The following is a 72,089-nucleotide window of genomic DNA, read 5'->3' on the forward strand; positions in this document are numbered from 1 at the left end:
ATTTTGTCATATTTTTGGCATATTTTCATTTTGAATTAAACATTTGGTAATATTTCTACAGCTAACAAAACTAAGTAGTTAGGATATCAGGATATCATATACAGATCGCATTTATGGCTCGATCCTTACGAAATTTTGCATGGGGATAAGATGAGGGTCAGAATAGAAGCCTACTGTTTTTGGAGATGATCGCCATATATTTAGGGGTTGAAATGGACCAAAAAAACTGCAAAATTGTCAGCAGGTCGTAATTATCGCCCGATGTCCATTCGAGTGACTTTTTGGAGAATTCAGAAATACAGGAAAGACGCACTTCTGTCTATTTCGTTAACGCTGATTTCGTTGAAGAATATAGTCAAATGTCTGTATCTCATATAGATGCGTTTCAGTCAAAAACCAATAATAAATGTTAATCTTTTGCCACTTCTGAGAGATTATAGGTCTTTGGGAAATATTGGTTCCAGATCTAGGAAGACCATTTACGTGAAATATTTACCAATAAATTGGAAATGAGCAAATTAGTTTAAGTTGCTATCATTCGAAAATTAGAGAACGAAACCTGATGGTTTTCTTTTATTATTTCTCACAAAATCTTGTGGAATTCTTTCGAGTATCTCGGCTATATAAACTGTATCACTTATTATAGTGTTGTAGGGTATTCAACGGTCAGCCCCGCTCGACTGTAGCCTTTGCTTACTTGTTTTTAAAGCTTATTTTTAAAGGCTATGCATTTTGTGTAATCAGATCCCATTCTCCGACATGCTCTCAATTTTACACTTCTTTAAACGTTTACAAACGTTGACCCGATTCCCCTATTTCTAAGGATTGTTTTAAAGGAGAATGGTTAAAAATTTTAAATTATTTAAAAAAAATACTCCTTAAATAGTTTATGGTCGAAAATTTTGTTGTTTATAAACAATTTTCAAGGGCTTTCTGTCCCAAAATAGTAGGTATTTTAAGTTTTTCTTTTAACGAATACTTTAACATTACATTTAACTCATTTCATGGATATGTGTGCCAAAAATGCTACATTTTTAAGATTATTTTTTGGAAGGACATTCTGATGAGGGCTCGTAGATTTTCTTCAAGATGTTAAATTTTCTGACCCAAACTCATGGATTTTTTCGAGGATTTTCTTGGGAAGGAAATATCATTGTGTAACAATTCGAGATTTGCAACAATTTCAAAGACTTCATGACTTCTGTAAGAAGACTTTAAAGGACTAAGATTCAGGGATGTGCTAAAAAATATTATTTTCATTAAAGTCGTGGATTTTTATGAATTGTAGATTTTTTAATACATTTTGTAATTTTTTTTTCAAAACTAGGAATCTTTCTTTGTTTACATATTTTTCATGGACTTTCTAACTAAAAATTGTGGATTGTTTTAAGAATAGTTCTAAAAAACCTCTTAGCCAATAATAGGGAAATTTGTTCAACTACATTAATCAAGCGATTCCTAGCCAAGAATCATGAAATATTTTTCAAAAACTTCTTGTTCAAGAATCGTGCTTTTTTAATACATTTTCCTTTCAAGGTCTAAGATTCATGATTTTTTTTTTTTTTTTTTTTTTTTTTGAAAAACAATTTATAGGGTTTCCTGGCTAAGAATCCAATATTTTTAACATCTTTTAAGAACATCCTTTTTTGCACAATAAGTCGTTTTTATACCCTCCGCCATACATAGCATGTAGGGTATATTAAGTTCGTCATTCCGTTTGTAACTCATCGAAATAATCATTTTAGAACCAACAAAGTATATATATCCTTGATCAGCGTAAAATTCTAAGACGATTTAGCCATATCCATGTCTGTCCGTCTGTTGTAATCACGCTACAGTCTAAACGAATTAAGATAGGAAGCTTACATTTTGCACAGATCCCTCTTTTGTCTGCAGGCAGGTTAAGTTCGAAGATGGGCTATATCGGTCCACGATATCGTATAGCCCCCATATAATGGTACCCCCCGATATTCGGTATTTTGATGATTTTAACCACATTTTCTAATGGAATGGTCTGAAAAATCCACACAAGAAGTTCCTTGTGAGTACTTTATCCCTTGAAAGAGAATTACTTACAAAGGTCCGCGATATTGTGTAGCCCCCATATAACGGTACCCCCGATATTCGGTATTTTGATGATTTTACCCACATTTTTCAACGGAATTGTCTGAAAATCCACACAAGGAGTACCTTGTGGGTATTTTATACCTAGGAAGAGAATTTTCTATATAGGTTAGCCGCCCATATAACGGTACCCCCGATATTCGGTATTTTGATTATTTTTAGTTAAATTTTTCAACGGATTTGTCTAAAATTGTACAAAGAGGTTCTTTGTGAGCACTTTGTCCCCTGACAGAGAATTCTCTATATAGGTTAACGATATCGTATATTCCCCATATAGCGGTAACACCGATATTCGGTATTTGGATGATTTCAGACATATTTTCCTATGGTTTTGTCTGAAAATCCATAAAAGGGGTTCTTTGTGAACACTTTAATCCTTGAAAGGTAATTGTCTATATGGGTCTACAATATCGTATATCCCCCATACATCGGCGTCCGATATTAGATATTTTAAAGATTTTAAAAAAAATTTAATGGATTTTATTTTTTGAAAATTTTTTAATTTGTTCCAAATGGTGTAGGGTATTCAAAGTTCGGCTCAGCCGAACTTACTGCTTTTTTACTTGTTTTAGCCAAAAAAAATTAAATCATTTTTACCTAAATATTTTCAAGGACACTCTGACCAATAGGCAATAGTATCCATTATGAACTTCAAATTCTAAATTTCAAATAATCCCGCTGAAAAATGTTGCTAAAATCATTAAAATACCGAATATCGAGAGGTAACGTTAAATGGGGGCTGTACGAAGATCTGTACCTGAATAGACAATTTTCTATATCTATTACGAACTATAATAACAAAATTTGAAACTATGTCGCCGAAAACATCAAAATACTGAATACAGGGAGATAGAGTTGTGTTGTTATGTACTTTGTGAGCAATAGTTTGAATTTTATTGAAAAAAATCTACGTAACTTCTAACCAACCGTCGTGGAGTCTTATGTCAAATTAGTTTTAGGACCCACTGACCAAGACAAATTTATGATAATTTTTTCAAGCACCTTCTGAACAAGGGTTGCCAATGGTTTCATAAACATTTCCAAGAACATTTGACCAAAAATCGAGGAATTTTTGAAGAACTGTATTGGAATATTGAAGGTATATTTAACTTTTTCGATTTAAAATATTTTCCATGGAATTTCTGATAAAAAATTATGTAACTCTCTTTTGTACTTTGTAAATAATTTGTAATTTATGGACTCAAAACCCGCTAAACAGACATGTCATATCATTGCCTAAAAGTAACATAGGCTATATAAATTTTCCACTTGGAACTGGAGACATAGCATCAGAATCGGAGGTAGCTTCAATAAATTTATATTTCGTATGCACATATCTATTGATCGGTGTATATTTGGAATGTGTAACGGAATATGGTACAACAAGTAAAAAAGTATCGGTCCGTTTTGCCGACAGATGTATACCCTCAGCCAATGTTCGATTATTTTAAAATATTTTGACTTTTGTTATGAATTTTCAAACTCTTGACCCTCTATGGAGGAAATATTGAGATGTGCCATGTCTGGAATGGAATAGGATGTTGATTTCGCTTTTTATGAACTTCATGGATATTGAAATTTTTTAGCGTTTGTGGGGGAGGTACCAGAAGGAGTGAACCGATATATTCCGTCTTACTGCCAGATCTTGGGCTCATAAAAATAGTAGGATGTGCGAAATTTAAAAACAATCGGACTTTTACATTATATTTTTTAAGTGTTATTATAAATGTTGACCCTTAGTGGGAGAGCCACTTGATGGAGTGGACCAATATTATCCATTTTGCACCGAGACCTAAAACTGACGCAAACATTAGGATTTGCAAATATTAGAGCAAAATTAGATTATTCCCTCAGAAAATTTTTTTTTTTTTTTTGCATATTTCGACCATTTGTGGGGGAGGTACCAGAAGGAGTGGATCGATTTTGCTCATCTTAACACCAGACCTTGGGTTAATATAAAAATTGGGATGTGTGAAATTTTAAGACAATCGAACTCTAACATCACATTTTAAGAGAGTTGTAATTATTCAAAATTTTGACCATTTGTGGGGGAAGTACTTGATGGAGTGGACAGATATTGTCCATTTTCACACCTGTCCTAGCACTAACGCAAATATTGGGATTTGCTAAGTTGGAGCAAAATCGGATTATCCTTTCTCTTTCTGTGCAAAAAATATATTTTTTTGAAAATTTCGACCTTTTGTGGGGGAGGTACCAGAAGGAATGGACCGATATTTGACAAAAATATTTTGATGTACCCAGTTTGGACCAAATCGGATACTCCCTTCGAGACTTATCGTTTCACCAGCCAGGCAGCCAGACAGACGAACGGACTCTAGATCGGCTCCAAATGTCCCGAAATGAATTTGGTCCAAAAAGACCACGGGTCTTAAACCTTTATTTCAATGACCCACGTTTTGGCCATATTAAATGATATATACCCTCTCTAACCATATGGCTGAGGGTATAACAATGATTGTTTATATACATTTGTATGTTACTAAGTTAAACTCGTTTGATTGAATTTATTTATTTGTTTTCATTACCGTTCAACCGTATCCCGTTCCTACAAGTTTTCCTTCAAAATAAAACGCTCTAAGGTCGTCAATGTTTATCGCAGTGTTAATTGAAATGTTTCGACAAAGTCAGTTTGGAGCGTTTGCAAAAAAAAAAACTAAATGAATTTTGCCCGCAAACAACTGAGGCGGAACAGAAATACAATTAACTAACTAACAGACTTTAGGTTTATTTTTCATATATATTTGTGGCAAAGAAAACCGACAAAATTGCGTCAGGTAATTAATGAAAAAGAAGTAAGATTTTTCAATTAAAATTTACAGCTGTTGAGATTTGTAAACTTTAAATCTTTTTCATTTTGCATTCAAAACTTTACATAAATTTTATCGAAATTCTACTTCAAATTCTTTTAGAGATTTTCAAAATATTCTGAGAGATTTTCACATTTTTATAATTTTCTAAAAAATTTCCCAACTTTTATAGAAATAAATTGGTTTTTAGAATTGACATAAATTTTCCAAATAATGTCAATGTTGTTTTCAGTTCCTGCCGACCATTTACTGATTAGACGGAACTTGAATAAACTACATGTTTTAATTCTGTTTCATGTTTCACTTCATGTATGTCGGTTATTGCTCCGCAGTGTTTTGACCTTTATTTGTGTCTCCTGATTTGCATAATAATCACGTAAAAAATTCAATACGAAAACAGTGGCATTACATTTGAGTTTTATATTGATACGCATTACACAGTGACTTGTATTGAGTTTTAATATATATGAATTTGTCAGCCCAATTGAACAGTGGAACAATGAAGTGGTAAAGGCGCTATAGACAAATGCCAAATAAAAATATTGGTACGGCCAAAATTTCAAAAAAAAAAGAAGTCATAAATTGCATATTCACCTCAGATTCCTGGTTGAGAGAAATATTTAAATACAACATATTTGTTCCGCAACTTATGGCAGATAAAAGTATTGAAAATTGTTACAATTTGTGGGAGAGGTACTATCTTCATCTTTACAACAAATCTTGTGTTATCAAAAAGGAAAATTTGAAGAGCCATAATGATCACAGAAGACCTGTAGCTCTTCTATGGCCAATAGAAGACCTGTAGCTCTTCTATGGCCAATAGAAGCCCTGTAGCTCTTCTATGGCCAATAGAAGACCTGTAGCTCTTCTATGGCCAATAGAAGACCTGTAGCTCTTCTATGGCCAATAGAAGACCTGTAGCTCTTCTATGGCCAATAGAAGACCTGTAGCTCTTCTATGGCCAATAGAAGACCTGTAGCTCTTCTATGGCCAATAGAAGACCTGTAGCTCTTCTATGGCCAATAGAAGACCTATAGCTCTTCTATGGCCAAAAGAAGACCTGTAGCTCTTCTATGGCCAATAGAAGACCTGTGGCTCTTCTATGGCCAATAGTGGACCTGTAGCTCCTCTATGGCCAATAGAAGACCTATAGCTCTTCTATGGCCAATAGAAGACCTGTAGCTCTTCTATGGCCAATAGAAGACCTGTAGCTCTTCTATGGCCAATAGAAGACCTGTGGCTCTTCTATGGCCAATAGAAGACATGTGGCTCTTCTATGGCCAATAGAAGACCTGTAGTTCTTATTTGGCCAGTAGAAGACCTGTAGCTCCAATAGAAGACCTGTAGCTCTTCTATGGCCAATAGTGGACCTGTAGCTCCTCTATGGCCAATAGAAGACCTATAGCTCTTCTATGGCCAATAGAAGACCTGTAGCTCTTCTATGGCCAATAGAAGACCTGTAGCTCTTCTATGGCCAATAGAAGACCTGTGGCTCTTCTATGACCAATAGAAGACCTGTAGCTCTTCTATGGCCAATAGAAGACCTGTAGCTCTTCAATAGAAGACCTCCAATAGAAGACCTGTAGCTCTTCTATGGCCAATAGACCTGTAGCTCTTCTATGGCCAATAGAAGACCTGTTTCTCTTCTATGGCCAAAAGAAGGCCTGTAGCTCTTCTATGGCCAATGGAAGTTCTATAGACCTGTAGCTCTTTAATGGCCAATAAAAATCGTGTAGCTCTTCTACGGACAATAAAAGTTGTGTAACTCTCCTATGGCCAATAAAAGTCGTGTAGCTCTCCTATAGCCAATAAAAGTCGTGTAGCTCTTCTATGGCCAATAGAAGACCTGTAGCTCCTCTATGGCCAATATAAGACCTGTAACTCCTCTATGGCCAATAGAAGACCTGTAGCTCTTCTTTGGCCAACAGAAGACCTATAGCTCTCTACAGCCAATAGAAGACATATAGCTCTTTTACAGCCGATATATAGCTCTTCTAGGGCCAATAGAAGACCTGTAGCTCTTCTATGTCCAACAGAAGACCTATAGCTCTTCTACAGCCAATAGGAGACCTATAGCTCTCTTACAGACATTAGAAGACCTATAGCTCTTTTACAGACATTAGAAGCCCTATAGCTCTTTTACAGACATTAGAAGCCCTATAGCTCTTCTACAGCCAATAGAAGACCTTTAGCTCTTCTACAGCCAATAGAAGGCCTATAGCTCTTCTATGGCGAATAGAAGATCTGTTGCTCTTCTATAGTGAATTAAAAAAAAAACATTTCCAATTTTTTTTTTATTTTACAAATAACTCAAAAATGTTTATTCTATGGAATATTTCCAGAAAGCTTTCTACTAACAGTAGTTCTCCCACAACACCTCCAGGGGATTTTTATTTTGGGGATAAAAATTAGGAGGATAAAAATCCCCCTAACATCTTAAGGAACTGTTTTTTTAGCACTTAAAGTAAACATTTATTTTTATACTTCCCCCAATTGCCAAGGTTAATTAATTGAGAATCGAAACAAAGAGTACAAATATTGAGTCATCAGAACCGAAACCGAAATAAAATCAAACAAAAAACAAAATATTTGGGTATGTGACAAAAACCGCATATGGGGAATATAAAATTACTTTATATATTGGAAACTGTTGTCGGTGTTTTTCCCCTCGCGTCATCAGGCAACAACAAAAGCAAAAATAACAACATCATCGCCAGGGGGCGACAGCAACAATTCCCAATTAGTTTGGTATGCATCTCAAATTTTGGTCACAAATGTTGCACAGGTTAGCTAAAAATGGCCCAACGTCTCAAAACTTGTTTTTTTGTTGTTTTCTTATGACGTTGTTGTTACTTTTGTTGTGTGTTACCAAAAATATATATAGCAGCCAGACAAATCGCACGTTTTCACACGTAACTGATGAGATCTTTGTTGATTCTGTTGCTAAATGATGTGATTGAATAGCGATTAGAGTTCCTCAACAGATGTTTGCTTCCTTGAGGGAAATATCTTCCAAATTTGTTTCAACTGTTGAAATACACAAATACAATCAAAATGATATTCAGTATCCGTGTATTGATTTTTTATTCGTATACGTTTATATTTGGAAATTTCAGCTTGTCAACAATGCGAAATGCCTATTAGATTAGGTATTATTTACGGAAAAATATTCTTTTAATTTTTTTCTTTGATATTTGAGTTGCGGACCAGATTTTAGACGTTTTAGACTTCAAGTTTATCATGATGAAAATAGCACTGTGCAACACCAAAAAATTATTATAAGAAAAAGTCATTAGATTATGAAAGTAGAGCAAAAGAAGTAAAAAAGCAGTAAGTTCGACCGGTCGATACTCCACCAAATGGAACGAATTTCGAAATTTTCAAAAAGCAAAAAAAATATATATATAAATAAATAAAATCCGTTAAAAATTCTGTAGAAATCTTAACAATACCGAATGTAGCCTTTACATTAGGGTCATAGGCTGTAGCATCCGTTTCGAACTTCAAATACCAAATTTGAAACAATTCCGGTCAATAAATTCGCTAAAATCATCCAAATACCGAATATAGGGAGGTATCGTTATATGGGGGCCAAACGAAGACGTGGACCTGCACAGACAATTTTCTGTCTTAGGCTGTGGTATCCATTGCGAACTTGAAATACCAAATTTGAAACATTCCCGGTGAATAATATCGCTTAAATCATCAGAATGCCGAATATAGGTAGGTACCGATATATTTGGGCTATACGAAGGCATGGACCAGCACAGACAATATTCTGTCATAGGCTGTAGTATCCATTACGAACTTCAAATACCAAATTTGAAACAAATTCCAGTGAATAATGTCGATAAAATCATCAAAATACCGAATATCGGGAGGTGCCGTCACATGGGGGCTATACGAAGACGTGGACCTGCACAGACAATTTTCTGTCATTGGCTGCGATAACCATTGCGAACTTTAAGTGCCAAATTTGAAACAATTCCGGTGAATGATGTAGCTTAAATCGCCAAAATACCGAAAATAGGGAGGTACCATTATATTCGGGCTATACCAAAACGTCGACCTACATGGCCATTTTCAATACCGAAATTCTTGCAGACAAAATATATATTTGAGTAAAACTTAATCAACCTGCTTCATTCGTTCGGAAGCTAGAGTGATTTCCATAGACAGACAGACGAATAAATGGGCAGACGGATGGACATCGCTAAATCGACGTAGAATTTTATGCTGATCAAGAATATATATATACTTTGAGGTGTCTACAATGTATATTTCGAGGTGTTACAAACGGAATGACAAACTTACTATGGTGGAGAGTATAAAAATGAAGACGTGTGTTTGCGTTTTGAACGTTTACAACGCAAAGTATCCTGAATGGGTGGATTTGGGGGAAAACAGCCATTACTACATTTTTGGACATTTTGAGACTAAGACCCTCATATCCTCGCATCCTTAACAATATTACTGATTACTTCTATGTGTATAAAATAGTAGTGGAATAACTGACTGGTAAGACAGGGTTTTTTTTTGGAAACTCGTTCTAAAAGGGTACGAAAAGTATTTGAATGCAAAAGTATTTAAAATGAAATACGGAATGAGTTCGAATTCTGAAATTTAGAATGAGAGTCATTGATATAGTGCAGAATAGATGTACCAAAGGGTTTTTGGAAATTCATACTTTAAGGTAACAAAAAGTGCTAAACTGGTACTAAACTTCTAAAATTGTACCATTTGGTATTATGTGAACAAATAGAGCTAAAATCTTGAAATTTGGTATGAGAATCAAAGTTAGGAAGTAAGTTTGAAATATGAAGGTTGTTTTGGAAATGTGTACGAAGGGTGAGAACTGTACTAAATGGTGCCAAATTTGGAACAGTCTGGTTTTAACAGATGAAGCTGAAAAATGAGGTGGCTTTGGAAATGGGTGCTACAAACGCACGAAAAGTACTAAATTGTGCCATATTTGGTACATTTGGGTATTTGGTGAGCAGAGAGAGCTTGCAATTTGGTATTGTGTATTGGGATCGCTGTCCAAGTATAGCCTAAACATATGGTGGTGGTTTCGGAAATGTGTACTATAATTGTACGAAAAGTACTGAATGATACTAAATTGGGTATTGAGTGAAGGGATAGGGCTGGAACCCTCAAATTTGATATTGAAGTCCCTGTTGGTATCAAGAATTAAGATATGGAGGTGTTCTTGGAGATATTTACTAAGTGTGCGAACTGCACCAAAAGGTACTAAATTTGGCACAATTCCCTTTTGAGTTAGTGAATGAAGCTGGAATTTTGAAGTTGTCTTTGAGGTCCTCGTTGGTGGAATGTTTGTGACAAAGATGTGGTTCTAGAAATAATTACTACAAATGCTCGAAAAGTACTAAATAGTACTATATTTGGTACAATTTCGTAATACATAAACATAAAGTGCTTGAAATCTGTAATTTGGCTGGCTGTTCATGTATAGCCTGGAAATGTGTACTATAATTGTACGAAAAGTACCGAATGGTATTGAATTAGGTATTGGGTTGAAGATAGAGTTGGAATCCCGAAATTTGATATTGAAGTCTCTCTTGGTATCTGGAATTGAGATATGGACGTTGTTTTGGAAATTTATATTTGAATTACTGATCGTATCTGTGTTTCAGAAATACGTAGATTGGAAATGTGTTCTATATTTGTACGAAATGTACTAAATGGTACTAAAGTTGGTATTGGGTGAAGGTATAGGGCTAGACTCCTCAAATATGATATTGAGGTAATAGGAATTGAGATATGGATGTGGTTTTTGAAATCTGTAATATAATTGTTCGAAAAGTACTAAATAGTACAAAATGTCGTATTTAGTGCAAAAATAGAGCTGAAATCTCGAAATTTTATATAAATGTCACTGTTGTTGTCTATGGTAAGATATGGAGGTGGTGTTGAAAATGTGTGCTATAATGATTCGAAAACAGATAAATGGTACCAAATTTGGGATTGAGTGAATGATAAGAACTGGAATCCCGAAATTTAATTTGGGTGATAATCCTTGTATTATGATAAGTAATATTGCCGAATACATTATATACCTAAAATTCAAAATCTCAAAGATTCTTAGTCGGAAAATTGCAAAAAAAAATGTGGAAGAGGGTGGAACTTTAAAATCGCCGATACACTTGTCTTTTTTGTTTAGATCTATTTTCTTAATCTTCTGGGGTTTTCCTGTAATTATGGTGAAAAATTGGATTCGGTCGCCCAGTAAAAGCGTCGGCGTCTCCTTTTTCGAAAACAAGTGTCACATATTGCCCGCAAAAAATCGACTTTCACTTGAGCCACATTGCACCCTTCTTTTGCTAAGTAGCAAATAAATAGTATCGCATAAAAATAAGTCTTGATACATTTTAAAAAACATATTTTTTATCAGCCAATCGTAGCAATAATTCGATAATTTTGCAATAACAGATTAGCTAGCTCCGCCTCTAGATTGAAAAATGGTAGACGTTTATCGATAGCATAGGTTGTGGAAACCAAACAAGTTAGAAACGCACATAACGTATGTCATTGTTTCAATATTCGAATGGAATTATTTCCATACGATCATCTTTTATTTTTAAAATTTTGTAACTCAATTGATACAATGACAATAATCAATAATACGGATCATGGTCTTCAATCTCATTTAACCGGGACAGAAATAAACATTGTTTCCTGTTGAGTTAAAAGTGGTTGTTTTTCTCTTGGAGTAATGATAATTTGGTAATTTTCCTCCTTCATTTTTTGGTTAAAAATACCATCATGTTTCATTTAACCACAAAGATTAATTATTATTCAGGTCGATCATGTGGTTATTTATGAAGGATCGAAGTAGGGTTGTTTACCCACAGTGTACAGAATCGATTGGCCATACTAAAAGACGTATTGGATGATTAACAGATTATGTCATAGCCGTTTTATGAAAAATACGGGTTTTACCAAATATATCAGATTGATAATATCCGCTAGGAACTGGAGATATAGCAAGAAAATCGGAGGATCTGTAAAAATTTATATCATTTGATCGGTTGTGGATATCGTCTTCAATTCGAAATGAGTGACGGAATTTCGATAAAAATAAATTTGCCAAATTACATTGAAATCGGTTCAGATTCAGATATAGATCTCACATATATTTTCGGCTGATTTTATAACTTGATGCACCAAACACGCTACATATTTCAAATTTGGAATGTGAGATGGAATTTCATTCCATTAAACAAAATAAATTTGTTTAATTATATTGAAATCGGTACATATTTGTATTTAATGCGTCAAACACAATGATTTTATTTCAATGAAGTTTGGAATATTTGACGGAATTTGGTCTAAAAATTATTTTTTTTCAAATTATATCGAAACCAGGTCAGATTCAGATATTATTTTATTAAGAAACATACACCCAACAGGCCTTTGCTATGCTACAAAGCTAACATTAAACCAAAAGTCAGGCGGGGCCGACTGTATGAAACCCCACACCACAAATCATGTTTAGTAGAGCTCCCATAACAAAAGAATTTATTTGAAGTAGATTATAACGCCTTTCAAAATTTGGCTTTACAGCCATTATAGCATGGTTTCAGAGGGAACTAATATAGGAAGCATATCCAATTTTGAATTTTTTAAATTTGATGGAGACATTTTAATGTTTTATATCAAACTAGCTGGCCGCGGCCGCGTTGCCGGCCCGTAATTTTAGTCTTTAATGCTTATTATATCCCCCACCTTGGAAAGGAGGGTATATTAACTTTTTCATTCCGTTTGTAACATCCCTATATGTTCGTCATAGACTCCGTCTGTATGTCTGTTTATTTAAATTACGATACAGCCCACATTATTTGACGTAGAGCTTCAAAATTTAGCAGAACAATTTGTACTGTGTATTGGATGGTTGGTATTGAAAATGGTCCACGTTTTGGTATAGTCCCCATATAACGGTACCTCTCGAAATTCGTTATTTTGACGATTTTTGTCACATTTCTCATCGGATTTGTCCGCGTTGCCGGCCCGTAGTTTTAGTCTTTAATGCAAATTTAGCATAGCATAATATTTCACAAATCTAGCTCATAAAGGTGAACAAATTTTAATATAAATATTGATTCGACTAAATAGAAATAAATAACTATGGAAGGAGGGCAAAATAATTTCTGAATAGTCAAAGTGCGCATTAGAGTCCCCAAAAAGTCTATGTTCTTGTTCATAGTAAAATTCAATGACGATTAAACAATACCCGCGTTGTTGTCCGCCAATCGGTAAACATCACTATAGATCGGTGGGCCTGGGGACTATATGGGGACTGTACGAAAATATTTACGTATGTTGACATTTTTCTGTAAGACGGTTCTCTACTCACAAAGTAGCCTAAATACAGCAAATAATGGCCAAATCAGTTGAAAAACGTGGCCAAGACCACGGTCACAGCTGAAATCAGGGATACATTTATATAAGGGTTATACCAAAACGTGGCCCAACCAATATTCTCTAGGGGGTTACAAATTCAATAGAAAACAAAATTTTCTTTTCTGACCACCAATTAGATGTGAAAGTGGACTTGGAGATACTTTATTTAAGTAAATTCCTGTGTGGCAATTATATGTATGATGGTTCCCTACCCCAGGGTAGCATAAATACAATTTTTAGCCAAATCAATTAATGAATATGGTCAAGACCAAAATGGGCCCTACTCTGAAAATTTCAAACTTTATGCGAAGAGGTTTTCTACCTCCTTAGAAACAAATATGCCAAATAATGTCCAAAATATTAAAAAAGTGACCAAGACACCAAAAAAACTTAAATCATACGATGGTTATATAAATATGAAATCGGGTTGTACCCTTATCCGTGAGTTATGATCGATATCATGACCTGCAAAAGCGATAAAAGGTATCTCGAATGTTTGGGAAGAATTTCTGCAAGGATAGAAATTCTTTTCTTACTAAGAGTCCCATTCGCTCTACTATTTTCCACCCTTTATATTTGGTATTTTTCTGATTGTACATTGGACGGATTATTGTGACAGGAAAGAAGTAGTTCCACGCTTTGAAATGAGCCCCATTAGGGTTTTTTCGGTAATTTTCGTTTGTTCAAATGTGTTCGCATCTTCCAGCTGAACCACGATGTCGGCCCTGGAGTTGAAAGGTAGATGTCAGTTAACATCGTATTTCCCACTTATTTAATTTTTTGGTGAAAATTTGTATATAGTGAAAAACTATTCTTTGTTTTGTTCACAAAAAATTTACTGAATTCAATTAGATAATACAAATTGAAAAAAAAATTGACAAAAGAAGAATAACACATTGAAAAAATCTTCAACTTGTTCGCTGATTTTGTACAGAAAATGTTTAAAGATCCTTATATAGTTTGTCAATAGAATTTACTTCTATTTTAAAATTCGATTCCATTAAATTATTTCGACATCATCTATTCCGTTTCGCCACCACATAATTCGGTACTACACTTCCATGTAACTCGCCATCAATTTCATTTCTCAAGAAATCAAGTCAATTAAACAAATTGGTATTAATATTTGAATTCAAAAAAAAAAAAAAAAAATAATAAAAATAAAAAAAAACACTACAAATGTACATTAGAAAAAAATAAGTCAAAATGGAAAAAAATTATGCAAAATAAAACATTACTATTGTACATTTCAAAAGTCAAAATGAAAATGTTAATATAACACATTTTTACGCGATTTTTTTGGATATTATCCTTTTCGGAGAGGAGACAATTCCGAATTTGTATGAATCGTTAAAATTAGTCCAGCGGTTCTTAAGTTATAAGCGTAGTAACTAACACAACTTTCTTTTATATATATATAAGATAACATTCCTATAGAGAGCATGATATCACTTGGAAAAGGATTATATTAAAACAAGTAAAGAAGCTGTAAGTTCGTCCGGGCCGTAATTTGAATACCCTCCACCATTTGGAACAAATTTGGCAATTATCAAAAACAATAAAATCCGCTAAAACTTCTGCTACAATCTTAAAAATCCCAAATTTAGATGTTATATTAGGGTCAATACGACATCATGGACATGCATAGGTAACTTTTGTCATAAGCCATTTTAATATTCAAATGCGAAACTTAACAAATAAAATCGGTGAATAGTGTAGCTAAAATCATCAAAATACCGAATATCGTGAGGTACCGTTATATGGAGGGCTATACGAAGACGTGAACCTGTACAGACAATTTTCTGTTTTAGGCTGTAGTACCCATTACGAACTTCAATTCCCAAATCTAAAACGATTCCGGTGAATAATGTCGCTAAAATCAGGAAAATACCGAATGCCGGAGCTACTGTTATATTGGGACTATGGGAAGACGTTGACATGCACAGACAATCTCCTGCCATAGGTTGTAGCATCCATTACGAACTTCAAATACCAAAATTAAAACAATTACGGAGAATAATGTCGCTAAAATAATCAAAATACCGAATATCGGGAGGTACCGATATTATACGAAGACTTAGACCTGAACAGACTATTTTCTGTCTTAGGCTGTAGTATCTATTACGAATTTCAAATACCAAATTTGAGACAATTCCGGTGAATAATGTCGCCAAAATCACCAAAATACCGAATATCGCTAGGTACCGTTATATGGGGGCTATATCAAAACGTGGACCTACATGTCCCATTTCCAAAAGTCCTGCAGACATAATATACATTAGAGTAAAATTGTATCAATCTACTTGAATTCGTTCGAAAGGTAGAGTGATTTCCACAGACGGACGGACATCGACATAAAATTTTATGCTGATGAAGAATATATATACTTTGTGGGGTTTCAAATGTGTATTTTGAGGTGTTACAAACGGAATGACAAACTTAATATACCCTCCATACTATGGTGGAGGTTAAAAAACATATATTGGAGCCGAGTTTCGCATAATGGAAACGAACGTTTAGCTGATATTAGTCATTATTTGCACAATAAACTGGAAATCGGATTAAGGATATACTATATCTAGAGTATTTATGAACTCTTTAAGATATCTTGTACCAAATATAATTCTTGTGGAGTGCATATTACGCATGTGAGGGACTTAAAACTCCAAATCGGATGAAACATATATATGGAAGCTATACCTATATCTGAACTGATTTTCTACAAATTGGATGTATGCTTCTAGACTGAATTTGGTCTAATGTGCCAAAATGCATGTCATTTCGACTGATATTGGCATTTGGTGTACAATAAACACGGAATCGGTTGAAGATATATATGGAAACTATATCTAGATTTGAACCGATTCTCACCAATTTCAGTAGGGTTCGTCTTTGGGCCAAACAAATATTGTTTGGCAAATTTTATCTAAATCGACAAAAGTTATTCAATGAAGATCCCCAAAAGCAACTATGGGTCTATTTCGTTTTCTTCCCCCCATTACAAACAAATGCACAAAGACATAATACCCTTGCTGTAGGGTATAAAAACGTGGGATCCCCAACTATACCTGAGCCAATTATCACTTATTTCGATTAGGTACGTTGTTTGGTCTAAAAAATTGTCGGTCGCTAAATTTTCCGAATAGGATAATAAATGGACCTGTGTATAAGGGACAAATGTGTCCAGATTATCCAGAGTAGCCATTTATGTCAATTGGCTGATCCCTGCCCTTAACTCTCTTCTCAGGTAAAATTCCGTATCGATTGGTTTAAATTATGTGATCAGAAAAAATTTTCTATTTTTGTTTCTTTCGAACCCCTAAATGTTTTCCTATCATCTCCAAATGCAAGAGGCCCCTCTGTATCTCTAAATTTAGACTCATCTATATGATTTGCTTGTCTACGATATTTGTCTATATTCGTCAAAGAAATCAGCATAAACAAGTAAAAAACATTAAGTTCGGCCGGACCGAACTTTTAATACCCTCCACCTTAGGGAGGTAACGCTATATAGGGCTACACAAAAACGTGGACCTATATATACAGTATTTCGCCAACGGATCTAGAACTCATTATGACCTACAAATACCAATTTTCAGACAAGTCCGTAAAAAAATGTGGTAAAAATCATCAAAATACCGAATATCGGGAGGTACCGTTATATGGAGGCTATACCAAAACGTAGACCTATATATGCAAAGTTTCGCCACGGGAGCTAGAACCCATTATGACCAACAAATACCAATTTTTAGACAAATCCATGAAAAAATGTGGCAAAAATCGTCAAAATACCGAATATCGGGATGACCGATATATCTCATTTTCAATACCAACCATCCTAGATATTATACAAATTATTCTGCTAAATTTTGACGCTCTACGTCAAATAATGTGGGCTGTATCGTGATTTCAACAGACAGACAGACGGACATCGTTAAATCGTTTTAGGATTTTATGCTGATTATGAATATATATATACATTATGGGGTCTACGACGAATATTTAGGGATGTTACAAACGGAATGACAAAGTTAATATACCATCTTTTCCAAGGTTTAGGGTATAAAAAGCCAAAAGTTCGCCTTTTGTGTATTTTTGATTTCGCCAGTAAGTTATTTTCAGCCTTTTGGTAGAATAGAAATGTTGGTATTTTTTTCATACTAAAGTCCATTTTACCCATTGTCCTAAACTCTGACTTCCTGCGAGATTTCGAGTCTTTTTTGTCTTTGTTAACTTTATAACAGCTGTTGGTCCATTTCAAGCCCTAAATATATTGCGGACACATTTAAAAACAATAGGCCTAGTCCTTCTGAGCCTAACCCTACCCTTATGAAAATTTTCATGAGAATCAACGATAATTGCAATATGTGATCTGTTCCAGAATCTGCAAGAATCTACCAACCTGAGTGGAAAGGTGAAAAAAATATTACAAAATATACACTTCAATATTATATGTCAACTTGAAAAAATCGCATGCGATAAAAAATATGAAAAAATTAAAAAAAAAATCACAAACTACTACAAAATCTATGTTAAGATCATTATTGGCATATTTTTAGATATTATTCTTTATGCCAAGATGGCATTCCGAATTGAGAAAATTTGTCAAAATCGGTTCAGCCATTCTTGAGATATAAGCATTCTAGCTAACATCCCGTTCCTTTGTATATACACATTGTATATATTTCGCAACATATATTCGATATATTTATGTAAGTATCTATGTAAGTTCAGAATTGACATTATCGTCTATTTGTGATTTCGTCAGGATTAAAAATATTCGCGGTTAAATGGAAAATTTGACTTTTATTTAACACAAATGTTATGGCCTATTTCACCCACTAAATATTACCCGATGACCATCAAAATTGGAAGGCTTCTGTCCAGCCCCAAGCTCTAGCCACATGCTAACTTCCGCTTTGATTGGTCTATAATTGCGACCTGTAGAGCAACTGCAAAATCAGTAATTTTTTCAGTTTTTGGTTCATTTCAACCCCTAAATATTATGCAATCATCTCCAAAAGAAATAGGGTTTTATTCTGACCCCACCCCCACCTCCATTTTCAATTTCGTGAGGATCGGGCCATAATTGCGACCTGTCGAGTGATTACAAATTAACATGAACAGACGGACAGAAGGGCGGACGGACATACATAGCTAAATCGACTCATGTCGGCGAGATAGAAAGATCCATATATACTTTCCTATGTTGGAAACCAATATTTCGAGGTGTTACATAATTTTTGGCCTAATCAAACTTACAATACCCCAAACACATACTGTTGTAGGGTATAGAAATTAGATTTCTTGGTCTTTATATATTCACTATATTTTCTACAAACTTTTGAACTTTTTGGCACTTTTCGTAGTCTTCGAGTACGAATTTCCAAGAATTTCTCCTTCTCGAACCCCTTTCTCGAACATATTCACTCCTCTTGTTAAAATTCCCTATTTCGGTTATCAATTATGCCTCTTGAAACCACTGCACTTTTACCCCGCCATTCGCTTGACATAATCACATTTAAAAAAGACATGATCTACAAGAGCTATTAATTGTGACGTAAATTGTATGCTAGTTAGCCATTGCCGAGAGAATATTGCGCTCTATAAGAGCTGATCGAATTTCTCTTTGATTTGCCTAAGAGAGAAAAATTACCGTTGAAATCAATAATCAATAAATTTAATAAAGAAAATTTAACCGAGTAGCCCCGATCACATTTTTTTTTTTTGGGCCAAGATAAGACCTCCAGTTAACCTCAGCAAAAAAAGAACAGTCAATACGATTATTAAAATACAAGCCAGCCTAAATCAACCGCTCATAACAATAACAATAATAATTCGTATTTAAAAGACCAGCCGACCGACCGATCGATCGATTGCTCGTCAAAACTACAAGCGGACGAAAAAAATGAGAGTTCATCGCACGTTCGCTAATGCTCCGCCGAAAAAAAATAACAGCAACAACTTATTAACTTTTTTATTTGTTTTTTTTTTTTTTTTCAGCTGCTTACCTGGCTGGCCGGCTGGCTAACTGATTGACTTCAGACTCTCTGGCGTGTGTTTGTTTGTGTGTGGAGAGTTTTTGCTTTTTTATGATTTGGCCGCCTTTAGATGTGGCGGGAGGGAGGGGGGAGGCTTATAATTGTATTCTGGGTCCGAGAACAATTTATTTGCTTATTCAGCGTTTAAATGAAAACGTCCAACCAACGGATCACAGCCAAAAGCAAAAGAGTGCTAAATTGAACAGCAAATACAAACCGCCGCCGTATAAAATATTACAACGGATTGAAATAAGTTTCAGTTTATTTTGAAAAATTAAAAGCGACACTTCGGTCACCTTTGTTTTCGATGCCGGCGAAAAGCGCGATCCATGCCTACACACACAGAAGATAACAAACTAAAAAATTGAGAAAACATAAAATAAATAAAAAAATTATTTTGAAAAAAAAAATCAATAAAATTTGAATACATTTTTCAAAGATAAAAACGAAAAGTGAATAAAAAGCAAAAAAAAAGAGCGTTTAGACCTCCAAAACAAGTGTTGTTCAAAAAAGTGAAAAAATACATTTTTGAATAAAAATATATAACAATTTTATATTGTTTTTTTTTTATAAAAAAAAAATTACAAAACAAATTACAATGGAGTTAAAATACAAAATCTGGAGCCTATTTGCATTGTTCTGCCTAGTCCAAGGTGATTATATTGAAAATTATTTAAAAAAAATTGAATGGATTTTTTTTTTTTTTTTTTTTTTTTTTTGAAAAAAAACTTGAATGAACTGAAATCATATAACCATAAGAAGTTCTATGCCATAAATTTTCCCATTTAATCTAAAACATAAACCAATTTTTTTTTTTTGTGAAAATTTCTATGTTCCGTCCCTAAGAAGTTATGATAAACATGTCATTGGAACAAAAAGAATTTGCTAAGCAACAATAAAAATCAACAACAAATAGTCGTGACAGAATCATCAATTATTTTTCTTTTTGTCGAAGCTGTCGGACTTCAATTCATTATCAGGACCAGTAGAAAAGAAACACGAGTTTTATATCACTAATGTTTGACGTTATTGTACCCTACCCAGATGGCGAGAGAGGGGGCATTTTTGGTTGTATGGATTTGTTTGTAACATCCGAAGAAAAGTAATTCTGGACCAAGGTTTTATAATCTGACAAAAAATGGCTAACTTTGAATACCCTCCCCCACTTGGAAAAAAATTGGCAATTTTCAAAAAACAAACAAAAAATCCGTTTAAAACTCTTTTAAAATCTTAAAACTACCGAATGTAGCCGTTATATTAGGGTCTACGTGGACATGGACCTGCATAGATATTACAATATTCAAACGTTAAACTTGAAAAAAATTCGGTGAATAATGTAGCTAAAATGTGGACCCGCATAGACAGCTTTTGTCATAAGCCATTACAATATTCAAATACAAAACTTGAAAAAAAAAATCGGTGAATAAGGTAGCTAAAATCATCTAAAAACTGAATATAGGGAGGTACCGTGGCTATACCAAAACATGGACCTGCGCATAAAATTTTCTGTCTTAGGCAGTAGTAACCATTACGAACTTTAAATACCAAATTTGAAACAATTCCGGTGAATAATGTCGCTAAAATCATCAAAATAACGATTATCGGGAGGTACAATTATATGGGGGCTGTACGAAGAACCGGACCTACACAGACACTTTTCTGTCTTAGGCTCTAATATCCATTACGAACTTCAAATACCAAATTGGAAACAATTCCGGTGAATAATGCCGCTAAAATGATCAAAATACCGAATACCGTTATGTGGGGGCAATACGGAGACGTGAAGCTGTACAGACAATTTTCAGCCTCAGGCTGTAGTATCCATTACGCACTTTAAATACCAAATTTTAAACATTTCCAGTGAATTGTGTAGCTTAAATCACCAAAATACCGGAAATAGGGAGGAATCATTATATGGGGTCTATACCAAAACGTAGATCTACATGACCCATTTCCAAAACCAAAAGTCCTGCAGACATAGTATACATTTGAGAAAAATTTAAGCAACCTTCTTCATTTCGTTCAAAAGCTAGAGCGATTTCCACAGACGAAAAGATGGACGGACATCGCTAAATCGACATAGAATTTTATGCTGATCAAGAATATATGTAACTTAAGGGGTCTAAAATGTGCATTTCGAGGAGTTACAAACGGAATAACAAACTTAATATACCCTCCATACTATGGTGGAGGGTATAAAAAAACATTAAGTTCTTAAAATGCATGGAATCTTTATCTGAATTGATAGAATGGCCCATATAATTTAAGTAGCAAGTCCAAGCTACTTCAATTTCAGAATTTCAGCTCTATTCCTTCATTCAATACCAAATTTGGTACTTTCCATATAATAATAGTACAGATTTCCAAAACCACCTTCATATCTTAATCCCAGATACCAACAGAGACCTCAAAATCGAATTCCGGGATTCAAGCTCAATCCCTTCAACCAATACCCAATTTAGTAACACTTAGCACTTTTCGCACAAATGTAGGACTCAATTCCAGATCACAACAGAAACCTCAACATCAACTTTAAAGATTTTATCTCTATCCCTTCACCCAGTACAAAATTTAGTACATTTCAGTACCTTTCGAACAAATATAACACAGATTTTTAAAACTTCCTCCATACCATAGCTACTGATGCCAACAGTGACATCTATATCAAATTTGAGAATTTAAGCTCTATCCCTTCATACAATACTAAATTTAGTACAATTTAGTACTTTTTGTAAAATTATAGTACACATTTTCCAAACCACCTTCCTACATCCAGGCTGCACATGAACAACGTCCCTAATACCAATGTTTTTGATTTCAGGCACTATCCGCTTACCCAATACCGAATATAGTACTATTTAGTACTTTTCGTGTAGTAGTCCGAATTTCAAATAAGTCAGGCTTATCTCACCCCTATCCACTAACATTGATCCACATGCAAAATTTCAAGATTCTAGCTTCAGTTGAGCGTTGTATGGAGGGTATATTAAGTTTATAATTCAGTTTGTTACATTTCGAAATAAAAATGTTAGACCCCACAAAATGTGTATATTTTTTGGGTGTTCCTAATGAGTACTACAGCCTATGTCTGAAAATTTCATATGCAGGTCCAGGTCTTCGTATAGCCCCCATGTAACGGTACCTCACCATATTCGGTATTTTTATGATTATAGCGACATTATTCAATAGAAGTGTATCGAATTGTCTATTACAAGTTCCTAATGGGAACTACAGCCTAATGCAAAAAAAAAAAAAAAAACTCGGTCTCTCGTCTTCGTATGGCCCCCATATAACTGTAAAGCCATATATTCAATATTTGGAGGAACACCGGAACTGTTAAAAATTCGTGTAGCCCCTATAAAGGTAAAGGTTTTCAACGTTTTTTTTTTTTTTTTTTTAAGAATTTGCAAATTCCTTCAAAATGATGGAGAATAATTAAAGTTCGACCCGGCCAAACTTACTGGATTTTTTTTTTTTTTTTTTTTTTTTGAAAACTTTGTACCTACCTCTTCTTATAACAGAAAATCATCTGTAGAAATTAATTTTCTTCCGATTTCCGACATTTTCCTGATTTTAGCCACATTTTTTTACGGATGCCTATATAACTTCAAATTGGCATTTGCCAATTTGGCATCGTTTTTTGAGCCATATATTAGGCCATAGTATCACCCGATATTCGGTGTTTATACCCTACACCACATAGTGGTAAGGGTATTATGTCTTTGTGCATTTGTTTGTAACATGATAAGGAAGCGAGATAGACCCATAGTTACTTTTGAGGATCTCCATAGAATCACTTTCTGAGTTGATTTATGCATGTCAGTCCGTCCGTCCGTCTGTCCATGTATTCTTGTGAACAAAATGCCGGTCACATTTATTATTTTATTATTGAGATGAAATTTTCCAAACAACACTTGTTTGGCCCAAGGACGAACACTATTAAAATTGGAGGTAATTGGTGAAAAATTAGATATAGCTCCCATATATATCTTCGTCCGATTTTCCTTTTATTGTGCACCAAACGTATACTATCAGTCCGAATAGTATGGAATTTTGCACATACAACCAAATTAGGACTGAAAATAAGTATGCCAAATTTGATCGAAATCGGTTCAGATATATCTATAGCTCCTATATATATTGTTCATCCGATTTGTTATTTTTGTCCTCCGCAGCCGTAATATGCACTCTGTAACAACTATATTTAAGGAAATATATCAAATACAGCTCAATAATACAATTGCTAAATTTTAGCGAGATCGGTTCAGATTTGGATATAGCTCCCATATATAACTTCGTCCGATTTACCTTTTACTGTACACCAAACGTCTAATATTTGGCTAAATGGGATGGAATTTGGCACTTACGACCGAATTTGGTTTAGAAGGTAGTATGGCAAATTTGGTGAAGATCGGTTCAGATATAGTTATAGCTCCCATATATATTGTTCATCCGATTTATTGTATTTGTTACCCACAGCCGTAATATGCACTCCGTAACAACGATATTCAGGGAAATATATCAAATACAGCTCAGAAATATCTTTGCCAAATTTTGTCGAGATCGGTTCAGATTTGGATATAGTTCCCACATATATTTTTATCCGATTTCAAATTAATTTCGCACCAAATGGACAATACAAGTCCGAATTTAAAAGATACAAATGCTTCGGCATATTAAGTCCTTTGAACTTTAAATTACTATTATAATCATAGCGTGCATAATTAAATTCTCCAATAAAATCTTTTAATTGTTATGTGGCCCCGCCCGACATTAGGACTTTCTTTACTGGTTTTTGTGATACATGAATGCAAAGGGTATGTGGTTGCAAAGTATGCAAAAAGTGACACCTACCTGCTTCCAGTCGACTTTTCTTACTTGTTAGTGTTAAGGCTGACACAAATATTAATATTAGGTGTTTTATTTATTTATTTATTTTTTTTTTTTTTTGTCTAGCAGTTTCCTTCGCACTTCTGCTAGAACTTTTCCTCGAGTAATTTATCATTTCTTATCATTATGACCAAAACTTGCCTAACGCACAGTAAAACTTAGAAAGGGTGGTAGGCGGGGGTGGCGGAGAGCAACAAGCGAAACAATGCTAAATTCACATGATTGTATGCTCGAATTTCTAATCAAGCATTAATAAATTTATCCAAAAGTATGTTTGGCTTTATGACTTCTCATTTACTTTTATTGCTTTTTTACTATAAAATATTATGACATTGATTCTACAAGTCTGGATATAACCAAACAAAAAAAAACTACTTTGCAGCCTATTTAGTTGCAAAATGTTGCTATGGTCTTCAAATACCCACAATTTGGGGGCTGTAATAGCCTCAATAAACTTTTCCCAAATCTGAAGCGACATTGAACACTTTTAGGTATAAAACTATCAAACACAAGTTAAAAAGTATGAGTCAGTTTTACCGACAGATGTATACCCTCAGCCAATGTTCGATATATATATTGAATTCCGTTATTATTATTCATATTGTTGAACCTATATGGAGTAGGTAACGAAGGAATGGGCCACTATTGTCCATTTCGCTGGATGCTTACATCGCTTTCTTTGAGGGTTTTGTTTTTCAAAATCTTGAAACCTATGCGGGGATGGTACCAGAAGAAATTGTCCGATCTCTACTATCCTTGTAACAGATCTTGTGCAATATTGAGATGTACTAAGTCTGAATGGAATCAGATGTTAATTTCGGGTTTTATGAGCTTCATGGATTTTTAAAACTTTAACCCTTTGGGGACCGATTTCACACCAGACCTTGGGTTAAAAAGGTATCGTGATGTATGTAATTGGAAGAAACGTCGTCCTCTTGCTTCACATTTTATAAGAGTTATAATTATTAAAAATATTGACCCTTTGTGGGGGAAGTACTTAATGGAACAAACCGCTATTGTCCATTTACGCACCTGACAGAAATATTGGATTCGCAAAGGTGGAGAAAAATCGGTTTAACCTTTCTCTTTCTGTGCAGTTAAATATTTTTTTTGAAAATTTCGATCTTTTGTGGAGGAGTTACCAGAAAAAATGGACCGATATTGCTTATCTCCAAACTCGATTTCAGTTTGATAATAATATTACGATGAACCATGTTTGGACCAAATCGGGTACTCCCTTCGAGAGTTATCGTGCGCACCAGCTAGCTAGACAGACGGATGGGCATCGCTACATCGACTCCAAATGTCCTGATACCTCTGAAGAGACCTAGGGTCTAAGATCGTTGGTTCGATTATGCCCGTTTTGGCCGTATAAAATTATATAACCTCTAATTTGAATTTGGAGGAACGGATGGAGCTGAAATCCTGAAATTTGAAATAAACATTATTGGCGGAGCCTGGGATTGGAATAGGGTGGTAGTTTTCGAAATTTATAATTTTGTGCACGAAAAGTACTAAATGGCACAATTTGGATTTGGGAGAATCGATAGAGATGGAATGCTATTGCATTGTGGGACAGAGTTATGTAGGTAGTTATGGAAATTTGCACTAATGTGTACCAATTGATACTAAAATTGGTACAATTTAAATTTCGAGGGGAGCGGTAGAGATAAAATCCTGAAATTTGGAAATAAGATTTATATTGGATTTTATCATGTAGAAAGTTGTGGAAATTAGTACTTATGTGTACGAAATGGTACTAAATTTAATACAATTTCAATTTTAGGACAACCAGTAGAAATGGAATCCTTAAATTTGAAAATAAAATTCCTTTAGGATTTTATGACATAGGTTGGTATGAAATTTTGTACTTATGTGTACCAAATCGTACTAAATTTGGTATAATTTAAATTTGGGATAACTAAAAGAGCTGGTATCCTGAAATTTTGGAAAAAAGGTTACTGTCGCAGTGTAGGATTGGGATACGTACTAAATTTGATACAATGGAGCTGGAATCCTATGGGGATGCAATCCTGAAATTTGCAATTAAGATTAATGTCGGATCGAGATATGGAGGTAGTTTTCGAATTTTTTACTTACATGTACGAAAGGTACTGATTGGATTGGCTCGAAATCTGAAATTTGGCATTAGGATCACTCTTAGTGTGTAGGGTTGAGATTTGGAGGTGATTTCGGAAATACGTACAAAAAAGTACTAAATGGTACTAAATCTGGTATTTGGGTAAGGAATTGAGTTGAAAGTCTAAAATTTGGCCTTAGGATCACCCTTTGTGTAGTTTCGTTGACACATTGCAATTTATTGGGAAATGTGTACCAAAAAGTACGGTACGTACAAAATCGTATAACCTTTGGTATTTGGGGAAGGAATAAAGCTGGAAATCTGAACTTTGGAGTGAGAGTTATTGGTGTTGTGTAGGACAGACAAACTAACGAGTTTTTCGAAGTTCGGACAATACGTGTACCAAAAATACCAAAATACAGTGAATTTGGTACTATTTGGACTAATAAGAACGGAGAGTGGTAAAATCTTGAAATTTGGTATGAAAATGAATTCATAGAAATAGGGTCGATAAAAGTAAGTGGATTTTCAATGAAGTCTAAGAACTACACTAAATGGTAATAAATTTTGTATAGATGGTAAATAATACCATCCATAATCGGTCGGACGTTATGTATGGGGCTTTTGACAAGACGTTGAACTTTATAGTCGGCTTTTAAACAATGTATCGAAAAAATCCCATAAACGCAAACAAATGAACAAATCAAATGTCCAAATGTAATGATTTACAATGTCTCGATTGTGATCGAAATTTTTATTGATTATTGCGGAAAGACGTTTCCCCTGCTTTCCACAGCACAGATGTACGAACCAAAAAGCAAAAAACCCACAATGGAAGTTCAATGTTTATTTTTTTTCATTCGCATTTTTATGAATAATAAATCAATTACCGATTTAAAAACAGTACCACAGTTTGGCTTATTGCTGTTAAGAATCTAAATCTGCCAGTTAAGTTGTTTTTTTTTATTGCAGATAAGCCAATTCATGCCAATTTTAGCCTAAAAATATTGTCGAAAAAATTTATACGAAACGTCTAACCATTCATCAAAATTAATCGTAATCGTTGGACCCCCATTATAATTCAAAAAAATTATAAAAATATCAGCAACGACACGACGATTTCATTATCGAATTATGTTGAGCCTAAGTGTAGCATATCAGCAGCGATTTTTTTGCTTAGCCGATTAAAGATTGAACATAAGAAACTCTACAGCACATTTTTTTCGAAATCAGCCTGGCGAAGTTAAAGTGACGCAGCCAGGGCAAAAAATGTGTATTCCAATTAAACTACTTCATGTCACTTATCTTAGATAATATTGTTTCGACACGGGTAGGTGTCCAAAAATAAATAAAGTTTATTATTTTATTTTTGTTTTTATTTTTTTTATTTTTTTGAAGAAGACTCACACAATATATATTTTAAGGAATCCATGACTAACTTGAATTTGATCAATCATCGAGGGAAAAGAAGTAACTTATTTAAAACTATTTCCCGTCAACTTGGCTAAACTGGTGGTATTTAAACCGCATTTCATTGACTTATAAACACAGACTATGAAACTAGTTAAAACAAGTAGAAGTAATGGCGATGTGTTCGACCCTGTCATACTTTAGCATACCTAGAGGAAAAAATAATACTGTGCATCAAAAAATTTAATAAAGGGGAATATACGGCACTTTATGAAAATAGAGCTAAAACAACTAAAAAATAACTGTAAATATTCTCCACCATTTGGAACGAATTCGAATAAAAAAAAATAAATAAAATTCACTAAAAATTCTGTTAAAATATTAAAAATACCGAACATAGGGAATTGTCGTTATATTGGAGACTATACAAAGACTTGAACCTGCATGGGAAATTTTTGCCGTAGGTCATTGCAATACTCAAATAGGAGATTTGAAACAATTCCGGTGAATATAGGGAGGTACCGATACATGGGGGCTATACAAAAACCTGGACCGGCACGACAATTTTCTATCTTAGGATATAGTATCCATTACGAACTTCCAACACCAAATTTAAAACAATTCGTGTGAATATTGTCGCTAAAATCATCAAATTATCGAATATCGGGAGATGCCGTTATATGGGGGCTATACGAAGTCCTGGGCCTGCACAGAAAATTTTCTGTCACAGGCTGTTGTACCCATTAGAAACCTCAGATACGAAATTTCAAATAATTCCGGTAAATAATGTCGCTTAAATCATCAAACTACCGAATATCGAATACGAAGACTGTAGCAGCCATTACGAACTTCAAATACCAAATTTGAAACATTTCCGGTGAATAATGTAACAAAAGTCATTAAAATACCGAATATCGGGAGGTACCGTTCTATGGGGGCTGTACGAAGTCTTAGACCTGTACAGACAATTTTTTGTCATAGGCTGTAGTATCCATTACGAACTTTAAATATCAAATTTTAAACAATTCCGGAGAACAATGTCGCTAAAATCATCAAAATACTGAATATCGGGAGGTACCGTTATAGGGGGGCTACATGAAGACTTGAACCTGAACAGACAATTTTCTGTCACAGGCTGTAGTACGCATTACAAACTTGAAATACCAAATTTGAAATAATTCCGGTGAATAATGTAGCTAAAATCATCAAAATACCGAATATCTGGAGGTACCGTTATAAGGGGGTTATACGAAGACGTGCACCTGCACAGACAATTTTCTGTCATAGGCTGTAGTATCCATTACGAACTTCAAATGTCAAATTTGAAACAATTCCGGTGAATATTGTCGCTAAAATCATCAAAATACCGAATTTCGGTAGGTACCGTTATATGGGGGTAATACGAAAACGTGGACCTGCACAGACAATTTTCTATCTTAGGATATAGTATCCATTACGAACTTCAAATACCAAATTTGAAACAATTCCGGTGAGTAATGTCGCTAAAATCATCAAAATACCGAAAAATGGGAGGTACCTTTTTATGGGGGCTCTACGAAGACGTGGACTTGCACGGACAATTTTCTGTCTTAGGATGTAGTATCTCTTACGAACTTTAAATGTCAAATTTGAAACAATTCCGGTGAATAATGTAGCAAAAATCGTCAAAATACCGAATATCGGGAGGTACCGTTATATGGGGGTTATACGAAGACGTGAACCTGCACGGACAATTTTCTGCCACAGACCGTAGCAGCCATTACGAACTTCAAGTACCAAATTTGAAACCATTCCGGTGAATAATGTCGCTAAAATCATTAAAATACCGAATATCGGGAGATAGCATTATACGGGGCATATAGAAAGACGTGGACCTGCACGGACAATTTTCTGCCACAGAATGTAGCAGCCATTACGAACTTCTAATACTAAATTTGAAACAATTCTGGTAAATAATGTCGGTAAAATCATCAAATACCGGATATCAGGGGGGTACCATTATATTGGGGCTATACCAAAACGTGGACCTACATGACCCATTTTCAATACCAAAAGTCCTGCAACCGTAATATACATTTGAGCAAAATTTTATCAACCTACTTCATTTCGTTCGGAAGCTAGAGTGATATCCACAGACGGACAGTCGCACATATACTTTGTGGGGTGTAACATGTATATTTCGAGGTGTTACAAACAGAATGACAAACTTAATATACCCTCCATGCTATGGAGGGGGTATACAAATAATATTCGTTTTGTTATCAGAAGTTGAGCCCGGGACACCATATACAAAGTTTTCCAAGGAATTTTATTCCGAAATTTTCAAAATAAATGTGGTAGAGGGGGAAACTTGTTCCAGCCTCTCTTTAGGTTACTTGGCGATGTAAACTTTCTTCTTTAGTCCGAAAATTTAAAAAAATGTGGAAAACAGGGAACTTTCCTCTGCTCTTTTTAGGTCATTTGTCGATGTAAACGATCTTTCTTAAAACAAAAATTTCCAAATATATGGAATATGGTGGAACTTCCCCCAGCTATTTTTAGGTTGGTCGCCTATGTATACTTCCGTAACAACGCTACACATGTCTTCAATTTTTGGCTCTATTTTCATAAGCTGCTGGAATTTTCTAGTACTTATTGAAAAAAATGAAACTTGCAGCACCGTGCTATTAATTGCACGCTTTTTTTTTTTTGGGGGGGGGGGAAGGTGGGGGGACCTAAAATTTCTGATAGTCACTCGTCCCTCAAAAAAGAATTCTTTCAAAAATTATTTCGTTTGGTTCACAAAATTATTTTTACCCAAGTTACCTCAGTGTGAACACAATTAGTAGACGCAAATAATTCCCTTTTTTTGCAAATTAAGCTGAACATGATTTAAAAATCATTTTGTTGTCTTAATTATTAATTTATTACGGCTATAGATAAATGCGTTTTTTTTCAAACACACACACACTTTGTGAATTAAGGGAATTTCGATGTGGATTTGAAGCGAAATGATTAATGAATGACGAGTGCACAATTTGCGAGTAATGCAAGGAGGAGGAGGAGGGGGAGGAAAAAATTTCGAGAACGAAAAAATAAGAATTTAAAACAAAAAATAAAGGCAAAGATACGTTGGGCGCCACCAAAGGAAAATGGGAAGCGTGAAGGTTTTGAGGGAAATAATTTGGAAATAAAGGGTTATGTTACAGCCAAGTGAATATAAATTCTTCCCTAAGGCCTTCCGATTTCATAAGTTTCGTCGTGAACAGTCAATAATCTGAGGAGATACATATTCTTGATCAGCGTAAAATTCTAAGACGATTTAGCCCCGTCTGTCCGTCTTTGGAAATCACTCTAGCTTCCGAACGAATAGAAGTAGATTAATATAATCTTACTCAAATGTATATTATGTCTGCAGGACTTTTGGTATTAAAAATGGGCCATCTAGGTCCACGTTTTAGTATAGCCCCCATATAACGGTACCTCCTGATATTTGGTATTTTGATGATTTTGGCGATATTAATCACCGGAATTATTTCAAATTTGGTATTTGAAGTTCACAATGGCTGCTACAGCCTATGACAGAAAATTGTCTGGGCAGGTCCAGGTCTTCGTATAGCCCCAATATAACAGCACCTCCCGATATTCGGTATTTTGATGATTTTAGCGACATTATTCACCGAAATTGCTTCAAATTTGGTATTTGAGGTTCGTAATAGATACTAAAACCTACTACAAAAAATTGTCTGCACAGGTCCACGTCTTCGTATTACCCCCATGTAACCGTACCTCCCGATATTCAGTACTTTGTTGATTTTATCGACATTATTAACCGGAATTCTTCCAAATTTGGCATTTGATGTTCATAGTGGATACCACAGCCTATGACAGAAAATTGTCTGTGCATGTCCACGTCTTCGTATAGCCCCCATGTAACCGTACCTCCCGATATTCGGTACTTTGTTGATTTTAGCGACATTATTAACAGGAACTCTTCCAAATTTGGCATTTGATGTTCATAGTGGATACCACAGCCTATGACAGAAAATTGTCTGTGCAGGTCCACGTCTTCGTATAGCCCCCATGTAACGGTACCTCTCGATATTCTGTATTTTGATGATTTTAGCGACATTATTCACCGTTTATTTCAAGTTTTCGAATTTGAATATGGTAATGGCTTCCGACAAACAATACCTATGTAGGTCCACTTCATATGGACTCCAATATAACGGCTATATTCGGTATTTTTAAAATTTTAAAAGAATTTTTAAGGATTTTATTTTTTTGAAAATTTTCAAATTCATTCCAAATGGTGGAGGGTATTCAAAGTTCGGCCCGGCCGAACTTACTGCTTTTTAACTTGTTTTTCTTTTTATACCCTACACCACATAGTGGTAAGGGTATTATGTCTTTGTGCATTTGTTTGTAACATGGAGAAGGAAACGAGATAGACCCATAGTTACTTTTGAGAACCTTCATAGAATCACTTTCTGAGTCGATTTATGCATGTCCGTCCGTCCGTCCGTCCGTCTGTCCATGTATTCTTGTGAACAAAATGCAGGTCGCATTTATTATCCGATTGAGATGAAATTTTCCAAACAATATTTTTTTGGCCCAAGGACGAACCCTATTGAAATTGGTGAGAATCGGATCAAATTTAGATATAGCTCCCATATATATCTTCATCCGATTTCGGGTTAAATGTGCACCAAATATCCACTATCAGTCCAAATTACCTGAATTTTGGCACACCCAACCGAGTTCGGCCTAGAAGCAAGTATATCAAATTTGGAGAAAATCGGTTCAGATATAGCTATAGCTCCCATATATATCTTTCATCCGATTTGATCTTTAAGTTCCTCACATTCCTACTATGCACTCCACAACCGTGATATTTGGTACCAGGTATTAGATGGAGCACAGAAATAGCTGTTTTAAATTTTATTGAAATCGGTTCAGATTTGGATATAGCTCCCATATATATCTTCATCCGATTTCGGGTTAATTGACCACCAAATGACCAATATCAGCCCAAATGGCCCGAATTTTGGCACATGTGACCGAGATTAGCCTTAAAGCAAATACAACAAATTTGGAGAAAATCGGTTCAGAAACAGCTATAGCTCCCATATATATCTTCATCCGATTTCGGGTTAAATGTCCACCAAATGTCCACTATCAGTCCAAATTACCTGAATTTTGGCACACCCAACCGAGTTCGGCCTAGAAGCAAGTATATCAAATTTGGAGAAAATCGGTTCAGATATAGCTATAGCTCCCATATATATCTTTCATCCGATTTGGTGTTTAAGCCTCTCACATTCGTAATATGCACTCCACAATAATGATATTTGGTACCAGATATAAGATGCAGCCCAGAAATAGATGTTTTAAATTTTATCGAAATCGGTTCAGATTTGGATATAGCTCTCATATATATCTTCATCCGATTTCGGGTTAAATGTGCACAAAATGGTCAATATCAGCCCAAATCACCAGTCTAGAAGAAGAAGAAGAATACGTAAAATTTGGAGAAACCCGGTTCAGAGATAGCTATAGTTCGTAAAATGCACGATAGAATTAGATAGATTTTGATTTTGTACCAAATATCTCATAGAGCTCTGAAATGCCCTGTATAAACCTTTTTACGAGAGCTCTACTAAGTATGCATAGTGGTGTGGGGTATCATATAGTCGGCCCCGCCCGACTTTTGAGCTTTCCTTACTGGTTTTAGTTATACCCTACAACACTATGTGTTGGGGGTATTATAAGTTTGATTGGGCCAAAAATTATGTAACACCACGAAATATTGGTTTCCCATATAGGAAAGTATATATGGATCTTCCTAGCTCGCCGAGCTGAGTCGATCTAGCTATGTATGTCCGTCCGTCCGTCTGTCCGTCTGTCCGTCTGTCCGTCTGTCCATGTTAATTTGTAATCACGCTACAGGTCGTAATTATGGCCCGTTCTTTACGAAAGTTTGCACGAAGGTGGGGTTTGGGTCAGAATAGAACCCTATTGCTTTTGGAGATGATCGCCAAATGTTTAGGGGTTGAAATGGACCAAATACTGAAAAAATGTCGGATTTTGCAGTAGCTATACAGGTCGCAATTATAGACCAATCGACGCGGAATTTCGCATGTAGCTAGAGTTTAGGGCAGGGAAGAAGCCTACCAATTCGGGTGGTCATCGGATAATATTTAGCGGGTAAAATAGACCATATCTTTTGTGTTGAAAAAATTCAAAATTTTTCATTAAACCGTGAATATTTTAAATCCCGGCGAAATCACAATGCCATGACAAGGTTACTTCTGATCTTTACATTGATGTTAACATCTAACAAATCGGATATATAGCAAAATATGTGCGATATATATGTCTATCAAAGAAGATATGCTTGAAAGATCTCTTATATATCGAGAACGGCTGAACTGATTTCGACAGTTCGCATTAATTCAGAGTGGCCTTTTGGCAGGAAAGAAAAAACGTCTAAAAAAATCGCATAAAAATATCTCTCTAAAGATGAAAATATTGATTTTCTAAAATTTTCTCATATTTTTTCAATTTTGTCATATTTTTGGCATATTTTCATTTTGAATTAAACATTTGGTAATATTTCTACAGCTAACAAAACTAAGTAGTTAGGATATAAGGATATCATATACAGATCGCATTTATGGCCCGATCCTTACGAAATTTTGCATGGGTATAAGATGAGGGTCAAAATAGAAGCCTATTCTTTTTGGAGATGATCACAATATATTAAGGGGTTGAAATGGACCAAAAAATTGCAAAATTGTCAGCAGGTCGTAATTATCGCCCGATCCTCACGCACATTTGAATGGGGGTTACCGGACATTGAAAAAGCAGTTTGGATGGCCATTCAAAAATATTCAATGTGCGAAATAGTTTGCCAACTTTTGTAGACAAAATACGAAAATGTCCATTCCAGTGACTTTTTGGAGAATTCACAAATACAGTAAAGACGCACTTCCGACTATTTCGTTGAAGAATATAGTCAAATGTCTGTATCTCATATTGATGCGTTTCAGTCAAAAACCAATAATAAATGTTAATCTTTTGCCACTTCTGAGAGATTACAGGTCTGTGGGAAATATTGGTTCCAGATCTAGGAAGACCATTTAAATTAGTTTAAGTTTCTATTATTCGAAAATTAGAGAACGAAACCTGATGGTCTTCTTTTATTATTTGTCACAATATCTTGTGGAATTCTTTCGAGTATCTCGCCTATATAAGCTGTATCGTTTATTATAGTGTTGTAGGGTATTCAACGGTCGGCCCCGCTCGACTGTAGCCTTTGCTTACTTGTTTTTAGTTAGTTTTTACCGGAGGTTCTAATTTTTTTTTTTTTTGAAAATTTCCTAATTCGTCCCAAATGGTGGAGGGTATTCAAAATTCGGCCTGGCCGAACTTACTGCGTTTAAACTTGTTATTCTTTTTTGGTAGAGGTCCCCTATTTCTTATAGTCTTATATTTTTCCTACTTTTTTCATATATTTAAGTCTAACCTAACTTATCCTGAGATGGATCATGTGAGCATTCCAATCATCATTGCCCATATGAAGATGATGATGATAATTATCTCTTCCACTTAGCACTTGAAACACGAAATGTTTGACATTTTGATTTTTAAATGGATGAACAACTAGGCTTCTACCCAAAATGTGTTGAGTTCATTTGTTTTGAAAGCATTTATTTTTTTCTGATATTCAAAATACATACTTATTTAATATTTTGTTAAAATCCCAACCATAACTGGTGTAAATCCGGTTTTGGTTTTATGATCTAAACTTTTAATAATTATTAAAATTGTATCTTTTAGTCAGTTTATCTGAACTACTAGCTATGGTAACAACAAAAACATCATAACCATAACAGCACATGACTAGCCAGCCAACCATCACCACCACCACTACCAATCATTCATTCACTCAAATTCGGTTGTTTGGCCGGCTGGCTTTTGTTTATTTATGGAAATTAGCGGAAAACTGGTTAAAATCACACACAGACCACAAAAAAAAAAAAAAAAAAAAAAAAACGAAGGTGTTAAATTTGACATTGAAACTGATTTGAAAATATCTAGTTTGTGTTTTTTTTTTTTTTGTTTTTGTATTTTATGTTGTTCTACTTCCCATTTGCATTTTCACTTTTTATTTTATCTATTTTGCTTTCATTTAATTTACTCTTTTTGTTTGCCATGAAGCGATTACATTCAAACACTTTCAAATTTAATAATAATTTGTTTACTATTATTAGAATTTACTTTTACTTCTGGGTTTTAACGTTATAAACTATTGAATATTAAGTATTTTTAGAAAAAAAAAAAAAATAAGAATATAGGAGAAGTGACTAGAATAAATAACTGTGTATAAATATATGTGAGAAAGGAGAAAGTATATTTTAGAGGGGGATATACACAAGTAGATTACTTTCAAAATATTAGATATTACTAATGAGCCGGATAGGGACTCCTCGCCATAGCGATTTGCAATCGGTATTCATTTTGCCTTAATATTAGCGATTATAAAGCCTTACTAAGGATGTATGTATGAATTTATGCAAGCTTTCCTATTAGCCTGCCACCCTGTATGAATTACACTACTGAGTTTTGATAAGCTTTATAGTATTTCTTCCCATCATGGATACCTCAAAACCAAAACTCATTTTGAAACATTCCCCATTCATCGTCTTAAAATATGAGTCAATGACATAAAATCCAGGATGAATTTTAAACAATAAGTATAGGAAAATTCCAGCAGATTTTGAAAGTAGAGCATAAAATAAGCTAAAAAGGATCAGTCGGTATTGCCCACAGATTTTTCCCCTCATCGAAAGTCTGTTTGCTTACATATATATTGACTTGTGTTATGATTATTGAAGCTTTTGACCTGAAATGTAAATATTGCAAGATGATATATTTGGTTTTATAAATTATATGTGATATATGATAATTTTTGGAAAATGTTTTGTGAACTTCAGAGCTATTCAAAATGTTGACCCCTGGTGAGGGTGGTACCAGAAGGAGTCGACCGATATATCTTATCTCACACCAAATCTTGTGTTAATAAAAATATTGAGATGTGTGAAATTTGAAGACAATCGGGCTCCTATTTCACATATTATAAGAGTTATAATTATTCCAAAGTTTGACACTTTTTGGGGGAGGTACTTGATGAAGTGGGCCGACATTGTCCATTTCGCTCCTGCTTTGGCGCTTACAAAACTAATCGAGCTATTCTTTCTCTTTCTATGAGGTAAATTATTTTCAGTGAAAATGTTGACCATTTATTTGGGGGATACCAGAAGAAGTGGACCGATATTGCCCATCTCCGAACTCGATCTAAGTTTAACATTAATATTATGATAGACGATGTTTGGACCAAATGTGATACTCCTTTCGAGAGTTATACATCATTATATTTTTTAATACATTTTTCCAAGGTTTTTTTTTTGATTCCACGCTAGGTTATATAGAAGCTGTCTTGAAAGAAACTTCGGTACATATTTTTTAGAATAAAATTAGTAAGCCTAAGTCTTGAGAAAATTGTACCCGAAATTCATACAGGGTGAGATGAATAAACTGCATCCAACTTCAGACTGCTGATATTTTTAAACCATTCGTCCGACAGCTGTTAAAATTATTTCAGTGACAGCATTTTGGTGAGAATTTCCAGAAAAAAAGTTATTCGCGATGTAATTTAAGGATGACAGTGTGATTTCTTTATATTTCGCTGGTAAACCACAAGTGGTTATCGTTAGAGCACTCCAGCATTTAAATGTGAATAAATCTTTTGTGTCTCGTACCATCGCTCGTTACCGTTACCGTGATACTGGTAGCGTAGCTCGACGTCAAGGAAGGTGGACGGAAGAAAACAGCTACAACATCCGCAGAAATGGTTCGAAAAGTAAAGAAGCGACTTCATTGAAACCCGCGTCGCAGTGGCCGAAAAATGGCTCGTGAGCTGAACATATCGCTCGGCAAATATTGAAAATGAGCTCCGGGTAAAGCCATTGAAATTCCAAAAAGTGAAAAAATTTACAGCGCAAGAGAAAAAAATAGACTCAAAAAAGCCAAAGAGTTGTTTCGCTTGGCCGAAAGTGGTGAACTGCCGAATTTGGTTTTCTCCGATGAGAAAACATTCGTTGTCCAGCAGAGCAGTTTGTAAACAAACAAAATGATCGCGTTTACTTGCCAAAGAGGTCAGCTGAAAATGGGCACCTTAGGTTGGCCAGAGCAACCAGAACTTAAGCGCCGACCATGGTGATGGTGTGGGCCGCCATAACAGCCCATGGTCGCTCTCCGCTCATATTAATCGACCGAGGAATCAGAATACGTCAAGTAAACGCTTCGCCGGGAATGGACCAAAATACCGCAGAGCAACATTCGGGCAGTACAGGGTTGCCATATTCGACGGACCCATCTGGCAACGCCATAACTTTTGACAGAGATGTCACATCACTTAATGACATACCGCGTTTGAAGCGTCAGTCCAAGCAGATTTTTACCATGAACCAATACACGCCACGCGAGCGCTCTGAAATAGTTGAAATTTACATTCAACAGAAGAAGTCAATTGTGAAAACTCAACGTGCTTTTAAAACACAAAAAAAAAATGAGAAGTGCGCCTTCTAAGAACACCATTAAGCGTTTATACGAAAAATTTTCGACTGGTAAGGCTCTTTCTAATCCGAAGAGGCCATATAAAAGTCGACCAAGGCGATCGGCCGAGAATATCGCTGCCGTACGAGCCAGTGTTGAGAGGTCCCCAAGAACATCCCAAAAACGCCTTTCTCAGCAGTTGGGCATCGCTCGTCCACTTTAGCGGTCCACTTTACAACGGATTATTCGCATAAATTTGCATTTGTTCCCGTACAAAATTCAATTGACGCTAAGAATGTTGCCTGCGGATAAGCCTCGTCGATTGGAATGGGCCCAAAGGGTCATCGAAAAAAAACATGGGTCCGTCGTTTGAAGGCCATAATTCGTGCCAAAGGTGACCAATTCGAACAAATCTAAACGTATTCTAAAATTTGATGCTATTTAGTATGCTAAAATTCTAAGTCGATTTAGCGATGTCCGTCTGTCTGCCCGTCTGTTGTAATCACGCTATCTTTCGAACGAATTGAGAAAGAAGGCTATAATGTTACACACATGTTTATTTTTCCAGTGGGCAGGTTATGTTCGTAAATGGGCCATGTAGGTCCATGTTTTCGTATAGCCCCATATAACGGTACCTCCCGATACTAGGTATTTTGATGATTTTAGCGACATTATTAACCGGAATTGTTTCAAATTTGGTATTTGAAGTTCGTAATGGTTACTACAGCTTAAGACAGAAAATTGTCTTCGTATAGCCCCCCTATATAACGGTGACTCCCTATATTCGGTATTTTGATGATATTAGCGCCATTATTCAACGGAATTGTTTCAAATTACGTATTTAGAGTTCGTAATGGGAACTACAGTCTGTGACAGAAAATTGTCTATGCAGGTCCAGGTCTTCGTATAGGCTATATATACCAGTACCTCCCTATATTCGGTATTTTGACGAGTTTAGGTACAATACCCACCGAAATTGTTTGAGATGTCGTATTTGATGTTCGTAATAGTTGTACCCGGTACCTCTCTATATACGATATTTTGACGATATTAGCTACAATATTCACCCTTCATTTCAAGTTTCGAATGTGAATTTGGTAATGACTTATGACAAACAATGCCTATATAACGGCTATATTCGGTATTTTTAAAATCTTAACAGAATTTTTTAAGGATTTTATTTCAAAATTCGTTCCAAATTGTGGAGGGTATTCAAAATTCGGCCCGGCCGAACTTACTACTTTTTAACTTGTTTATGTCTGCAATTTCTACTCAATTAACAAAATATGGGCCAAAAATAGGAATTCACTCATACGCATGTTACGAATTTGTCCAAAATTTATTGAAGAGGTGCTAAATATCTATGCAAATACATACAACAAGTCGTTGTTGTGGCTAAAATAAACGGGCCATGTTTTTGTGTGTTCCGTTAATTAAACCACTTTTTTTCTTGATACCAAATAGAGAAAAAAATAAAATTATTCAGCCATTTTGTTATTAGAATCTCTTGTGGTCATCAATTTTTTTTTGTTTTGACAATGGCCATAATCGATTACCCATCAAAAATGTACTCGTCGCATTCAATTAACATGTTTACCTGATTCGTTTTTTATTTATTCTATATTTTATTATTTTTTTCTTTTATTTAATGATGTTTTTTTTAATGGCAAATAAGCACGGTGTCAGCAGCAACAGCAACTGATTTTGAAATTGTATTCAGTTTTTTTTTTTTATGTTTTTTGTTTATTTGGCTATTTTTGTGTACCGTCATGACCTAATGCAGTAAATAAACACTCGACACGTTCTCAATTTGAGCGGTTATGTGAAAGACACGAGAAGACGAAGAAGAAAGCACAGTCGGCAGCGGAAGAGACCACCATCGGAATATGATACCTGTCATGAAGTCGAAGTCGATAATGAAAACCGAATTGAAGCGACTCCATGATAATTATTATGGCAATGATGAAATTTCCATCGACCTTGAATGGAGAAGACAATGAACGCGACCAGTCAATAGTCTTTTGGCGACGGGAGGGTTTCAATTTACTTTGGAAATATATATGTACTTATGTTGTTTGTCTGCAACTAACAAGAAGTGAGAGAAAAAAATTGGTTATTTAACCAAAAGTTTTCCATCGCTTGAAACAATAGGTTTAAGTCACGTCTGTAACGTTTAGCATTACCCAATTATGTGTCATAAGCCGGGTTGTGTGAAAGGGGTATTAAACGCTAGTTTAGGAAGTCATATATGTGTATATGGGACCTCTCTCCATAGGGAAGTATAGGATGGCTTCTATTAATAGAAGGCTTTTATCAGGCCTTTAGAAGGTCTTCTAACAATACAATGTCGTTAGGAGGGCTTCTATCAATATAAGACCTTAAAGAGGGCTTCTTTCACTAGGAGACCATGAAGAGGGTTTCTATCAATAGAAGTCCTTGTGGAGGGCTTCTATCAATAGAAGGCCTTGTGGAGGGCTTCTATCAATAGATTACCTTGAAGAGGGCTTCAATCAATAGAAGACCTTGAAGTGTCTGAGTGTCTACTTATAGAAGACTCAATGGTCTTCTCAAAGAAGACACAATGGTCTTCTCATAGAAGACCCGAAGGATTTCTCATTGAAGACCCGAAGGTCTTCTCATTGAAGAGCCCGAAGGTCTTCTTTTAGAAGACCCGAGGGTCTTCTCATAGAAGACCCGATAGTCTCCTCATAGAAGGTCATTCATAGATGACTCGAAGGTCTTCTCTTAGAAGACCCGAAGGTCTTTTCATAGAACACCCGAAGATCTTCCCATAGAAGACATCAAGGTCTTCTAATAGAATACCCGAAGGCCTTCTCATGGAGGACCCAAAAGTCTTCACATAGAAGACCCGAAGATCTTCGCATAGGAGACCCGATGGTCTTCTCATAGGAGAACTTAGAGTCTTCTCTTAGAAGACCTTAGGGTCTTCTCGTGGAAGACCTGAGAGTCTTCTCATAGAAGACCTGAGGGTCTTCTCATAGAAGACCTAAGGGCCTTCTCATAGTAGACCTGAGGTTTTTCTCATAGAAGACATGAGGACCTCCTCTGGCCTCCAACTCGTCTATAAGGACTCCATGGGTCTCCAACTCGTCTATAAGGAAATACTCACTCCAGGTAGTCTATAGAGACTCTCTTGGTCTCCAGCTTGCCTATAGACACTCTCTTGGTCTCCAGCTTGCCTATAGACACTCTCTGGGTCTCCAGCTTGCCTATAGAGGATATCTGGGCCTGCAGCTTGCCTATAGACACTCTCTTGGTCTCCAGCTTGCCTATAGACACTCTCTGGGTCTCCAGCTTGCCTATAGAGAATATCTGGGCCTCCAGCTTGCCTATAGACACTCTCTTGGTCTCCAGCTTTCCTATAGGCACTCTGGGTCTCCAGCTTGCCTATAGACACTCTCTGGGCCTCCAGCTCGTCTATAGAGACTATCTGGGCCTCCAGCTCGTCTATAGAGACTATCTGGGCCTCCAGCTCGTCTATAGAGACTATCTGGGCCTCCAGCTCGTCTATAGAGACTATCTGGGCCTCCAGCTCGTCTATAGAGACTATCTGGGCCTCCAGCTCGTCTATAGAGACTATCTGGGCCTCCAGCTCGTCTATAGAGACTATCTGGGCCTCCAACTCGTCTATAGAGACTATCTGGGTCTCCAGCTCGTCTATAGAGACTATCTGGGCCTCCAGCTCGTCTATGAAGACTCTCTGGGTCTCCAGCTAGTCTATAGAGACTTTTTGGCCCACCAGCTCGTCTATAGAGACTCTCTGGGTCTCCAGCTAGTCTATAGAGACTCTTTGGGCCACCAGCTCGTCTATAGAGACTCTTTGGGCCTCCAGCTCGTCTATAGAGTCGATAGCCTCCAACTTATATAGCCTCCAACATGTATATTAAGACTCTCTGACACTCGAGCTCTTTTTAGAGGGCCTCTCAGGACCTCTATATAGTCTCCAGACATTCTCTGTAATGTTAATAAATTCAAGAAATCAAATATGACTAATTTGTATTTTTCCTACTCCGACCATTAGTGTCTGTATTACCATAGCTCAACTTCTTGTTGTCGTTTCAATTCTCTATTTCGTTCTTTATTGTTATTCGTCTATGAATCAGACAATTAAAAATAAAAAAAATAAGATACAAAAGTACTCCATATTTGAAAGTTCTAAACGCGCTGTCATAATTAATTATCTACCCAGATCAGTAGACAATTTAATTGTGACAGCCGTAAATGTTGAGTTGTTTGCAGGCGTTGAATTTAGTCACAGAATATGTCATATCTGATGGATATTTTCAAATATGTTTAACAGAGAAGAACCAAGAACAACAACGAAAGGCAGTGAAAGACATCTAAGATGGAAATGTTGTAGAAGCTACTGCTAATACGATTTAAGAGCAGAGGGTACTTAGAAACCAGTTTCGATACACAAGAAGTGTAAAAAATTAATTACTTATTTACATAGTGTCATTTACATTTTTTTTTTTTTTTTTTTTGAAAACGATTGTATCGTAGGTATGATATGGTACCCTACACACATATATAAATGATGTGCTTATTGACGACAAAAAAACTCTAATTTTACAATGGCATTGTCTGAAATTCTACACAAGGAGTTCTTTGGACGGATTTTTTTTTTTTTTGAAATTCTTCAAGATCCTTCATGAGGATATTGTTGGAGGATATTAAAAGTTCGGTCCTGTCGAATTTTTCTGTTTCTTTACTTGTTTAAAAATCTCTATTTTAATTTTCTAACGAAGGGCACACTAGGTTCGATTCAAACGCATCGTAACATCTGTCTGCTTATTTTAATCTGTTATATTTGCATTCGGCGATCGTGACACCCTACTGTTGCAATTTTTTTGCGGATTAAGAAACAAAACCAAAAAAAAAAAATTACTCAAAAGCCGGGATTTGAATGTAAATAATAATGGTATTGAACCGGGCTTGAAAAACCGGTAAACAATTTACATATGTCGTTGGCAATAATGATTGATTTTTATGTGTGAATGTAAATGCAATTATTTGCTTATATTCTACTTCTTGGGAGGCAAAATGGAATTATATTAAAACAATGCGTAATAGAAACTGGATATTACAGGAGATTTGTAATAAAATGTAATATAAACTGAGGTCTTAAGAAGTCAATAACAAATTTGAAAAATAATTGAAATGGACAATAATTCCACAGATTGTTTTAATGAAAAAACAGTAAAGAAAGTCTTAAAGTCGGGCGGGGCCGACTCTATGATACACTACACCATTTTGCGAATTTAGTAGAGCTGCGCATAACAATTAAAAGTTTTTATGGGAGGATTCAATCATACACGCTATGATTATAATTATAATTTAAAGTTCAAAGGACTAAATATGCCGAAGCATTTGTATCTTTTAAATTCGGACTTGTATTACCCATTTGGTTCACATTTTATTTAAAATCGTATATAAATATATATGGGAGCTATATCCAAATTGGAACCGATCTCGATAAAATTTGGCAAAGATATTTCTGAGCTGTATTTGACATATTTCCCTTAATATCATTGTTACAGAGTGCATATTACGGCTATGGGTAACAAATATGACAAATCCGATGAACAATATATATGGGAGATATAGCTATATCTGAACCGATCTTCACTAAATTTGACATACTAGCTTCTAGACTCAATTCGGCCGTAAGTGCCAAATTTCATCCAATTTGGGCAATTATTAGACGTTTGGTGCACAATCAAAGGTAAATCGGACGAAGTTATATAAGGGAGCTATATCCAAATCTGAGCCGATATCGATATAATTTAGCAAATGTATTTCTGAGCTGTATTTGATATATTTCCCCAAATATTGTTGTTACAGAGTGCATATTACGGCTGCGGGGGACAAAAATAACAAATCGGATGAACAATATATATGGGAGCTACAGCTATATCTGAACCGATTTCGATCAAATTTGGTATACTTATTTTCAGGTCCAATCTGAATGTACGTGCAAAATTCCATACTATTCGGACTGATATTACACGTTTGGTGCACAATAAAAGGCAAATCGGACGAAGATATATATGGGAGCTATATCTAAATTTTGACCGATTATCTCCAATTTCAATAGGGTTCGTCCTTGGGGCAAACAAATGATTTGTGCAAAATTTCATCTGGATAGTGCAATAAATGCGAATTGTACTTTGTTTACAAAAATTCATGGACAGGCAAACGGTCGGACGGACATGCATAAATCGACTCAGAATGTGATTCTATGTAGATCATCAAAAAGAACTATGGGTCTATCTCGTTTCCTTTTGTCTGTTACAAACAAATGCACAAAGAAATAACACCCTGACCACCTAGTGGTGTAGGGTATAAACAAGTAAACCAGTATTAGTCTGCTTTTCCGACAGATGAATACCCCCAGCTTTGAGATATGATTACCCTTTATGGGGGAGGTTCCGAAGCAGTTGACCAGACTACTGCCTATACTTTATATGCGATATATCCAAATTTTTTGGAAAATGTGAAAATATGCGTTAGGTGAGATATAGTGGACCGAAGTATTCCATTTTCATAATTCATCTAATACAGATAGAAATATTGATATGTGCAAAATTTGAAGGCAATCAAACAACAAGTCTTTATGGAATCGGATGCTTATTTCGTGTTTTATTCAAAATTGTGACCCTTTGCGGGGGAGGTACCAGAAGGAGTGGTCCGATATATTTCATCTTCTCACCAGTCCTTAGGTTAATAAAAATACTATGATGTGAGTAATTTGAAGACAATCGGACTCTTAGATCACATTTTATAAGGATTATTCAAAATTTTGACCCTTTGTGGGGGGAGGAGTGGACCGATATTGCCCATCTCCGAACTCGATGTAAGTTTGATAATAATATTATGATCTAATCGGATACACCCTTCGAGAGCCAGCCAGAATTTTCCGTCATAGGTTGTAGTACCCATTACGAATTTCAAATACGAAATTTGACGCAATTGCGGTAAATAATGTCGCAAAAATCCAGGAAATACCGAATGGTATGGGGGCTATACGATATCATTGACCTATCTACAGACAATTCTCTTTCAGGGGAAAAGTACTCACAGAGTACTAATTGTGTAGAATTTCCGGCAATTCCATTAAAAAATGTGGTTAAAATCTTCAAAATACCGAATATCGGAGGTTACCGTTATATAGGCCATCCTCGAACTTAAGCTGCCTGCATAAAAAAGATAGATCGGTGTAGCGTTTAGCTTCCTATGTTAACTCGTTTGGACTCTAGAGTGATTACAACGGACGGACGGACAGACGTAAAGTCATCTTAGACTTTTATTTTATTTTTTGTACTTTTCTGTGTCTAAAATTACTATTTCGATGAGTTACAAACGGAATGGCGAACTTAATATACCCTCCATACTATGTATGGTGGAGGGTATTAAAACAACAATAATGGATGTAAGCCTAACAATTTTGTAAAAAAAAACTAATTTTATTATGGAGCGACATATTTTGAATGCAATTATTTTTTCAAATGCACTACTTTTTTGTAGTGGGGTTTGAAAATATCACAACATCTTCAATCATTTTGTTTAACATATTTTTTTCACCCAAAAATATTTCGTTCAATCAACTTGACAGTGACAAATTCGATTAAAGTCATTATTTTGCCTTTATTTATCAATTAAATTAATTTTGCTCTCAGCAACCAAAAATGTCGTTGCATTCTAACACCTCTGATTTCCATATCTTAACTTTTATTGGGACACCTTTAGTTTAATCGACAACCTCTTGAGTAGTGTGATGTGAAGTTTTATAAATGTTTGACCATAAATGGGGACTATTTTTAATCAATAATGGATGTGTAATAAACCTTTATTGCTAACACGAGAGCACAAATTAATCAGGCGAATATCAGATTCAAAATCATATTTCCTTAGAGTTTTAATAGTTTAAGGTTAAGTCGCTGATAGGAAATTATATAGGACCACGGCGTCAAAATTCCTCGAAGGCTTTAACAGTTTTTTTTTTTTTTGTATAATTTTCTTTCTCCAAAGCAAAAAATGAAACAAAGCACTGGCTCCATTTTCAACTTAATGGCCTTGTATACCCTACAGCGTGAGATAAAAAACTGCAACAAAGTCAGAAGCCGTAATTTTTACATTTTTTTAAATTTTTTTTAAATGAATGCAAAAAATGTCGGAAATAGCATCAAATTTTAGAATTAGTTTAGATTTTTTCGAACTGATCACCTTTGGCAGGAAATATGACCTTCAAACGACCAATGAAACCGTCACACGCTGCCCGAATGTTTCTCTGCGGTATTTTGTCCCATTCCCGGCGAAGCGCTTGCTTGAGGTGATCGATACTTTGGTATTTTGTTAATGCCAACCTTGCTTTCCAAAATACTCCAGACACAATAGTCCAACGGATTGGTATCCGGAGATTTTTGTGGTCATTCTGCGCTGGAAATGAAGCGAGGAACCTTATTTTGTAGCCATTCTCCAAAATTCGGCCAAAAATTGCCTCATTGAAAGAAAACACCACTTTGGACTAAATCGAGATATTTGGAATCTATCTACCCATTTTAGGCTCTCCTACTGACTGCGTCGAACGACAACTCTTTAAAGGAGGAGGTTGATTGAGACCTCCCACATTGTAACACTAATATCAGACTTATGTCAGGTACGAAAGAAGGCAATATTGACTCCCTTCTTAAAAAATAATATATCCAGTCAGAATTGACCATATAATTAACTCCTCTAGATATAGTTCTGATTTTCTTATAAACCATAGTAGGGTTACATCTCTTCAGTTATTTCTCCCAGTGTAAGGAGTCTCCATAGTCTTGAGATGTTTGCTATGTTGCAGAAATGCAAGAATGTTAATTTTTTTCCGCTACGATAACCGATTTTTCCTATGTGATATCGAAAAAATTCCAAAACAAGTAGATTCATGCAGGTTCTGGAACAAGGCAATTATTTCTCTAAGGAAAAGAGTAAAAAAATTAAAATCTTAATCCCCATTCCTCCCATTCATTTCAATTTTATATTTGTGATATAAAAGATTATCACGTTGCACAACCCGCATTCATATTGGGTTTTCCCGCCAACTTACGTACTGCCCATAACATCCCCAAGCCAAAAATTTACATTTTTATGAAGACAATAAATAATTTACCCTTTGACAGTAAATAATTATAAAACAAACGTTAATAAAATTCAAATGAGTTGGCATAACAAAAAATTCTGGCGAAGATGATTTGCAAAACGAAAAACGAAGGAAAAAAACCAAACAAATTAATAAAATAATAAAAATTAAACACGTATCTACATACATATGTATGTTATGTATTTATTTAAGATATTGGAAGTTTAGATATTGACGTTTAATTCACGTGATTCCATTAAATCGATTGGGTGTCAAGATAATGGCACAGTGGCTAAGTGGAGCGCCTAAAAGTATGCTTTGAATTTTGAGTAACGGGGTGAATTTTCAGTCTTTGTGTAATTAAAGGGAAATAAATCGGATTTTGGGGTAATAAAATACATTCAATGCCTTTTACGAAGTATAAAATAGCAAGTGGGGTATATGGGTCCATATGTACCCATAGTAAAGGTGTATGAGATGGAAAATGGATCATATTTATACAAGTGATTAAAATATCCTTATCGGTTAACTTGCAGTTTAAAAAATATTTGACTTTTCTCCTTCAGCTTTGAATAGAAAATAATAAATAATAAAATTAAATAAAACTAAAATTATTTTGGAAAATCTTTTAAATCTTACAACGGCACTTATAAAAATTTACATCAAAACAATTACATCCAAAAGAATTTTAGTTTTATTTAATTTTTTGGTTCCTATTCTATTGAGCTTACGATCTCGTCACTTTGGTGAAAAATGTTTTTTGTAATAGAAGTTATTTTTAAAATAACTTCTGGGGAGAATATCCCAGACAAAAAACAAGGGAACTGATGAGGATTGGTGACTCTTTCCGAAACCTAGGTATTACCTGTCTTACCGCGAGGTAAACATTACCATCGTTCTCCACCAATAAACAAACGTTGTTTTTATAAAAACAACATTAAAGGGGTTAAGCCTGACCATTTTGCAACAACAAAATAATAATGGGAAGGACAAACGTTAAACGGAGCTGACCATAAAGGGTGAGATGAAAAAACTGCAACCAAATTTAGACTGCTGTCATTTCTAAACCACTCGTACGACAGCTGTTAAATTTATTCCAGTGACAGCTCATTATATTGTTTACAAGCGTTCACAAGCATTTACGTGAGAATTTTCCAGTTATTCGTGTTATTCTTGATCGCATTCAAGCGTGATATGGGGATTTCTTTATATTTGGCTGGAAAACCACAAGTGGCTATCGTTAGAGCACTCCGGCATTTAAATGTGAATAAATCTTTTGTGTCTCGTACCGTAGCGTAGCCCTACATCAAGGATGTGGACGGAAGAAAACACCAACATCAGCAATAATTGTTCGAAAAGTAAGGATGCGACTTGATCGAAAGCCGCATCGCAGTGGCCGAAAAATGGCTCGTGAGTTGAACATATCGCAATATTCCATTCGGCAAAGATTAAAAAAGGAGCTCGGGGTAAAGCCATTGAAATTCAAAAAAGTGCAAGAACTTACACCGCAACAGAAAAAAATAGACCCAAAGAGCTAAAGATTTGCTTCGCTTGGCCGGAAGTGGTGAACTGCCGAATTTCTCCGATGAAGAAACATTCGTTGTCCAGCAGAGCAATTTATAAAGGAACAAAATGATCGTGTTAACTTGCCAGCTTAAAATGTGCACCTTCTGTTGACCACCAGAACTCAAGCGTCGGCTATGGTGATGGTGTGGGCCGCCATATGCCGATGGTCACTCTCCGCCCGTATTAATCGACCGCGGCATCAGAATAAATGCCGAATATAATCGCGAAAATATTCTGGAGGGTGAAGTCGAGGGGTTTTATCGCCATGACGGCTTCAACCATGATGAACCATTGCACAAGAGTCGCGATACGATGCGTCGGCCAGCGCCCCTTTGGAATTACCCAGAGTACTCTTAGAGAGTGGTAGCCCTCCAGGGAGTTCTAGGTCTATTCCGCAGGTACCAATTCGAAGATCAGCTATATGATTCTGAAAGGTGTATTAAAGTCTTGGGCTCGCAAACATTGTGGCCGCAGACCTTGGACATTCCAACAGGACTCAGCACTATCGCGTTCAGCACGTTCCACCCAAGAATGGTTAAAAAATGAGGTTCCTCGTTTCATTTCCAGCCAACAATGACCACCAAAATCTCCGGATACCAATCCGTTGGACCATTGTGACTGGAGTATTTTGGAAAGCAAGGTTGGCACAAAAAAAATACCAAAGTGTCGATCACCTCAAACAAGCGCTTCGCCGGGAATGGGCCAAAATACCGCAGAGCAACATTCGTTTCAACATTCATTGGCCATTTGAAGTTCATAATTCGTGCCAAAGGTGACCAATTCGATCAAATCTAAACTTATTCTAAAATTTGATCCTATTTCCGACATTTTTTGCTTTCATTCAATAAAATTTAAAAAAATAATACCCCCAACACATAGTGTTGTAGGGTATAAAAATGTAAAAATTATGACGTTTGACATTGTTGTAGTTTTTTTTCTCACACCCTGTATATTAAGTTTACACATTTCTCCTCCTCAGAGACTCGCATTAAAATTTGATCTAGAATATTTCCTCTTTTGACATTTTTCCCAAAAAATTACTAGTTAAGGGAGATTTTGCCTTGGAATTGAAATTTGTTGAATTAGCAATATCAACGAAAACACCACATTTTCGCTAGTAATACATAGATTTCAAATGCAATTTTCTTTAAAATTATTGAATCTAGATACATAGTATATTTTGAGACTTATAAGGAAATTTTATATAGAATATTTCTTCTTCTAACATTTTTTGCCTAAAATGAAATTTTACCTTACTTTCATACATTGATTTGAAAAATGCTTAGGAAAAGCTGATAAAAAACGAAAAATATTTTCGTGTGTTATGCAAAATTGCTGCAAATATTTTCATAATATGTAGTGGAAATGGAGATTTCGATTCTTTGGTGACTTATAGTGGAATTGGGTGAAGAATATATTTGTCTTTGACATCATTGCTCTAAAATGATGCTTTGTGGTAGAATTTTACACGAACTCACATAAAACTAGTGGATGAAACTCGTAATCGCGTTATTTTCACCTGTACTGAATACATATTTCCAATGCAGTTTTCTTAAAATCTATTAGACCTAGAGATATAGTTTGTTCTGAGATTTATAGTGAAATTTTGTGTAGAATATTTGTTCCTTTAGCAGCTTTTACTTTATCCGAAATTTTATGTCACTTTCAGGCCTCAAATCAAAAAAGGCCGATCAAAAAAAAAAATAAATTTAAAAATAATATTTTAGTTTTTTTTTTGGAACATTGATATTTTCCGAATATAAACTGGAATTTCAGATTTTTTTACTTTAGTGACTTATAGTGAAATTTTATGGAGAATATTTTTTTCTTTGACATCATCCTTCTAAAATAACGTTTTGTACTAGAATTTGGCATAAATTCACATGAGGTAAGGCTTTAACCCTAAAATGAATTTTTTGTATTTATAAATTCCTGGCGTTTAGATAAGTTTTAGAGTTATGTTGTATTCAGCGACCTATAGTAGAATTTTATGGCAAATAATTTTGTAGAATATTTTGACCTGCTACGATCCCATTTATAGGGAGTTTATAACCTATTTTTGAAAAAGGGACCAAAAAGACCCCTTTGGTGACTCGCTTGAGGGTTAAAATATTTTACCAAAATAATCCTCGCATTGTTATCTGTAATATTTCCAAAGACACTATATACCTAAAATTTAAGGATTCCAAAGAATCTTAATTTGAAAATTTCAAAAAAATGTGTAGGAGGGGGGAACCTGCCCACTCTATATAGGTTACTTTTTGGTGGAAAACTTTTAGTACGCCAATACAAGTGGCTTCCAGTTTTAGCTCTATTTTCAAAAACTGCTGAATTTTTACTTTAATTACCGCTAGATTATTTGTTTGCCCCAAAATAACCAAAATATTAATCAATTCCCTTTTCTCTCTCCCCCTCTCTTTCTTCCAGCCACCCATGCCCAACTGGAGTGCTATGTATGTGAAAATTGTCCGGATCCCACAATGGTGGAAATACCGGTGGTAAATTGTGACGAGGAGTACTTTACACCGGCACCACCAGATACCAGTACCACAGAGCCGACAACCAATGGCAGTACGGATCAGACACCGCCCATAACAATTACCACTGACAGCAGTACCATGACGGACAGCACATCCACGATGACCACTGAGGGTATTACAACGGAAGAAACCACAATTTCAACCACCGAAGAAGTTACATCTACAACTATGTCTACAACAACTACCAGTTCGACAACAACAACCACAGAACCGCCCACAACTACCACTACAGAACTGACAACAGAATCGTCCACAACAACTGAGGAATCTACCACGGAGTCTACAACAGAATCAACAACACCAACCACAATAACAACAACAAGCTCTACTTCCAGCTCCACAACAACAACAACTGAAATCCCTACAACAACCGAACAACCCAAGGAGCCTACCGAGGCCCAACCACCCACACCCACAACATATTTCCCAGCCACCTCGGTGCCAACACCACCCAATACCGGCACCGTCCGACCCATTCTCGATGCCCAGAATCAAAATGTTACACTAGATGAGATGTTACCAAGCGACAGCGCCGCCACCGATTCGCTGCAGGAGAAATTGGCCAATAAGACATACATCACCTCGTCGGCATTCAGACATCGCCAATTGCGTGCCGCACCAGAGTACACCTTCCATTGTTACAAGGTTTTGGCCAGTGGTAAGTTAAGCCAGAGAGAGAGAGAGAGAAAGAGAGGAAGAGAGGGAGGGAGAGATGATATTATTGAGAGAATATCAAAAGTTTAAAGTTTTTTAGCCAGGGAAGACCTGCTAAAGGTTTTCTGGCCTTAGAAGATCTGTTAGAGATCTCCATAGAAGTATGTCAAAGGCCATGGAAGATATGTCAAAGGTCATATAACCAAAAAAGACCTGTTAAAGACCTTTAAGCCTTCTAGTTCTCTTCTAGTCTTAGAATATCTGCTGAAGGTCTTTCAGCCATAAAAAGCCTGCTAAAGGTCTTTTAGCCATAGAAGACCCATTAGAGGTAGTAGAAGAAGATTTGTGTTCTTCTATCCACAGAAGATCTGTTAAAGGTATTTTAGTCCTAGAAGATCTGTTGAAGTTCTTCTAGCTCTAGAAGATCTGTTAAAAGTCTTCAGGCCATAGATCAGTTAAAGGTCTTCTATCCATAGAAAATCTGATGAAGGTCTTTTAGCCCTAAATACAATTCTTCTAGCCATAGATCTGTTGAAGGTCATTTGGTCTCATATATACAGAAGATCTGTTAAAGGTCTTTAAGCATTGGAAGTTCTGCAAAAGGCCTTCTAGCCATAGAAGATCTACTGAGGATCATCTGGCCATAAAAAAACGTATTAAAAATCCTTAAGCCATACAAAGCCTGCTAAAGGTCTTCTACCCATGTAAGATCTGTTACAGGTCTTCTAACCTGAGAGGATCTGTTACAGGTCTTCTAGCCATGGAAGATCTGTTGAAGGTCTTCTTGCCATAGACCCTGTTAAAGGCTTTCTAGCCATAGAAGATCTGTTAGAGGTATTTTATCCACGGCAGATCTGTTAGAGGTCTTCCAGCCCTAGAATAACTGCTAATGGTCTTCTACCCATGTAAGATCTGTTACAGGTCTTCTAGCCTAAGAGGATCTGTTACAGGTCTTCTAGCCATGGAAGATCTGTTGAAGGTCTTCTAGCCATGGAAGATCTGTTGAAGGTCTTCAAGCCATGGAAGATCTGTTAACGGTCCATACCTTTAGCAGGTCTTCTAGCCATAGAAAATCTGTTAAAGGTCTTCTAGGTCTAGATTTGCTGAAGATCTTCTGCCATAGACCCTGTTAAAGGCTTTCTAGCCTTAGAAGATCTATGGAAATTTTCTAGCCATTGAAGATCTGTTAGAGGTCTTTTATCCACGGCAGATCTGTTAGAGGTCTTCCATCCCTAGAATAACTGGTAATGGTCTTCTAGCCCTAGAAAATCTGTTAGAGGATCTGTTAGAAGATCTGTTGAAGTTTTTCTAGCCCTACCTGTTAAAGATCTTCTAGCCATGGAAGACAAGAGATCAGTTAAAGGTATTTTATCTACAGGAGATCTGTTGAAGGTCTTCTAGCCTTAGAAGATTTGCTGAAGGTCTTCTGGCCATTGAAGATCTGTTGAAGGTCTTCTTGCCATAGACCCTGTTAAAGGCTTTCTAGCCTTAGAAGATCTATGGAAATTTTCTAGCCATAGAAGATCTGTTAGAGGTCTTTTATCCACGGCAGATCTGTTAGAGGTCTTCCAGGCCTAGAATAACTGGTAATGGTCTTCTAGCCCTAGAAAATCTGTTAGAGGATCTGTTAGAAGATCTGTTGAAGTTTTTCTAGCCCTACCTGTTAAAGATCTTCTAGCCATGGAAGACCGGAAGACAAGAGATCAGTTAAAGGTCTTTTATCTACAGGAGATCTGTTGCAGGTCTTCTAGCCCTGGAAGATCTGTTAAAGGTTTTCCGGCCCTCGAAGATCTGTTAGAGGGTTTTTAGCCCTAGAAAATCTATTAAAGCTATGGAAGACCTTTAACAGGTCTCTTAGTTATGAATGACCTGTTAAAGATCTTCTAGCGCTATAAGACCTGTTAATAGCCTTCTAGCCCTAGAAGATCTGTTGGAGATTCAGTTGAAGGTCCTTTAGCCCTAGAAGATCTGTTAATGGTCTTATAGTTATATAAGACCTTTAAAAGATCACCTAGCCATAGAATGTCGGTTAAAGTTCTTCTGGCTATATAAGGACTGCTTAATGACCTTTGCCCTTAGTGGACCTGCAAATGATCTATTGGCCATAGAAGACCTCTTATGGGTCTTTTGGCCATGGCATAACTATTAAATGTCGTTTAGTCGTAGAGGCTCTGTTAAAGATCATTAAGCCACGGAAGATCTGTCAAAGGTCTGATAGTCATAGAGGATCTCTGTCAAGACGTTCAATTCTGAAAGTGATTTTATTTTTAGAATATTTGTTTTCGATTGTTAATTTAATTATTTTTCTGTTCTCCATCTATTTTCAGTTAATGGTACCATGGTTACAAATCGTGGCTGCTCTCGTGTCAAGACCATGGAATCGGTTTGCGGCAAATACAAAGACGATCATCCAATGCAAAACCTCAGCAAATGCTATCCCTGCTCCAATTCCCGTTGCAATGGCAGTACAGCTTTGAGCGTTTCCATATCGGCGTTAGTGCTTGCCTTGGTAGCTGTGCTGCTACAACGGCAATAAATGGACCAGTAAAATTATTCTTTTCCCCCTATCCCCCATCCACCCCTAATTTGGGTGTAGTATTGTGAATAGCAAAGGGAAGGGAATTGAAATCCCATTTAAAATTTTGAAAGTATTTTACTTTGTTCGTTATAAGTTATATTACATTATTATTTTAGTTATTGTTATGCTCTTTTGTTATCCAGAAAGAAAAAAGAAAATAGCAACAACACTTCGTAGCTTCCGGTGATATGCCAAGAAAAAAAAACAAAAGATTTGAACAGGCCTTATTTTCGGGTGGACAATTTTGAAAGCCTATTCGTGTTAATAAAAAATTTATTAGTAATGCCTTGTTTAAAGGATTCATTTTTTTTTTCAATATTTTAAAAAAATGTGAATATTAAATATTTTTCTGAAAAATATGACAAATATTGAAGTAATTGCCTAGGGAAATTTCTGTGGATTTTTTTACAAAGAAATATTATTTAGAATAGGAAAGATGGACAATCAAATAGTTAAGATTGTATGTCACTTCATATCCTTCAGATCCTGTTAAAAAAAAGCATAACATTTCAATTTTTAATAATAAAAAGATCAGAAAAATTAAAAGAAAAGCAAATTGTTGACGATATCCTGAAAAAATTTAAATTCCCATCCATTTTGAATCGATCGAAATTTGGCCTGTCAAGTCGACATCATTGGAAGCCCCTGGAGGCCCCCATAACGCAACGATATACCAACAAACACACACGAAACAAACAGCATTAAACAAGAACAACGATAGCAACAACAAATTCGAATTATATACTTAAAAACATAGTTTTTTAATTAATATCTTTATCAATATAACTATACCCTTCCCCCTTACATAGTCACGTACCTATCAACTACTTAGATGTGTATGAATTTGTTATTTTTTATAAGTCCTAATTTAAGTATTTGATTTGAAACAATAATGTCATAACAGAAATAGTACGATCAAAATCTCATTTAATAATAATGAAATAAATTTAATTATATTTATTTTTAAGATTGAAAAAATTAATAAAAATTAAAAAAAAATAAATTAAAAATTTTGTTTCATTTTGGATTTTTGATTTTTTACCCCTAAGCAATAGACAAGATTTTTTTTAGAGAAATGTTATCATTGACAACTACCGAATGACAACCGAACAACCCAAGGAACCAACCGTTGACCAAATGCCCACAACATATTTCCCAGCCACCTCGGTAAACACACAAACCAAAAACCGGTACCATCCGACCCATTCTCAATGCCCAGAATCAAAATGCAATACTGGATGAAATGACAGCAAGCGACAGTACCTCTATGGATTAGCTGAAGGAGAAATTGGACATCACCTCAGCGGCATTCAGGCATCGCCAATTGTGTACCGTACCAGAATACACCTTCCACTGTTACAAGGTGTTGGCCAGTGTTAGGTGGGGAGAGAGACTGCGAGAGGGTGATAATGTTATTGAGAGCATATCAAAAGATAAGACCAGAGAAGACCTGTTAAAGACTTTCCAGCCATAGGATACCTGTTAAAGATCTCCTGCCATAGGAGACCTATTGAAGGTATTCTTGCCATAGAAAACCTGTAAGTAGTCTTCCAGCAATACACGACCTGTAATTAGTCTTTCAGCAACAGACGGCCTGTTAAAAGTCTTGTAGCCATAGACCTGTTAAAGGCCCTCCATCAAATAAAGAAAACCTGTTAAAGGTCTTCCAGCCATAGGACACCACTTAACGATCTTCTGGCCATAGAAAACCTGTTCAGGGTCTTCTAGTTATTGGAGACCTGTTAAAGGTCTCTTAGTCATAGAAGACCTGTTAAAGGTGTTCTGGCCACGAAACCTGCTAAAGGTCTTGTAACTAATGAATACCTTCGAAATGTCTTTTAGCCCTAGAAGATCTATTAGAGATCTTTTAGCTTTAGAATATTTGTTAAAGGTCTTCTAGCCCTAGAAGATCTGTTAAAGGACTTCTAGCCATAAAAAAAAAACCATTTGACGGTCTTCTAGCCATAGAATAACTGTTAACGATCTTCTAGCTATAGAAGACCTGTTAAAGATCTTCTGGCAGGAGAAAATCAGTTAAGATCTATTAAAGGTCTTCAGATCCGAAAGAGGTCATCAAGCCTTAGAAGATTTGTTGAAGGTTTTCTAGTTTTTAAAGATCTATTGAAGAGAAGAGGTCTGTTAACGGTCTTCTAATCATAGGAAACCAGTTAAAGATCATCTAGCTCTTGAAGATCTGTTATAGGTCTTCTAGTCACAGAATAACTGTTAAAAGTCTTCTAGCCATACAAAACCTATTTACGGTAAAAGTGTTCTGGTCATGTAAGACCTGTTAAAGATCTTTTAGCCATAGAAGACCTCTTATAAGTCTTCTGGTCATATAAGGCCGGTTAAATATTTTCTAGCCGTAGAAAACCAGTTAACGGTATTAAAGCCATAGAAGTCCTGTAAACCGTCTTCTAGCCATAGGAGATTTGTTAAAGGTCTTCTAGCCATGGAAGATTTGTTAACGGCCATAGGAGACCTATTAAAGGTTTTTACCCGCATAATCCCTGTTAATGGTCTTCTAGTAATGGAAGATCTGTTAGAGGTCTTCTGGCTATGGAAGGTCGTTTAGCCATAGGTGACCTATTAAAGGTCTTCTAGCCATATAATACCTGTTATAGTGGCTCTTGCCTTTAACAGGTCTTATAGTTATAGGAGACCTCTTGACGATGTTCTTGCCATAGAAGACCTGTTAATGGTCTGCTAGCCATTGGAACCTAGTTAAAGATCATTTGGCACGTGAAGTCTGTTCTAAGTTTTCTAGCCATAGAATAGCTGTTAAAAGTCTTCCAGCCATGCAAGACCTATTTATGGTCCTATAGCCGTGTTCATCAGAGTAATAATCGCGGAATTTATTTAGAATTTTTTATCCATGAATAATAATCGTGGATTTTTTAAAGAAATTTTATCCGTGGATAATAAACGTGGATTTTTTTAAAAATTTTTATCCATGGATAAAAAACTTAGATTTTTTTAAAATAATTTTTATCCAAGGATAATAAAGTTGGATTTTTTAAATGAATTTTTATCCTTGGATAAAAAACTTAGATTTTTTTAAAATAATTTTTATCCAAGGATAATAAAGTTGGATTTTTAAATGAATTTTTATCCAAGGATAATAAAAGTGGACTTTCTAATGAATATTAATCATGGATAGTAAAGGCGGATTTTTTTTTAGAATTTTTATCAATAGATAATAATTGAAGATTTTTTTAAGATTTTTTATCCAAGGATAATAAAGGAGGATTTTTTAAAGAATTGTTATCCATGGATAATAATCGTGGGTTTTTAAAAAAAAAATTATCCATGGATATAAGTGTGGATTTTTTAACAAAATTTTATCCATGGATAATAATCGGGGTTTTTTTTTAAGAATTTTTTCCAAGGATAATAAAGTTGGATTTTTTTAATGAATATTTATCCATGGCTAATAAACGTGGATATTTTTATGCATGGATAATAAGCCTGAATATTTTTAAAGAATTTTTATCCATGGATAATAAACATGGATTTTTTAAGAATTTTTATCCATGGATAATAAACGTGGATATTTTTATCCATGGATAAAAAACGTGGATTTTTTAAGAATTTTTATCCATGGATAATAAACATGGATTTTTTAAGAATTTTTATCCATGGATAATAAACGTGGATATTTTTATCCATGGATAATAAATGTGGATTTTTTTAAGAATTCTTATCCATGGATAATAAACATGGATTTTTTAAGAATTTTTATCCATGGATAATAAAGTTGAATTTCGTGATTTTTTTTAAATTGGTCCATCAATCGTAATTTTTTTTTAAATGTTGTCCAAATGTCGTGAATTTTTCTAAAATCGTTGTCCAAAAATCGTGGATAATTGAACGATTTTTTTTCATTCAGTAATAAAATCTTTGATTTATTTCTTTGTTTATTAACATTTACTTATCCAGTTTGCGTTTGTATGTCACGGATATTTTTCAAAATTCCTCATTACATTAAAAAAAAACATTAAAGTTATTCATTAAAAAAGTTCTTAAGGGGACACCCGGGTTTGAACCGGGGACCTCTCGATCTGCAGTCGAATGCTCTACCACTGAGCTATATCCCCATATTGGCTCACGTAACACAATATCATTATTAATCAACAAAACATAATGAAATGTTGTTGTTTTTATTATTTTTTTTGTTTTCGTTTCTGTTCTCTCCTCCACGTTCTTTGTGTAGTTGAGTGATAAGCGCACATTATACCACATAAAGTTAATGTATGACTCAGTCAGAATTCTATAGCCCGCAGTTGGATGACGTTGACAAATGATGGTCGGAACATAAAACAAAAATACAAGGCCCGACACACAACCAACCCAATCGAACTGAACCACACAAAGCAATTGTGTGTCAACCTTCTGAAATGTCTGGGGCAAAATAATTGGCAAAGAGAGTAATGATTGCGGTATCGAAATGCAAAGCATATTTTATGGAGTTTCGAAAATAATATTTTCTATTTGCACCCTACACCACATAGTGGTAAGCGTACTTCGTCTTTAAGCATTTGTTTGTAATGTGGCGAAGGAAGCGAGATAGACTCATAATTACTTTTGAGGATCTTCATAAAATCACTTGCTGAATCGATTTATGCATGCAGTCCGTTCGTTCGTCTATCCAAGCATTTTTGTGAACAAAATATTGAAATTTTGCAAACAATATATGTTTGGCCCAAGGACGAACCATATTGAAATTGGTGAGAATCAGTTCAAATTTTGATATTGCTTCCACATCTTCAACTGATTTCGGGTTAATTATGCACCAAATAGCCAATATTCGTCCAAATTATCAGAATTTTGGCACATCCGACCGAATTCAGTCTAGAAGCAAGTACATCAAATTTGGAGAAAATCCGTTGAGATGTAGCTATAGCTCCCATGCATATGTTTCACCCGACTTGGGGTTTAAAGTCCCTCACATTCGTAATATGCCTTTGACAATAATGATATTTGGTACCAGATATCTCATAGAGCTCAAAAATACCTCTGTCAAATTTTATAGAGATCGGCTAAGATTTCGATATAGCTCCCATATACAGGGTGAGATAAAAAAAAACTCCAACAAATTCAAATGCCATAATACTTACATTTTTTCCTAAATTTAATTGAATGAAAGCTAAACATGTCGGAAATAGCATCAATTTTTAGAATAAGTTTAGATTTGTTCGAATTGGTCACCTTTGGAACGAATTAGGGACTTCAAACGGCCAATAAAACCGACACACGCTGCCCGAATGTTGCTCTGTGGTATTTTGGCCCATTCCCGGCGAAGCGCTTGCTTGACCCTTTGGTATTTTTTAGTGCAAACCTTTCTTTCTAAAATACTCCAGATACAATGGTCCAACGGATTGGTATCCGGAGATTTTGGTGGCCATTGTGTGCTGGAAATAAAGCGAGGAATGTCATTTTGTAAGCATTCTTGGGTGGAGCGTTCTGAGTGCGATGATGCGATGGAGTCCTGTTGAAATCTTCAACGTCTGTGGCCGAAATGTTTGCGTGCTCAAGGCTTTAATACACCATCCAGAATATATTTTCGCGATAATATTCGGCATTTATTCTGATTCCACGGTCGATTAATACGAGTGGAGAGCGACCATCAGCTGTTATGGCGGCCCACACCATCACCATGGCCGGCGCTTGAGTTCTAGTGGCCAACACAAGGTGCACATTTTCAGCTGACCTCTTTGGCAAGTACACACGAACATTTTCTTTGTTTACAAACTGCTCTGCTGGACAACGAATGTTTTCTCATCGGAGAAAACCAAATTCGGCAGTTCACCACTTTCGGCCAAGCGAAGCAACTCTTTAGCTCTTTTGAGTCTATTTTCTTTCTGTTGCGGTGTAAGTTCTTGCACTTTTTGGAATTTCAATAACTCATTTTGGCTCAATGGAATATTGCGATATGTTCAGCTCACGAGCCATTTTTCGACCACTGCGACGATGAAGATTCGATCAAGTAGCTTCTTTACTTTTCGAACCATTTCTGCAGATTCTGTTGCGGTTTCCTCCCGCCATTTCCTTGACGTCAGGCTACGCTACCAGTATCACGGTAACGAGCGATGATACGAGACATAAACGATTTATTCACATTTAAATGCTGGAGTGCTCTAACGATAGCCACTTGTGAGTTTCCAGCCAAATATAAAGAAATCACACCATCGCGCTTGTATTCCATCACGAATAACTTTTTTTCTGGAATATTCTCACCAAAACGCTTTTGTACGCTTGTAAACAATATAATGAGCTATCATGGGAATAATTTTAACAGCTGTAGGACGAGTGGCTTAAAAATGACAGCAGTCTGATGTTGGTTGCAGTTTTTTTCATCTCACCATGTACATATATCTTTATCCGATATCAAGTTTATTGTGCACCAACTGACCAATATCGGTCCAAATGGATCGAATTTTGGCAATTCCGACTGAATTCATCCTAGAAACAAGTATACCAAATTTGGTAGAAATCGGTTCAAATATAGCTACAGCTCCTATATATAAGTTTCAGCCGATTTGGGGTCTTAAATCCGTCACATGCGTAATATGCACTCCATAAGAATGATATTTGGTACCAGATGTCAGGTGCAACTCAGAAATAAGCGTTTAAAATTTCATCGAGATAGGATCAGATTTGGATATTGCTCCTATACATACCTTTATCCGATATCAGATTTATTGTGCACTAAATGGCTAATATCAGCCCAAATGAACTGAATTTTGACAATTCGAACTGAATTCATCATAGAAATAAGTAATTCACATTTGGTGAAAATCGGTTCAAATATAGCTATAGCTCCCATATATATGTTTCATCCGATTTGGGGTTGTATGTACCTCGCATGCCTAATATGCACTCCATCAGAATGAAATTTGGTAACAGATATCAGATATAACTCAAAAATAAGTGTTTAAAATATTGTCAAAATCGGTTCAGATTTGGATATAGCTCCCATGTATATCTTTGTCCGATTTCCGACGGAATTCAGCCTGAAAGCAATCTCTTCATATTTGGTGAAAATCGGTTCAGATATACAGGGTTGTCCATATTCGACGGACCTATCTGGCAACGCCATAACTTTTGACAGAGATGTCACATCGCTTAATGACATACCGCGTTTGAAGCGTCAGTCCAAGCAGATTTTTATCATGAACCAATAGACGAGCGCTCTGAGATAGTTGAAATTTACAAGAAGTCAATTGTGAAAACTCAACGTGCTTTTAAAACATTAAAAAATGTTAGAAGTGCGCCTTCTAAGAACACCATTAAGCGTTTATAGGAAAATTTTCGTCTAGTAAGGCTCTTTCTAATCCGAAGAGGCCATATAAAAGTCGCCAAGGCTATCGGCAGAGAATATCGCTGCCGTACGAGCCAGTGTTAAGAGGTCCCCAAGAACATCCCAAAAACGCCGTTCTCAGCAGTTGGGCATGGCTCGGTCCATTTTACAACGGATTATTCGCATTGATTTGCATTTGTTCCCGTACATAATTCAATTGACGCAAAGAATGTTGCCTGCGGACAAGCCTCGTCGATTTGAATGGGCCCAAAGGTCCATGGAATATGGGCAACCCTGTACATATATGTTTATCCGATATCAGGTTTATTGTGCACCAACTGACCAATATCGGTCCAAATGGATTGAATTTTGGTAGAAATCGGTTTAAATATAGCTATAGCTTCCATATATATGTTTCATTCAATTACGTTTTTAAGTACCTCACAAGCGGAACATGCATTCTATAAGAATGATATTTGGTACCAGATATCAGATACAACTCAGAAATAAGTGTTTAAAATATTGTCAAAATCGTTTCAGATTTGGATATAGCTCCCATATATATCTTTATCCGATTGAGGTTTTTTGTGCACCAAATGGCTAATATCAGCCCAAATGAACTGAATTTTGACAATTCGAACTGAATTCATCATAGAAATAAGTAATTCACATTTGGTGAAAATCTGTTCAAATATAGCTATAGCTCCCATATATATGTTTTACCCGATTTGAGGTTGTATGTACCTCGCATGCCTAATATGCACTCCACCAGAATGAAATTTGGTAACAGATATCAGATAAAACTCAAAAATATGTGTTTAAAATATTGTCAAAATCGGTTCAGATTTGTGCACCAAATGGCCAATATCAGTACAAATGACAAGCCCTTCAAACTTTGGGTGAAAATCGGTTCAGATATCGCTATAGTTCCCATACATATTTTTCATCCGATTTGGTGTTAAGGTCCCTCATATGCGTAATATGTAGTCCAAACAATGATATTTGATACCGTGCATCAAATACTGCTCGAAAATACCTCTGCCAAATTTTATGGAGATCGGTTTAGATTTCGATGTAGCTTCGATACATATATTTTCATCCGATTTAACGGTAATTGCTCACCATACATGTAATATTAGCCCAAATTGAATAGATTTTTTCAAATTCAACCGAGATATATCGGTCCGATATATCTATTGCTCCAAGAAATAGTTTTTAATATAATCCTAAACAAGTAAAAAAACATTAAGTTCGGCCGGGCCGAATTTAATACCCTCCACCTTAGGGTAAAGGAAACATTGAAACCCATTATGACCAAAAAAAATATCAAATATCGGGAGGTATATGGGGCCATACAAAAACGTGAACCTATACATACAATGTTTCGCCAAAGGAGCTAGAACATTATCAAAATACCGAATGCCAGGAGGTACCGTTATATAGGATCTATACCAAAACGTGGACCTATAGATGTAATGTTGCGCCACCGGAGCTAGAACCCATTATGACCAACAAATACCAATTTTTAGACAAATGGGAAGGTACCATTATATGAGGGCTATACCAAAGGGTATACACATACATACGATATTTCGCCACACGAACCCAGGACCCACTATGACCTACAAATACCAATTTTCAGACAATTTCGTGAAAAATGTGACAAAAATCATTAAAATACCGAATATCAGGAGGTACCGCTATATGAGGATTATACCACAACGTGGACTTATACATGCAATGTTTCGCCACCGGATCTACAACTCATTATGACCAACAAATACCAATTTTCAGGCAAATTCGTGAAAAAAATGTGACAAAAATCATCAAAATACCGAATATCGGGAGGTACCGTTATATGGGGATTATACCAAAACGTGGACCGATATATCTCAGTTTCAATACCTACCATCCTAGATACAATACATATTTTTCTGCTAAATTTTGACGCTCTATGCCAAATAATGTGGGCTGTATCGTGATTTCAACAGACAGACGGACAGACAGGCAGGCGGATAGACAAACGGACAAAGTTAAATCGACTTATAATTTTATGCTGATTATGAATATATATACTTTATGGGGTCTACGACGAATATTTAGGGATGTTACAAACGGAATGACAAAGTTAATATACCCACCTTTAAAACGTGGAGGGTATAAAAATCGATTTTTTACCCCAGGCTCTTTCGAATGAGTTAAGTTGCCTTTAGATTTGACCTCAATAAATATAAAAACTCCTAAGTTTATTGATTTGCAATTTTATTTATTTATTTTTTTTTGATCGACAGAAATATGTCACGGAAACAGAAACCTACACCAATACCTCCAACCTAGTACCATCTTCAAAATGCAAACGAAGAATATTACCAATAACTAACCATTTTATGTGCGTAATTTGTTGACACAATAGATAGTTCCAAATTAGACGTCTGTCAATGCAACCAAAAACGGCACCAGCACAACATTATCTAATCGTTTACTAAACTGTTTAGATAGATTGCTGAATATTCCCGCCCACAGACATCGCGAGGCGAATGTAACAGAAGAAAAAAAACGTTTTGTTATTCTTCCTCCATTCTGCATTATCACATTTGGTCTGGCGAAAAAAAAAACAACAAAAAATGTTTTTTCACCAGAAAAACAAAACTTCTCAGATGATTATTAAATGTGTGTCTGACATTGTAATTAAGCGGTGGAGTGGTTGTTCCATTGAAAAGATATTTAGTTTATTGGGAATTATATTTGAAATTATCAGCAGGAGTACCTTCGTCGGAGACACAGATATGGAAATGCAGAGATATTTTAGAGACTAAAATAATATTCTAAGAATTCCGTAAAGGAGTCTTAATTAAACAATCCCCACCCCCCCCCCCCCCCCCCCAAAAAAAAAAGATGTTGCTAAGCCACTTGACTGTCTGAGAGGCAAACAGATAGTGAGGAGTATTTGGAAATAGTTTGGGGTTCAGGGTATTAGTACCCTATCCTATTTAAACAGGACGGCGACACCTGCAAATGCGACTTGAGACAAAAGACATAGCTGTTGTTATTGCGAAAAAAAAATAATAAAAACCAGTAGGGAAGTGTCAAAAGTCGCGTGGGGCCGACTATATGATAGCCTACACCACTATGCGCATTTAGTAGAGCTCCCGTAACAAAAAACGTTTATATTAGGAATTCATATGAAGTAGATCATACCGACTATGAACCTTATTCCAATGCGTATCATGGGTTTAGAGTAGTCACAATTTGGGAATTATATCTAACTCTGAATCGATTTTTAATAAATTTGACAGAGGTTTTTCGACCTCTAGTACCTTCGATAAGATTTATTAAAAATAGTTATTAGATCAATAGATATGCCGAACTGAATTTCAACATATGGAAAAATTTGGTTGAATATGCAAAAATCTATTCAATTTGGGATGGCATTACATATATGGTGAGCAATAACCGTTAAATCGGATGTAGATGCATATCGAAGCTATATAAAAATCCGAACCGATCTCGATAAAATTTGGCAAATGTATTTCCAAGCTCTATAAGATATCTGGTACCAAATATCATTGTTGTGGAGTGCATATTACGCATATGAGGGACTCTAACATCAGATCGGACGAAACATATATATGGGAGCTATTGCTATATCTGAACCGATGTTCACCAAAATTTGAAGCATTTGCTTTAAGGCCGAAATCCATCGGAAGAGTCAAAATTCGGTTCTTTTTGGCTGGTGTTAGCCATTATTTGCACAGTAAACCTGAAATCGGATTAAGGATATATATGGGAGCAATATCCAAATCTGAACCGAAAAAAATTGGCAAAGGTTTTTCCGAGCTCTTTAAGATACCTGGTACCAAATATTATTGTTGTGGAGTGAGGGACTTAAAACCCCAAATCGGATGAAACATATATATGGGAGCTACAGCTATATCTGAACCGATTTTCACCAAAATTTGGAGCACTTGCTTTTAGGCAGAAATCCATCGGCAGAATCAAAATTCGGTCCATTTGGGCTGATATTAGCCATTATTTGCACAATGAACCTGAAATCGGATAAAGATATATATCCAAATCTGAGCCGATCTTTACAAAACACTTATTTCTAGCTGTATCTGATTTCTGGTACCAACGATTATTGTTGTGGAGTGCATATTATGCATGTGAGGGACTTAAAACCGCAAAACGGATGCAACATATATATGGGAGCTATAGCTATATCTGAACCGATGTTCACCAAAATTTGATGTACTTGCTTCTAGACTGAATTCCATCGGAAGTGCCAAAATTCAAATAATTTGTAATGATATTAACCATTTGATGTACAATAAACCTGCAATCGGATAAAGATATACATGGGGCTATATCAAAAATCTGAACCTATCTTCACAAAATTTTAAACATTTTAATCGATTTTCTTCAAAATTGATGTAATTGCTTCTACACTGAATTCGGTCGGATGTGCCTAAATTCAGGACTTTTGGTCTGATATTAGCCTTTTGGTGCATAATTAACCTGAAATCGGTTGAAGATATATATGGGAGCTATATCCTAATCTGAACTGATTTTGATAAAATTTGGCAGAGATATTTCTGGACTGTATATAATGTCTGATACCAAATACCATCCTTGTGGAGTGCATATTCCGATTGTGAGGAACTTAAATACTTAATTGGATGAAACATATTTATGGGAGCTACAGCTATACCTGAATCGATTTTCTCCAAATTTGATGTACTTGCTTTTAAACTGAATTCGGTCGGAATCGGTTGAAGATATATATGGGAGCAATATCTAAATTTGAACCGATTCTCACAAATTTCAACAGGGTTCTTCTTGGGTCAAACAAAAATTATTTGTAATTTTTTTAGCAATCGGAGAATAAATGCGACCTGCACATTGTTCACAAAAATACACGGACAGACAGAAGGACTGACATATACATAAATCGACTCACAAAGTTATTCAATGAAGATCCTCAAAAGTAACTATGGGTCTATCTCGCTTTCTTCTCCATGTTACAAACAAATGCACAAAGACATAATACCCTTAGCACAATGGGGTGTAGGGTTTAAAAATCAGGAATATTTTCGTTTTTTTTTTTTTGGGAATATAGATACAAATATATATTTTTTTTTTTTTTGCTCTAAAATGATGATTTGTAGGAAAATTTTACATAAACTCATGTACGAAATAGCAGTGGAACCCTGAAAACAGATTACATTCACCTATTAATTTCAAATGTAATTTTCTTAAAACCTATTAAACCCAGATTTATTATTTATTCTGAGATTCATAGTAGAATATTTTTTCCTTTGACTTTTTTGTCTAAAACATAATTTTTATTATTTTCAGGTGTCAACTCGAAAAAAGGTCAAGAAAAATTGGTCCAAAAATTGTGGAAATATTTCCGGTTTTTTTTTTTTTTGGGAACATAGATGCAAATATTTTCCTGATATACAATGGAGATAGAGGTTTAATTTCCTTAGTGATCTGTAGTAGAGTTTGATGAAGAACCTTTTTGTCTTTGATGTCATCCTTTTAAAATGATGCTTTGTAGGAATTTTTGCATAAATTCACAGAAAGTACGATTTTAGCCCTAAAATGTGTTTTTAATACATTTAAATTCCTGGCGTTTAGATAAAATTTAGACTTAATGTGTTCTAGGGCCTATAGTAGAATTCCATGATATTTTGTGGAATATTTTGATTTGCACTAGCCCGTTTAAAGGGATTTATGAGGTATAATTCTAAAAAAGGACCATGAAAGTCAATCACCTTAAATTTTACATGTTTTTTCAAATTTTATTGAATGAAAGCAAAAAATGTGGGAAATAGCATCAAATTTAGGAAAAAGTTTATATTTGTTACAATTGGTCATCTTTGGCACGAATAATGACCTTCAAACGGCCAATGAAACCGTTTTCTAGCCAAATATAAAGAAATCACAATATCACGCTTGAATTCCATCACGAATAACATTTTTTCTGGAAAATTCTCATCAAAATGCTATTGTACGCTTGTAAACAATATAATGAGCTGTCACTGGAACAGCTGTCGGACGAGTGGCTTAGAAATGAAATCGCCGATACAGGTGTCTTATATTTATATTTTTCTTATATTTTTGGCTCTATTTTCATAATCTACTGAATTTTTTCCCCTAATTATTTTCTGTCCCATTGATTTAGAAAAAATTGGTCATTTTTTATCATAGCCTCTATTTAAGGGTAAACCCCAATTTCAAGCCCTTTTTACGATTTAGTCTCAATTTCCCTTTACTTTAACCAATTTCTGGTGCAACTTTTACGTTTCGCCCAAAAATAATAAAAAAAACAAATATAATTTCAGTTGTTTTATTATGGGTTTTCTAAAACGTCATTAATGACATGTGAATTATTCCTCTCACTCTCTATCTTTCTCTCTCTTGTCCCCTATTTATCGCAATTGATAAATACATCAATCAAATGCCGATGCGGTCACAAAAGAATTTCCAAAAAAAAAAAAATAAAACAAATTGATCAAAAAGAAATTATTCAACAAAACAGTGGCAGGAGTTAAGTTGTCATTTTGCCGAAAATGAAAGTCCCTCTCTGAATGGTGATCGATGGACATGTGAAAAATCTTTGATTGTCACAATTAATATTTATTATCAGTTTTTATTTGTTATTGTTTTTGCATTGTGTCAAAGCTATGTGTAGATACCAATGCTCTCACGGCAATGACTAATTACATATCCTAAATAAATATTTTTTTTCTCTGGGCCGTTGATAAGATAATTTTCTGGGGGAAATTTTAAATACATGTGTACGAATGGAGTGGTGTGCGTGTGATATAATTTATCATTGGATGTTTTTGCGAGGCCAAAGAAAGCGTATTGGGAGATGAATAAAAATATCCTCAAAAATATATATTTTTCTCAAGGAATTTCAGTATAGATATAGATATTTATGCTCTGTGCTCAGGTAAAAGCAGACACTCTCCCCTTCAGGGAGCGTAATTCTCTCCATGCTCACAATCGGAATCATTGAAGAACTATGTAATCGGTGAATAAAAAAAATTGGGAGAACATAAAGTGCCCATTCTCTGACCGGTCCTGCTTTACAGCCACACGAACGCATAATTTGTATATTTATATATGTGAGAGTGCTTACGGGCGCCCTTTCAATGAAATCAAACATTTGTATTACCCTAATGATTTATTAACCACTCTAAGAATAGTTTACTTCCCTATTTTTTATACCCTACCCACTGTGGTAAGAGTATTAAGACTTTGTGCATTTATTTGTAACATGGAGGAGGAAGTTAGATAGACCCTTTTGAGATTCTTCATAGAATCACTTTCTGAGTCGATTTATGCATGTTAGTCCGTCCGTCTGTCCATGTATTTTTGGGAAAAAATGTAGATGAAATTTTCCCAACAATATTTGTTTGGCCCAAAGAGGAACCCTCCTAAAATTGGCGAGAATCGGTTCAAATTGCACCAAATGGCCAATATCAGTCCAAATGGCCTGAATTTTGGAACATCCGACCTATTTCAGTCTAAAAGCAAATACAGGATGAGATAAAAACACCGCAACCAAATTCAGACTGCTGTGATTTCTCAGCCACTCGTCCGACAGCTGTTAACAATATTACAGTGACAGCACAATATATTGTTAACAAGCATACAAAAGCTTTTTGGTGAGAATTTTGCAGAAAAAAATTTTTTCGTAATGGAATTCAAGCGTGATAGTGTGATTTCTTTATATTTGGCTGGAAATCTACAAGTGGCTATTGTTAGAGCACTCCAGCATTTAAATGTGAATAAATCTTTTGTGTCTCGTACCATCCCTCTTTAACGTGATACTAGTAGCGTAGCCCGACGCCAAGAAAATGGACGGAAGAAAACAGCAACATCAGCAGAAATGTGTCGAAAAGTAAAGGAGCGACTTGATCGAAACCCGCGTCGTAGTGGCCGAAAATGGCTCGCGAGCTGAACATATCGCAATATTCCATTCGGTAAATATTGAAAAATCAGCTCGGGGTAAAGCCATTGAAATTCCAAAAAGTGCAAGAACTTACAGCGCAACGGAAAGAAAATAGACTCAAAATAGCTAAGGAATTGCTTCGCTTGGTCGGAAGTGGTGAACTGCCGAATTTGGTTTTCTCCGATGAGAAAACATTCGTTGTCCAGCAGAGCAGTTTGTTTGATGATCGTGTTTACTGTTTACAAAGAGGTCAGCTGAAAATGTGCACTTTCGGTTGGCCACCATAACTTAAGCGCCGGCCATGGTAATGGTGTAGGCCGCCATAGCAGCCGATGGTCGCTCTCCGCTCATATTAATCGACCGTGGCATCAGGCATCAGAATAAATGCCGAATATGATCGCGAAAATATTTTGGAGGGTGTACTAAAGCCTTGGGCACGCAAGCACTTTGGCATAAGACCTTGGACAGGACTTAGCACCATCGCACTCAGCACGCACCACCCAAGAATTGTTGCAAAATGAGCTCCCTAGCTTCATTTCCAGTGCATAATGGCCACCAAAATCTCCGGATACCAATCCGTTCGACTATTGTGTCTGGAGTATTTTAGAAAACCAGGATGGCGCTAAAAAATACCAAAGTGTCCATCACCTCAGGCAAACGCTCCGCCAGGAATGGGCCAAAATACCGCAGAGCAACATTCGGACAGCATGTGACGGTTTCATTGGCCGTTTGAAGGCCACAATTCGTGCCAAAGGTAACCAATTAGAACAAATCTAAACTTATTCTAAAATTTGATGCTATTTCCGACATTTTTTGCGTTCATCCAATAAAATTTAAAAAAAAATGTAGATAATATGGCTGTTGTGTTGCAGTTTTTTATCGCACCCTGTACATGTGAGAATGCCCACGGGCGCCCTTTTATTGAAATCAAAAATTTTTATTGTCGTCCGACTGTCTATATTATCCGATTGAGATGAAATTTTCAAAACAATATTTGTTTGGGCCAAGGAGGAGCAATATTGAAATTGGTGAGAATCTCCTAGAATGTCGATGTCGAGTTAATTGTGCACCAAATGGTCAACATCAATCCAAATGACCTGAATTTTGGCACATCCGATCGAATTCAGTGTAGAAGCAATGGCATCAAATTCCCTCACATTCGTAATATGCGCTCCACAAGAATGATATTTGCTACCAGATAACTTATGGAGCTCAGAAATGCCTCTGTCAAATTTTATTGATATCAGATCAGATTAAGTTATAGCTCCCATATATATCTTTATCCGATATCGGATCAAATGACCTGAATTTTGGCACATCTGAACGAATTCATCCTAAAAAAAAGAACTTCAAATTTGGAGGAAATCGGTACAGATATAGCTATAGCTCCCATATATATTTTTCATCCGATTACACTCCACAAGATTTATATTTGGTACCAGATATCAGAAATAAGTTATTCAAATTTTGCCAAGATCGGCTCAGATTTGGATGTAGCTCCCATATATATATCTTTATCCGATTTCAGGTTTATTGTGCACCAAATGACCAACGGAATTTAGCCCAGAAGTAAATACTTCAAATTTGTTAAAAATCGGTTCAGATATATCTATAGCTCCAATATACATATTTCATCCGATTTCGGGTTTAAAGTCCCTCACATGCGTAATATGCACTCCACAAGAATGATATTTGGTACCAGGTATCAGATACAACTCAGAAGTAAGTGCCTTAAATTTTATCCAAATCGGTTCAGTTTTGGATATGGCTCCCAAAATATATTGTTATCCGATTTCAAGTTTTTTGTACACCGAATGGCCAATATCAGCCCAAATGGACTGAATGTTGGCACTTCCGGCGGAATTCACCCTAAAAGCAATTACTCCAAATTTTGGTAAGAATCGCTCCAGATATACCTAAAGCTCCCATATATGATTCATCCGATTT

At 35.6% G+C, this 72,089-nt stretch overlaps 1 protein-coding gene and 1 non-coding gene across 2 annotated transcripts; one reads left to right on the forward strand and one right to left on the reverse strand.

The window, feature by feature from the left end:
* The first annotated feature begins 19,603 nt into the window (after positions 1 to 19,603).
* On the forward strand, positions 19,604 to 55,869 carry LOC101899313 (salivary glue protein Sgs-3). Its single transcript, XM_059124531.1, has 3 exons — positions 19,604 to 20,067; positions 51,532 to 52,302; positions 54,626 to 55,869. Exons 1-3 carry the CDS (start codon positions 20,013 to 20,015, stop codon positions 54,832 to 54,834), a joined length of 1,035 nt encoding a protein of 344 aa, XP_058980514.1. The 5' UTR covers positions 19,604 to 20,012; the 3' UTR covers positions 54,835 to 55,869.
* A 3,032-nt stretch (positions 55,870 to 58,901) lies between these two features.
* On the reverse strand, positions 58,902 to 58,973 carry TRNAC-GCA (transfer RNA cysteine (anticodon GCA)). The gene has a single exon. It is a non-coding gene; the product is annotated as a tRNA-Cys (tRNA).
* Between the last annotated feature and the right edge of the window lie 13,116 nt (positions 58,974 to 72,089).

Source organism: Musca domestica, unplaced genomic scaffold (genome assembly GCF_030504385.1).
Source record: "Musca domestica strain aabys unplaced genomic scaffold, Musca_domestica.polishedcontigs.V.1.1 3, whole genome shotgun sequence".
In the NCBI taxonomy this organism is placed as follows: Eukaryota; Metazoa; Arthropoda; class Insecta; order Diptera; family Muscidae; genus Musca; species Musca domestica.

Coding starts and splice junctions, on each gene's coding strand:
- LOC101899313 (XM_059124531.1), top strand. CDS start 20,013: ATGGAGTTAAAATACAAAATCTGGAGCCTATTTGCATTGTTCTGCCTA. Junction 20,068..51,531: donor ATTGTTCTGCCTAGTCCAAG/GTGATTATATTG, acceptor TCTTTCTTCCAG/CCACCCATGCCCAACTGGAG. Junction 52,303..54,625: donor TTACAAGGTTTTGGCCAGTG/GTAAGTTAAGCC, acceptor ATCTATTTTCAG/TTAATGGTACCATGGTTACA.